The 72,089-nt window shown below is 40.2% G+C and overlaps 1 protein-coding gene across 1 annotated transcript; it reads left to right on the top strand.

Annotated features, from left to right (window-relative positions):
- Positions 1-43,234: 43,234 nt before the first annotated feature.
- Positions 43,235-71,522, top strand: PLCXD3 (phosphatidylinositol specific phospholipase C X domain containing 3). The gene is made up of 2 exons (XM_066338665.1): positions 43,235-43,972; positions 70,785-71,522. The coding sequence occupies exons 1-2, from the start codon at positions 43,377-43,379 to the stop codon at positions 70,939-70,941; spliced, it is 753 nt and encodes a 250-aa protein (XP_066194762.1). The 5' UTR covers positions 43,235-43,376; the 3' UTR covers positions 70,942-71,522.
- Positions 71,523-72,089: the final 567 nt, after the last annotated feature.

Below are 72,089 nucleotides of genomic sequence, written 5' to 3'. Positions count from 1 at the left end.
TGCAACTGGAATGTTTTAGCCTTTTTCTGTGAATGATAGCACTACTGCACTGACATAACAGCTCTGTTTCAAATATTTTAACTTCCACTGTAATAGCTTGCAAATGTTTGAGTGATATTTTGTTTCTTGGATAGACATTCCTCATTCTCAGCCCTGTGGGGAAATTCTTTTATCTTAAAAAAGCCTGGAAGTTCTTCCTTGATGGTAATGTAGACACACAGCAATTTCAGTGTTTAAATGTTGTTAGGAAACTCCCTAATTCTGATTTTGAATAGTCAGTGATTTGGATTTGGCTTAAGAGTGAAGGGTGATGGTCTTTGAGAAGGAGGATCTGTTTCACCCTTGTCTGTCAGCTCACAGTCAGCAGAATACCTCTGCTTCACTTGCCTGGGTCCAAATCTGTACAAAATTAGGTTTGCTTGGAACTGTAAACTGATGATGCAGGTAAATTTATGAATAAAACTGTAATGCAAGTTGCTTTTGACATCCATATTTACCTAGAATTCTTTCTTTTTCTGCTGTGCCTTGCACTCCATTTTCAGTGTTTTTCTACCAGAAATAAGTACCTTATGTTTTCTTTTCTGATCAGAAAATGAGCAAATATCCTTGTAAGTTTCCTTTAGGATAGCTCTTTTTAAAATTTGTTGATGGTCTTTATACATCAATCACTTTTATCCGCAAAACAGTTTCTCACTGGCCTTGCACATGGTAATGTGTAATTTCCAACCCTTTCAGAAATCTTTCTGTGTGATATGGTTTCCTGTGGCATTCACTGTTAATTTCTCCTGCTGTGACATGTTTCTAGCACACACAAAATAGAGCTGTTTGGTTACTCACACTGCCATAAAAATCAAACAGTTCAAACCCTTCAGTTACTTCCCCATCTGCTACCAGAGGTAATTCGAAACTGCCTTTGCTTGGTTTTCACAACAGGGGCAGTTTATTAATCCAGCAATCTCTATCCATTGTGTCTTCTGCAGCTCACTTCCAGCAGAAATGCCTTCTCCAACCTGCCACCGTGGCAGGTGTGGCAGAGGGAACAATTTTGTTGCCATCTGGAATTATTTCTGTCCTTCCAACTCAATGAACTGCTAGGGTTTTTTTATCTCTTGCCTGAAAATTTCTTGACTGTTCTGTGTATCCAAACTGCCCTTACCTTCTGACAGTCTTTAAATTGGTGTTTGGTGTGTGTTTTATGTTTGGTAACTTCCTATGGTTCTCACTATAGTGAAGCTTGAGCTCTTGTCTTCCATGCAAAATGGATCTTGCCACGAAGATGCTCAACCATGAGACACAGTCGACTGTGTAAGTAGTTTAAAACTCGGGTGCTAGGTAAATAAAGTTATGCAGACTGTAACTTTAAACCCCGTATGAGTGCAATTTCTTCTACTGTTCTGTATAGGAATGATAATTAAAATGCTCACTACTTTTTTAGAAATTAATTATATATAATTTATAAATACCATTCAGATTTTGTAGACAGATTTGTGTTTAACCATTATACTCTTCAAAGAGCAGCTAGTTCCAGGGAGAATATCTTTCATCCCCATCTTGTCCTTTCTTCAAAGTGGGTTCAAATTATAGATGCTTAATTTGTGAACAGATCTCCTTGTGCAATCCTTACAGTAGAGCCCTTGGGACACTGCAAACAATATAATTGGGAAGAAATGTGGTTCAAAATCTGAAGGTTTGGATTTTAATCTAAATTTTTGCAAAGTTGAACGGTTTTTCATCTGACTTACTGTGGCAAACCTTGGCTTAATCTTTTCCATTATTTTGAACAGCTATAGTGCCAGCTAATAATTATGTATAAAGGCTGAAATGCATTATTTCCTTATAGAAAGTTCAGGTTTCTATTTTTCTGTCTGTTTTAATATCATCTCAGTTTTCACCATAATCTAATTTAAATCAAATTGCTGAAACAGTTTTCAGATGCTTTGCTGTGTTTTAAAACGGTGTCCCTTGTCATTTTAAATAAAGTTAATCTTTGGTTCATCCAATCTCTTACCTGGTTTGCTCACATACCTCATGCTGAAGTACTTAGTGTTTCAACTGTAAAAAGAAAATGTTGCAGAACACTGAAAAAAGATAGAGGATGGAAAGAAAAAATGGATTTCCTTTGTTGTGGTTCCAAGGTTTGCTCCCTTCTGTGTATGTCAGAATGTTTCAGATGATAGGAGATACATGATGTGCTCCTGCCATCAAGGCAAAAACCTATCCATGAAATCTACTGCATTATGAATTTTGCTTGTAATTTATAGAAGCCAGGATTAAAGGGCACTGGACTAATGCAGCCTTTAATACATTCTGTAGCCATTTTTTTAACAAAACAAACTCCAGTGAGATGAATAGTATACTTCAGGCTTTACCTTGCTGTCATACTGTCATCCATAGTGGTTTTGTGTTTGAATTGATTTTTTTTTATCCAATAAACATTTGGCTTTTATTTATATATTAGCAGCCATGCAGTTTGGTTTTATAATTATGAAAGTTTGCTAAATTGGAATTTAAGTGAATGTAAGAGAAATGTAGAAAAGATGAGTTACATGTATGCAATCAAATTGATGCTTTAGAGCCTGAAAGGTTATTAGTTTGTTAGTTTTGCTAAATCCTGCTTTTAGAACTTGGGCCTTCAAAATCATGCTTCAAAAATATATGCTTCAGGCTAGTCTGGGTGTTCACACCAAAACCAAATGGCATTTTGTACCTCCCCGGAGCCAGCATGTGACTGGAATTGTCTTCTGGTGTTTCACTCAGATCACTGCCATTAAAAGGTGGAAGAGAAATGGAAAAGTTTGACACATTTTCATTAACGGTGAACCTGCTGATTGATCTTAAGACAGCTGTTAGAAATCTTAAGAGACCTACTAGAAATCTCTGCCATGTTTTCTGATCTGTAGACAGGATCTAGTAATCTCAAGGAGACCACTGATACTGAGGCTGGCCTTGCTTTTAGGAGGACAGCTGGGTTAGGAATCTGCTTAATGGATTATGGAAGATTTCACTGTCCCCTAGGCTGTGCTTTGGAAGAAAAGGTGTTTGTTTTACACTGCAAAGCTCACAAAAGCTTTTGGTGGAGTGCTGCTTTCCATCCATTTTGCATGCTACCCAAAAGTTGCTGTGCCAGTGGGGAAGTTTGAGCAGATGCTCATTCTAGGTGCTAGCACAGGAATCCCTAGAGATTTGCTACTTTGAGATTAGTCTTTTCTCTCTGCTGAACTGCTCAAATTTTGCAAGACTGTTCTAATTGTGTAGATCATGTTCACTGTATCAGAAGGCATGCAAGCTGGGGTAGTGGTGTCTGTTGTATTTCACGTGTGAGGATGTGTGTTCCCTCATGTGATCCAAAAATGTGAGACATGTGGATGGATTCCCTCAGACTTGAAGTGCCTGCATCTCCAAAGGTGCTCATCTGTGTGTGGTGGACAGATCAGGAGACCACTTTGTGGTCCTGCAGCACTTTGAAGCTGCTGCAGGAGGGACCTGTCTGTTGCTTTTTCCATTGCTGGAAAGCAATGAAGATTGTGTTGGCACTCCGCATGGCAGCATAATAGGAGTAATTCATTCACTGGGGTGAACAGGCTGGATGAAGCTGGTTTTGAACAGAAATTCCTCAGTTAACCTAAGCTGCAAAAAGGGGGAGGAGGATATTGACTGGAAGTTACAAAGATCTATAGCTTGGACACTGAGTTGCAGATGATGTCTTTGTATTCATCTGCATCCTCATTGCACTAAAAGAAGCACTTTTAGGGGGTTGCATCAGTATAGAAAATCTGTGTGTTTAAATTGAGGGCACTTAGACCATGCCAATCCAAACCTGGCATTGTCTGCTTTGGGCCATGTTTCTGTGTTAGTTTATTTAACTTTCCCCCCACCTTGTATAGTTCTCTCACCATTTCTTTGGCTGAAGTGAAACTTTGCCAGTGGTAAAGAAATACTCAGTTTTGATGAACTGTAATCTGCAAAGCATTGCTTAGTTGGAGTCTGTCTTCCTCTGCTTCTGGTACAAAATTGACAGCTGTTGTTCTTTCAAGTGGGAGAGATAACCTCAAAACAGGTGCTGTCCAGGATGGGAATGGGGAAAACATGTCTAGGCAGGCTTCAAGGCTTATCTAGTACAGGCTCTTGCTGTGAGAGGGAGCTGGACTCATGCCTTCAGTCAAGTGTTATTTAGTGCATGTGCTGAGTGAGTGTTTTCAGAAACATCTTATAAGATGACAATAAATAAGGAGAAAACAAGCCAGCTTCAGTAATTTTTGGATGTAGCTGTATTATAGGGGAAACAAGCCAAGGGACACTGTGAAGGACATGAACAGCACATGTACAGATGAATACTGTTGTTTCTGGAGTGCATGAGGCAAGATTTCCTTTAGAAATCGCAGCATGGAATATGGAGAAAACTGGGATTTCTTAGACCAGTTTTAATGAACTAGCTAGCAATGCTTCAGAGTCTCCTTGATGGAAACAGTGTTTGAACCAATAAAACCAACACTGACTTCTTTAAGAGATTAGAGTGATCTGGTGGTGATGGTACCACACAGAAATGGTTGGGTTTTGTGCCACTATATATTTGGCCCTGTTACATCCTCCTGCCCTGCAGGGTTCAGAACAAGTCACTGTAAGGTTGGGTGATCTGGTCCATGTTGGGATTGCAATTCCTAGCTGCTTATTAATGTGCTTCATACATCACAGAATTCTTACTGTTTCTTTTGAGGCTGCATCCTTCACAAAACCAAAAGTAATCTCTTGAAAATCTATTGAAAAGCGACTTAAGTTTTGCAGGAGAGCCCTGTTTGTATCTGGATAAATAAACAGAATGAGGATTAAATTGAAACGGTTAAACTAAGTGAAGGTGGAGGTCTAGGGCCAGGGGGAGAAGTGCTGTGCTGAAGGGAGATCAAAGATGCAGTTAGTTTAGTGCCTTGGCTCTGGTGTCATCTCTGATCTGTACCATGGAAAAGGCTCAAGGGCAAGGTAAGAATAAAGGGATATTCCCCCCTACACATATCCCTTTACTCTTCTGGCCTGTGTAGTTTTTCAGAAGTGGATTTTACCTTTATATTCTGCATGGTTCTCCTGGATGTGCTGAGAGATAAGGTTTCTTAATCTTGAAGCCATCTATCCTAGGCTGTGAATTACCTTGACTTTTCCCACAGAGAAGGAAGATGACGGTGTTTTGTTGGAATTTTTCTTTGTTTTATTAATTGGTTTAATATTTCAAAAGGTAGTCAGAATTGCTGATAAACAAATTAAATTCCTTGAATGCAGCTTCTCCAAGTCAAGTGAGAGATAATACCTTTTCATTTTGAAATTGCTCTTGTCTACAAGAGCATGTTCTTGCAACACAGAAGCCAAGAACCAAAATGCAATCTCTTTTACATCTCACTTTTATCAGTTGTTACTTCAGCTCTGTCTTAAGTGTGGGATATAGGCCAGAAATAGACGATATGTAAAACCAACAGATTATGGAGAAGTATTCTAATTGGAAATGACATTTGGAAGTAAGTGGGGATAGGATAACATGCCTGTTTTTCTGCCTGCTAGATTAAAACAGTGCTTACAAGTTACTATGTTAAACAAAGTAATGTATTTTAAAAATTCACAACAACTTGCAGGCAAACCACGAAAGAACCAGGAGGAGAGAAGGGAACTACCATATTTAAAGTGAACTATTTTTCATAAGTTCTACTCAATTCGTGGTTTGGGTGCTTTTTTCGCCTTTGGATTAGTTTTCAGCAGTTTATTGGAAAACAGGATTCACTCACTGAGAGGAGAAATTTTAACATGAATCTAACCGAATCTGCTTTTCCACTGCCTTATACCATGTGTAAATGCAGATCTGTATGAAATGTCACTAAATCAGAGCAGTAACTGTATGTTTACATTGTGCACTATGCAGGGTGGAACTGAGCCTGCCTCAGTTAGCTCTTGATGAATAAATTGCTCTAAAAAGCTGAGGAAAGCAATGCTGACTAGATGATGAGCTTAAATATGGCCCTCTAAAATACCCAATGTAGTGCATTTGTAAGAAAGAAAAGTACTGGCTTATGGTCTTTAAGTGAACCATTATTAAATAGCTACATTAAAGAAAAAATAATCTATCTTCAGAGTAAAAAAAATCACAAGATCTATGGTTCAGTTTTATCTAAAAATTCCATTGTTTTTGCATATGACCTAAATATAAATCAGGGAACAAAAAGAGAAAAGCAGGTTTGGGGATTTTACCTATTGCATTGCAATCATCTGACACATACACTAATGTGATGACTAATGGTGCTAGATCAGACCCTTATGTACAGAAGAGGAGGAAATAGCATATAGTCTAATTGATTATTTTGAAGCTGAAATAGCACTAAGTAATATTTTGGGTTTTATCTGTATTCTAATGGTGTTTGAGGTAGCAGGCCTTTCACAGACTTGCTCTTTACTGTAGAAAATGCATTGTATTGACATTTATTTGTAATAATATGCTTTCATATTGAGATCAAAGTATTTCAAAAACAAGCTAGCTTATTTTCAAAGTCCTAGCATATCTTTAAAGATACTGATGTAATTGAAATCTGGAGAACTCTTGGAACAAGGGTAAGTAAAGGTTGAAATTTCTAGGGTTTGTCCCCCAGTGCAGATGTAGTGATTTTTTCCTGGAAGTACTATGAAATTGAGATAAACATTGAAACAGAAAATATTATTCAAGAAAGGGCTTTAAAATTTGCGTTATTTGAGGCTGTGTACAGCTGCTTCCATAACAAGAGTATTGCTCTGTTTTCTGAAGCCCTGGAACACCAAGGCTCAACACACCTCTTTTGAACAGCTTCTTCCAAAAGACCAGTCCTCTTCCTTTGGTCTCTGATCTAGGCTGCATTTTCATGTTGCATTGCTGTGTGATGGCTTGAAAATAGATAGTTTAAATTATGCTGGGGAGAACAGAAGAGTAACAGTCAAAAACACTGCATGGATTTCTGTATTTCATTGAAGGTAAGGATTTATGGAGTTTTTGATATCTGGACTGGGCACTGAGAAGAGTAGTGGAGCTGGAGATCCTTGAGACATCACGCTGCAAGTGACCAGACATGGTGACTTTGGCATTAGTCCTGCCAAGTAGATACAGCTCTCTACCAGCATGTAAAAACACTGGTGGCTGGTGGTGGGGCTGGTCTAGGACAGGGCTTCTGATTTCTGGTTTTGCTGATGTTTAAGCCAAAGAATAAAGCTTTTCTGAAGGAAATGGTCAGAGCATGGGAATTGTGTGCATGTTTAACCATTTCCATAGCCTCCATAATTAAACACAAATTATAAAGGATTAATTTTCTCTATTATGACAGGATGTTTTCCATGTTTTGTTGACAGGAAAACTAAATTACTTGATTAAAATAGGGGATGCTGAGGCAGGAATAGAAAATGAACCTGTGTTTTACAGATCTTAATTTAGTGACTTGACCTTTAAACCATGCATTTTCATAATCCTAGAGGAGAAAGAGAGTATACAAAGCTTCTCATGACAGCAGACACATCAGGTTTTTATGTCTTGTACATGAGATTTATGTGCTTTGCACCACGTCATACCAGCAAGGAAAGGAAATGTTTTTCACAGGAAAGCAACAAGTGCATCAAATGTGATGGCGTGTGGAGCACTGCATTGCATCACCCACTTATGAAGTTGTCTCTGAAAAGAGGGACCCGTCAGAGGTGAGACCAGACTGTAAGTGGTTTGGCAGATCTCCATGGATGAGAGCGTGAGCTGCAGGAGATAAGGTTTCTGGCCTCACTTAAAAATCAAATAAAGGGTTGCAGCAGCTCCAGCTAAATGGGAGGTTTGCAAGCTTTGCAGAGCAAGGGAGGCCAGTTAGCGGCACATTCTGGGTTACATTAGGGGTTGCATGTGCTATCTTGGAATTATATGCAAGCACTGCTTCGACAGTGCTTGCATATAATTCTGCACTGGCTGTCTTCTAGCAGCATCTGGCAGCACTTCTTCCCCTTTTGGTCTGGGAACCACAAAAAGCTCGTTTTATCTGCATCCTTCACCTGTGCAAAGAACCAAAGTGTGGGATTCCTTCCTGCTGTGAAGGTTACTGAGCAAGTAACCTTTAATGTAGTCTTTAATGTATTGTCGTGGGGAGAGAGGCAAGGTGAACACTTGGAAGCCTCATAAGCATTGCCTGAAAGTAAGAAGGAACCAGTAGTTCCATTCATGCTCCCAAAATTATACAAGAGAGAGTGAATAAAGTGAAAAAAAAAAAAAAATCTGAAGGCTGCAGGGGTGCAGATGAGCCCTTTAAGTTACTAGCCTAAATCTCTGCCTAGAGATTGTGGAGGGTGAGCAGTTCCAGATTTAACTCCATTACTTTGCAAAATCTTGCTTCAGAAAGCATCTAGAGCGTATCCCAGGAGTCTTTTGTTGGCTTATTTTGCTTTGAAGACTTCAGCAAAAGTTAAGGAAAATGTGTGCTCAGAAAGAGGGGACACAGGTATTAATTACACTGCTGTTGGGGGAAAATAAGTGAAATTTACGGTAACAAGGCCCACATTTTGCTGCTAAATAACAGTATATACCCAGGCATTTCACCAGCTGCTAAGTTTTTTGTAAGATCTGAAAAGACAATTTTACTTCTGCTGTTCCTCTGTGTGTTCTGAAAATATGCATTGCTGCGATAGCCCTATCTAGTAAATGTTGTGCTCAAGACCCCTGCTTGGAGAGAACTCTCTATATACCATTGCAGCCTAGGCCTTACTTAAAAATATGTGAGTGGGAGAGAATTTGCTGTGGAGTTTTAGTAAAGTGAGTGATAAACCATGCAGGTAAAAGGTTTCTGCAAGCTCACAGCAGAATGAGACTGTGTTCTGACAATTTGGTGATGCATTTAAGCAATGTTGCAGTATTGAAATATTTCTTGAGTGCCAAGCTAGGATGTTTAAAGTGAAAACTGTTGACAAAAATTTTTATAGCTTTAAATTTTTTATAGCTTTAATTTCCATCAAAATATCAAATTACTGAAGCTCTAACAGGATGTTTGCCAGTAGGCCTATGCCTGCTGTTACACACTTCCTGCTGCTCTTCTTGGCAGTGAATTCATGATGACTTCAGAAAAATAGGCTTAAAGGAATTTTTTTGGGGATGAAGAGTGAGGCTGATTAATGACTTTGTCAAGGCAACAGGTTAAAACTTCTTTACAGTTGTCCTGTTGTGTATGATACTTGCTAAATAATCCAAAATAAATCTTGGTAGCAGTGTTTGCATACAGTCAATGCGAATGTCTTGCTAGTGAAAGCAGCCCTGAACTGGTAAAACTGGGTGCTGAACAGGGTACTCTTCATTGCTGCAGTATTTGTGTCCTGTTTCCTTTAATACTTTTTCATAACACCCTAGCTGAGAACAAGCTCATTTCTTGTTGAAATATACAAGTAATACCAAGGTAAAGGAGCACATGAAAGGTGGCCTGTATTGCATCACAGAGAAATCGACTTGATTTGGATAAAATAAACTGAAAGTCAGATTTCCTTTTAGAAGTGGGATTTAAAACGTTCAGGAAGAGACTTGGAGGGTGGCAGAGGCTGGGATTATGACAGGTTAGGTAGCTGGTAAGAAATCACCACTGCTGTGCTCTGAACCATGATTGTTAAAGAGGAGGAGGTGGGTCTGGTGTGGCTGCAAATGAGATGCAATATTCTCTTAATAAGCTGAGTTGGAAAGAACTCACAAGCCCTGCACAGGACCATCCCTAAGAATCCCATGTTACACTCCATGTGGATAACCTCAGATGGATTCCAGGAGTGCTAGTCATCGTCTGTTGCAGCTGATGTACCTGTCTGCTGCAGGTTGTCACCATGTGGGTGAGGTTTACTCATAAGGGAACTCTCCACAAAACACTTCCAGAAACTTCTTAAGAGATGAAAAATGTTCATCCATGCCTTGTTGATTTCTCTTGAATTGCGATTACCTTCTGGCAGAAAGCATTTAGAAGAAATAGTTTAGAGAGTAGCAAATAAGATGTTTTTTCATCAGGGACAAATTTGGAAGGGTATTGTAAATTTAGACAGTTTGCTGCTAATCTGTTCTACAGGTGACTTACCACAAGTGTTGCTGTATAAAACTTGATGCTGCCTTAACTTGATGTGAATGCCTTGGTAAATGGTTTTCCCATGCCATATGAAAAGCCTGGGCAGGCAGTGGAAGACTGAATTTTTTCACATGACTTGACTTGCTCCCTGAGCTCTTCTCTGCAGGGGGCATCTTAAGTTCTTTCAAAATGCAGTGCTCTTTTACAGTGATGTTTTGTGATGAATATCTCTGTCTGGTAAAGAGCCAGCATCTGTGACCTTGGAGCCTGTGTCTAGGTTGCTGTGTGTGTGGCAGAGTCTGAACCAATTGAATTACAGCCTGATGATTGTGCAGAAGTCACTACTTACCAAGCAGGAAATTCTGGATCTTCTCTTACCAATGAGGTATTTTACATGAACCAGCCTGCTGATAGGACTGTTTACAGTATAAGAAACCTCTCCTTAACTGGAGGATGACAACCTCCAGCTGGGCCTTACTTAGTAATTGGTGTAACTCAGGTGAGAAGTAAATTTATGTTTTAGTTATTTGCTGGAGTCAAAGCACATTCTATCCTAGAAGAAAATGTAAAGCAGGAAGGACACAAGAAAATATATTAACAATTAAAAGTAATACTACTTTTCAATATACAATGGTACTTTGAGGTTAGCTGTCCCTGACCCATGGGACACACCTGACCACATACTGTATCAGGGCAGTTCCCTAGCCATTGTCTGTAGCTCACTTCACATCAGATTTCGGCTAGACTGGTTCAACTATTATTTTTGGGTACTGCCTACACTGTTGTTGTTCTCTGGCAGCATTTCATCCTTAACCTCTGCAAGATCCAGACAGAAAATTTGATCTCTCCATGTGTGTTCTGGGGTGCTAGTCACGTCTTGTCTTGTAGAAATACTTCCGTAAGATGAAGACAAATGAAAGGTCTGGTGATGTGGAAAAAAATACTACTGTCTTCCTCTCTGAAGCTTTTCTTGTAATATGTACTGAAAAATAATTCCTTTTACTTTCTATTTGCACAGTTTCTGAATATGTGTGTTATAATGCTGGGGTACCTATTGGGGAGTCCACATGATACCAGATTATCATCTTCTTTTTTAGGTAGTGATGCTGACTTTCTGAGCTGTCCCTGTGTCTGCAAAGGAAAGAAAGAACCAAGCCAAAACCCCACAATTACCACAGTATTTGTTACTCTGTTCATTTTGCTTGAACAGTCCTTCCACCCTTAATGCAATCCTCTTTTTACCCTCATAAAGGCATTATACCTTTCAAAGTGTGTTTGAGGTTCAGGTATGTGACAGTATCATTCTGTATAAAAGTATGGTTTTGTCTATGCTGTGCTCCATAATTACTTCTCTGGTTGCCTACAAAGAGGGTATTGCTGTTTAGTATAGTCAAAGTTGAATTTCAAAGCCTCAAGAGGGGTGAATGATGAGGAATTGCTTATCCCAGCTAAAGGGAAGAGGAGGAAGCTAGCAATACCAGGAGAAGATGCTGAGATCTTTGCCCTGTCTGTACATTTCAGTCTTTGTATCCTTGGGTGTCAGTTGAAGATGATCTCCTGTAAGTTATTCCATGAGCTGTCCTTTTAAAGCTTTTAATGACACATTTTATTCTGCTACTGGAAATTATGAAATTCTGAAGAGACCATTTGCTACCATGAAGAAAGTTGGTGTTAGAGACCCTGTGAGAGTCATATTTTTGATGGAGCTGTCTTTTCCTACAGGGTATGAAAATGTTTCTGAGTCTGATTAAAGAATATGAGCAATGATTTTTCAGAATGGCTTTCTGGTAGGATTATAACTATAACAGCATACTCTGGGGGTAGTCAAGAAGTGAAATATAAATGTCATTTTTCTCCATATATATTCAGCTTGAAATTAAACTGCATGCTTTTACCAAGGAGAACAACTGATAGATTGAGAAATCTGTTACAAGGGAGATCAGAGTTCTTTCCAGAAAAAGAACTCCATCTTAGTATGAGGTTTCAGAGTTGCTGTAAAGTCTATTAAATTGAATTATTCCATGGCTTGAACTGATTTCTTCCATGCAAGGCAACAGTCCAGCATCAATAACCTTTACCTGTTGTGGCCTTAGAGGTAAAGAAACCTTGATCTGAAATGCCTTTACTGTTGTTGTCCATACTGTTATTTTCCAGTAAATGCTGTATTACGGGGGAAAGAACTTGGAAAGTAACAAGTAGCATTTCTTTATCCCCAGCTGATGAAAGACAGCAAAAAAGGAATACTCCATTTGGGATGGAATGTAGGCATTCTCTCATTAAAAAATGAAGTTTTACTTCAGTCATTGAAGGTGTATTATTTCAGTAACTGCAAGCTATATCAAACCCAAAGTATGTATTTCAAACTGAGATGTTATGTTTAAAGTGACATGTACATAGCAGCACTCCCCATTGTCTTGCTCTCCAGAAGTGACCATATGCAGAGTTACAGGGAAGAGCAGGAACAGACCTGCTAGCTGTTTCGCATGCTCTTGCAGTTATGCCAGCCACTTGAATGCGCATAAACTTTGCTTTTGTTTCACTGAAACACTTCTAAGTCTTTTCGTGCTGCTGAATGGAGAGACGCATGCTTTTTCAGAACCATGAAAAATGTCAATCCAGTTCAGAAAGCCTCTCAGGTCAACCTCTAAGCATTTTTATTCTGTGAGTTTTTCCATGCCTTGAGGGTTTTCTAACTTATGTCTGGGTCATTTTATGAATAGTGTATTTCTTGTAAAGGATTCATTTGTGGGGAGCTGAATGCCCCTGTACAGAATACTGTACTGAAACTACACATACTAAGATTTCTTGTTAAAAGCTTACCTTTCTGTGATCTCTGAAATAACATTTATTTTTTGTAAATTTCATTTTTACCTGCTTACGTTACATATTTCAGCTTTTGGATTATGGACTTAGATCAGAAACAGGAGTTGTGGGATGGAAACTCCTGGAAAAGAGCCAAGATGAGCTGGAAATATTCAAGGATTAAAGTATATTCAAGCCTCCAGAATTTTAAAGCCACTTCTCTTGTGGTGCTAGCTGTTGCAGTCTGTATTTGTTCAACAGCCTATTCTAATATGATTTTGGTGTGAATTTATATTGTCTGTTAATCCTCTTGGGTTTCTCTGTTCTGTAAACCAACCATGTAAAGTTACTTTCTTCCTCTAAAATACTACCTTTTAGACACTCTTGAACAATAGAACGTGTAAATGTAGATTGATAGTTGAACACACATAAAAAGTTGTTATTTCTGAATTACTTAAATAATATAGGAAATATTTTATGAAATGGACACGTCTTGTTAATTTAGGTATAACAAAGATAAGTCTTTTTCTGTTACCTGCATGACCAGGAAAGTCTCACCAATTTGCAGAGATCTTTGTCAGAAACCAAACCATTATCACAACTATTTATTAAATAAATAAATATTTAAAAAATTCTTCAAGAGACAGAGGCTACTTCTGACAAGGTTATGAAAGCACATTTCACCAGAATGACAATTTTGCTGTCTGCTTCAGGAAGAGTATCACCTGGATGATTAAATGATTACTTCACCTGTACATGCCCTGAAGCACTGAATCATTTTTTTGGCTTCTAGGAGCAGAAGTTTGGTTTTTAGGAGTCAGAAGTAGGCAGCGATATCTGAAAATGTTCACTTAGACATTATATAGAGATTATGTGGGCTGGTACAATATTGCTCTCCAGACTGAACAGCAACAGTAGTTGTGGCACAGTTAATCAAGGACATTTAAACATGGCTTCAATGATTTCTTACAATTTTTTAGAATTTCTATAAATTTTTTTCTTACTTTATTTCTTCCCTTCATAGTTATTAAACTTAATTATTTACTTTACGTAACAGATAGTGTAATCACATTGACTTGTAGAATTTTTGTTTTCCTTACTCTTAATGACTTTCCAAATTAGTTGTGATATTTTTCATCTTCAATATCTTAAAAATCAAACTCTTACTTTGTAGCCTTGGAATTTGGTATTTTATCTTTTAATCTTTTTTTGGAAGAAAATGTAATGTTTGATAAGGGTTTTTCTTTGGATTTTTACATTCCCTGCACAGAGTAAGATGTCAAACATGAACTGTTTAGAATGAATTTATAAACATAATCTACAGTGGGGTAGATTTGGTTAGACAGAACAAGGTATAGCACTGAGGAGACACATTATTTTCAATGTGTTTCAATATTTTATAGTCAGTTTTTCTATGTAAAGTATGATCCTTTCGTCATCAGAATTGCTTAGGTTGGGCTTTGTTCTCAGGATGTTTTATAGAAGCTTAAGCTCTAAATGCTTACCCATGTGCTCAGACCAGGAAAAGTCAGAATGCGAATAAGGTGCAGTGTGGCTGTGACCCTGGTTTAGTGGCTTAAAAACATTTGGGAGGTAGTAAATTAAAATTACAGAAAGGTCCTTCTTGAATGCACTGACCAAATGAACTTCCCTGAACACTTGCATAACCTTACACAAAGCAGTTATGCGTGGGAAAACAATTTCTGGGAGTTTACTCACCAATACTCATAGGACAATAAATTGATGAATCTAACTGATAAATAGGCTGCAAAGTTCAGCCTATTACTGAACTATTAGTCTCAGCCAAATTCACTGTTTCAAAGCAAACTGTGGACTAAGATACATAATCTGAATAGTGGATCCTATGCTTGGAGTGTGAACAGCTGAGTTTTAACATAATGAATAAAAACATACAAGCCATATAAAGACAGGGAACTGTTTTGGTAGGTGGTCAGCAGAAGAGTAAAGTTAATGAAAATATTTTTAATTCCTTGATTATGACTTGCACTGATCTCAGAAGAAACAAATATCTATGTATATTTTAAGGCTTTCACATGCTTACTATTGAGTGAAAATTAACAGAATGCAAATATTTTTCTGTAATACTTGACTTATTTAACAAGTGCTCTTTGGGATTTTGGCTGGCTTGCTCAGGTAACATGTATATATGATTTTACTTTAATGGGAACTGGTAAAAGTTCAAATTTGAATTTCTAAATGCATGTGGATATCATGAAACCATGCTCTCAATAAGTCAGAATTAGGTTACTGCTGAGGTCCATGTACGTGTTGCCCTAAGCTGACCCATTTGAATCTTAAGTAAATACATGTAGGGTCACCTGTGGCCAAGAAATTTTTTATGTTTTCAAGACGTTTTGATAGTTACCCCATTCTATGACCATGTTCAGGGTGCTTCCCTCTTCCCTAATGCAGGGCAGGCTACTGTCTGTCTCAGTCAGGATGTGTTGCTGATTTCACCATGTGTTCTTTAATTCCTGGAAAGAACAGTGAGTGGGATTAGGATGTAACATATGATGGCAAGGATCCATCCCTGCCTTTTGTACATGTTGCAGGGGTACTCTTTATATTCAAAGGGATCTTGCAAACTTTGTAATTCATATATATATATGTGTGTGTGTATATATATATGTATATAAATACATATACATGTAGGAAGAATTTTTTTTTTAATTTTTGTGTATGTATCTCTCTCTCTGTATCTATCTCTACCTCTATATCATCTATATTATCTATATCTATCTACATTTACATACATGTGTGTATATGTAATTTATTCATTCATGGCTTTTTACAGCTGTTGAGTTAGGCTTTAACCTATAGTGATCTGCTCAATTAATTATCCTCTGTGTACAGCTCTTCAGGGTAAAGAGGTTAAAACACAGAACGTTTTTTCTTCTCAGAGTTCAACACTACTTAATTGATACATTGGAGTAGGTAAATAGTGTCCTTACCGTTATGTCAGGCACCAGCTGTGCCACAGATGTGAGAGGTGATTATTAAAACCACTAGAAAGATTATACTTCTCTTCATCGAATATTGGAACCAGCTGAATGCAGAGCTTTTAAGCTAACTTATCTCCTTAGTGAAAGGAGAGTGAAAGGACTAACTTAGTCCTTAGTGAAGGGACTAGTATCAGTCATATCTGGGCTTCAAGACAACTCACTCACTTTTACTACAAAAAATGCTTCAGTCACTAGGGCTTCTTTCTTGAACTGCAGAAGTTAGCTCTGTGAAGCACACTGTTAAAAATGGGCTCACTGGATCAACTTGCCCCTCTGCCCTCTGTGCAAACTTGAGTATTCTCACTTGGGTGTTCTACTTCAGAGCTTGGAGATCAAAGATCTGCACTGGACTTGGGCATGGGCCTTGCATATGCTGAAAGGAGTATTAAATGTTATTTTAAATCTTGCTGAATTTTTGCAGCTGCTTAGAATTGTAGAGTCAGAGCATAGTTTGATTTGGAAGGGACCTTGAAAGCTGATCTCATCCAAACCCACTGCAATAAGCAGGGGCGTCTTCGTAAGCAAACGCTTGCCAGAGATGAGCATGATCTTACTTCGAGTCAGGTTCTCATTAGCATCCCTCTCTGTAGGAGAGCTAAGGAGGGTTACTCTTCCTGTGTGGGTTACAGGAGGGCAAACCACATTAACATGAACAGGGATTTCAAATTTCTCTCCATTTTGACTGCTACCAGTACTTTTCTTTCTCTTCCTTTGCACTTTTTTTTTTTTTCCTTTCTGTTCGTCTCTTCTCCTTGTAGATTGTAAGATGTCCAGGGCAGACACTGCCTGTGGCTTAGCAAACTTGTTGTGGTTTGAAAACAAACCAAGTGAGAGGCTCTAAGTCAGAAATAATATTTAATGAGAAGAAAAGGAAAGTAAAATAAAATAAAATAAAATAAATACAAAAAGAAAAATCACTGACAGAGTCAGAATATAACCTGATCAGGGTGATGGAAGCAGTCTAGACGAGGTGGTCTTCCTGAAGCAGTGATCTCATAGAAAGGTCTGGTAGCTCTGTTCCTCTGGGAATCTAGTAGGTGAGGGCTGCTTCTACTGTCCCAAATCCCAGTTTATATCCAGGTGAGAATGCTTGACTCCTCCCCGTGGGCGGAGCATCTCACAATGGGATGATGAGTCATGGAAGAGGGCCTTGATGGCCCATTAAAGAGAGATAACTCCCGGAGGGACTTATCTCTGAGTCATGCAAAAGGCATTGATGGGCCATTAACTGAAGGTGGTGATAGAATACATCCTAAACTACAACCCAGGACAAAACCTAAGTTCTACACAAGGGTAATTTTAGTAAAATTTTTATTTCTTTGTAAAACACCAATAGACAGCAAAACAAATCAAAAACCACAAAAACTCCACAAACACACAAACAAATAAATAGAAAAGCCTCACTCCAAAGCCAGACAGGATAACGAGCCACACTTGGTGTTGGACTAGCTGCTGGGCTTTTTGGGATTGAATGAGAGAGAGTGGAAATCTCAGGAACTGAAAAACTTCCTGGCCCAAATCCTGACTGTTTCAAAATCTTCCTTTTTGAAGACAAGACAAAACTTTTCCTCCCCAGGAGACTTTCTCATGATGTAAAGTAATCACTTGATTAGTAGATATAATAATTTGGATGTATATTAATCATTGCATTATTCCAATATTTATGTGTGTATGAGTGTGTTTGCATAAGTGCACATATATTTTTCTGTGGGTTTTTTCCTTCAGGTGACAACTCCCTGTTGAAAGTTCATAAGGGATGAAATTAAACTTTATTTTGCAAGCTACACAAAATATGGGACAAATCAAGTGATAGATGAGCAAGTCAGAAAAGGAGGACTTGTTTAGAAAGTTTTTATGTCTTTGTAGGAAACCCTGAAAAGCTCAACAGTCATTTTTCAGAGTAAATATTGCCACTGTTTTCTGCAATCCTCTATTCCTCTGTTTTCTGTCTGTTTGGCACACATGGGTGCCCTACATCAGGTAGTGCAGATGCAGTTGAGCAAGAACGCATGTGGAACCTCTCAGAGAACATGTAAGTTGTGTCTGCTCAGGTATGTTATAGTGATTCCTTTACTGTTTGGCAGAAAAAAGCAGCATGTTTCTCAAGGCAAATTATTTACTAGATATTTCACATCTTGACCTCTTCACCACTTGTAAATGCCAGAGAAGTTAATTTAAATCACCAGATCACATAGCTTCTGAACAACTCTCATTTGAAAGGTAGATTATAGTTATTTCCTTTCTCTCAGGTTCCCCCCCCCCCCCCCCCCCAACACCTGTCTGATTTGGCTGGAGAAATCTGGTATTGGAAAAAAAGCTAGATGTGGGAATTGTGTTTTGCTGTGGGAGGGCTTCAGAAGTTCTTTATGTGAAAAGTACAACCCACTTTCCTGCTGCAGGTGGGTACCAGGCACTTAGAGCATCCCCACACTTTGAGTTTACCTTTTTGCAAGATTACACTTCAGCTCAGCAATGCTGTCAGAGACATGTTCCTATGAGTGACTTGGAGCTGATGCTTTGTCTCTAGTGACGAAACAATAGGATTTAGGGCCACAGATCAAATGCCATTTCTCTGCCTCCAAGCCTCCTTAGTAGCTAAAACATCCCCTGGGAAAGTACCATCTCTGTGGTCAGCATGGCAGGGTGAGCTCCTTCAGGACTTCTGACCAACATCAGACCGAACCTTCTACGGAATGCACAGATTTTATCTGTGGACTAACTTACGTCATCTGAAGCAACTTTTAGCAGTGAAACCAGATGTATCTTTTGATGCTTTAGGCAAATTCTGTGCCCTTCTAATTTGTTCAGTTAAATGCTTGTCATCCTCTTTAACTTTGCTGTGATAGTTTTGTAAGGACATGTGCTAAGGACATTCTCTACTGAATGGAATCTAATAGGGCATTGAAATATTGATGAGTAAAAGGTTAATTTTTAATTCCCTATCAGTCTAAACTGCTAGAAACTCAGTGTGCTTCTGTCCAAGAGACTTGCTGACATTATATGGTTTAATGCATCTGCAAGTTAAGTAAGCATGGAGCTACAGGATCTTATTTTGCTGAAGGCCAAGGTGCTTTGTGTAATAGAAGAAAATCATAGACTCATTTCAGTTTAAAAGACCTCTATAGTTATCGAACTTTTAAGTAAGCGAACTTTTAAGCTAAAACTACCAGATTCACCATTAAGCCATGTCCCTTAATGCCACATCTGCCCATCCTTTAAATACCTCCAGGGATGGTGGGTCCACTACTTCCCTGGGTAGCTGGCTCCAATGCTTGCAATCCATTCAGTGAAGAAATTCTTCCTAATACCCAATCTAAACCATCCCTGGCACAATTTGAGGCCGTTTCTCCCTTCCTTCCTTCCTTCCTTCCTTCCTTCCTTCCTTCCTTCCTTCCTTCCTTCCTTCCTTCCTTCCTTCCTTCCTTCCTTCCTTCCTTCCTTCCTTCCTTCCTTCCTTCCTTCCTTCCTTCCTTCCTTCCTCCCTTCCTCCCTTCCTCCCTTCCTCCCTTCCTACCTCCCTCCCTCCCTACCTTCCTCCCTTCCTCCCTCCCTCCCTCCCTCCCTTCCTCCCTTCCCTCCCTCCCTCCCTCCCTCCCTCCCTCCCTCCCTCCCTCCCTCCCTCCCTCCTCCCTCCCTCCCTCCCTCCCTCCCTCCCTCCCTCCCTCCCTCCTCCCTCCCTCCCTCCCTCCCTCCCTCCCTCCCTCCCTCCCTCCCTCCCTCCCTCCCTCCCTCCCTCCCTCCTTCCCTCCTTCCTTCCTTCCTTCCTTCCTTCCTTCCTTCCTCCTTCCTTCCTTCCTTCCTTCCTTCCTTCCTTCCTTCCTTCCTTCCTTCCCTCCTTCCCTCCTTCCCTCCTTCCCTCCTTCCCTCCTTCCCTCCTTCCCTCCTTCCCTCCTTCCTTTCTTGAAGAGACTGACCCCCACCTGGCTACACCCTCCTTTCAGGGAGTTGTAGAGAGCAATGAAGTCCCCCCTGTATCTCCTCCAAGCTATTATCACTCCACTGCTTCAGCGACTCCTAACAAGACCTGTGCTCTACACTCTTCACTTTGTTGCCCTTCTTTGGACCTACTCAAAATCTTTATTTCCATGTGCTACCATTTGTAGTTGTACCAATGTCCCAAATTCTGCTGTTGCATACCCTTTGATGGTCACCATGTAGTGCTGCACCCATTGAGCTAAACCAGCCACAAGGTCTTCAAAAGCTCATGCCAGAGATCATATATTAATACATTATTATTGAGCATATCTGAAGAATAATACAATGTAAGCATAGATACAAAACTTGTGTAGTTGCACATTCCTTCTTTGTGCTGGATCAATGGCTTCCAGTCTTGAGCACTCACATTTCTGGTCGTGTCTGGGGGGACCTGAGCCTGCTAGAGTGATGGTTGTCTCCCTTCTGTCCTCATTTGTGTTTTGGTTGTTTGATGTTTTTGCCTGATTAAAATGCATTAAATTTTATTATGTTTGTATTTTAAAATACATAAAGTTGGTCACAAATTCTGATTTTTATTAGTGAGATAGAACTTCAGAACATATAGTGGAAAAGAAATGCTAATACCTGCTTTTCATGGTCAAGTGTTATCCCATTGAAATGGATTAAACACAGCTAACATATTGGAGCCTCTTCATGCTCCAAGATAAAGTAACACTACAAGACAAAAGGACAAAATCTTCAGAAGGTAAGGAAATGTTTCCTACTGCTCCAGGAAAATATAATATTCAGTGACCTCCCACGTGCCTGACAGAGCCAAAATCCATCAGAGTCTGTGCTCAGGTTGCATTTCTGTTTGAGAGCTTGGATTGCATTTGCATGAACCACAGACTCAGTAGGTTTGGCCACAAGGAGAAGCTGCTAATGGTAGGTCACCAAAATATCTGCTTCACTGGCAGCTGAAGATCAGTTCCATTTATACATTTGCCATCAAAGCATTTATGTGAGGCTATCTCTGGCATTATAAGTTTAGCTTATAAACCTTCACTGGCAGAAGAGGCAAACTTGGACTCTTTTGCTCTTGTATCCTTAATGGGTTTTTTTGTGTTTTTTTTTTTTTTTTCCTGCAGAACCGGGGAGATGATTGCTGGTATATGCACAGTAATAAAGCTTGTCAGACACAGACAGTCAGAATTCTTCTGAATTCACATTTAATTTATTCACAGCACAGCACGCAGCAGAGCTGATGGCAAGTTAATGTGCTGCACTTTAATGAGATAACTGTTTGCCTCCCAGGTTTTGAGGTTTATGGTAGTTTTATTTGTCAACCTGGCCAAAGCCATAAGGAATCACAGCTCTGTACTAAAATATTTTATTTGCTTAGCTGATGGTTTTGCCAGAGGAGAAATGAGTGCAGTAATTAAATAGCACTGCTTTTATTTTAGAACGGGAATGGGTTGGGATTTTTTTGAGTTTACAATATGTCCTTGTCAGAGTTCTGGTTCACAAATACTACCTAGAAAAAATATTCTATTCAAAATTTTCCAGTTTTGCTGGAAGTAAATTTCTACCTGTCTTTGAATTGATCCCCTCTTCCCATTTCTTTTAGAGGTATATATTTCTGGGAGGAGGTGCAGGGTGGAAAGTGTATCTGTAGTATCAAATGCAAATGCAGAAACTTCAGTGTGACAGAGAGCTGCAAAGTCTCTGGATATATGTTGCTATTAAACAACAGATGATATGGCTCTGCCCAGGTTTTGAAATGTAGTTCGTTCCAATTGTGTTCTTGTGTTACAACTTAGTCTTTTAGCAGTGAGAGATCCTCCTTGTTAACTAATTATTGCATCTATAATGAAGATGAATCCTAGTCAAGAAAAGTGAGGTTATGATGTATCATTAATGAAACTGCTTCTGCGGCAGGGAGGGAACAGGCAGGGGTGGTGAGGCACCTGGGTGCATCACCCTGCAGGTGGCTGTGGGATGCCAGTCCCTGGCAGAGTGGATGGAGGAGAGCATAGTGTGTGGACATAGTGTCCTGTAGCAGCTCCACGGGCTGAACTGTGTTCATCAGTGTCCGTGTCCTCTGACAGGCTTGCATTAATTTATCTAAAGCCAGTTCAAATGTTATTTTTAGTCTTGCTTGTACTCATGCGTCTCTTTGGTGGACTCGGAGACCAACAATGTATGCTGTTGGATTTGGGGATGTTAAAAGTCTTTTCCAAAGCAAATGGTTCTGTGATTCTATATAGAAACATTGTTTCTGTACAGAAAAGCGTGCTTGGAAAAGCGTCTTTGAGACAGAGCTAGCATCTTTTGGATGTATTAACCTTTAATGTCTAAAACCTGTCGAAGTGAAGGTCAGATTGACCTTTCAATTCACCGTTGTACCTTTGCATTATGTTTTCTGCAAAACTAAAGCCACCTTTTGCAGGAGGCATGCAGCCAGATTAAGAAACTGTACAATTATCTGTCCATTTTATGCACCCTTTGTGATATAAACCATTGTCTGTTTTGCTACAAATGCATAAATAAATAATTATTTGGAAATAACTGATAGATTTGTGGGAAAATGCTGTTACAGGCTTCAGTTGAAATGTACCTGATGTTGGTTTTAATTTCCTCTTGTTTCTTTGCTGGTTGAGAGACAGAACAGAAGGTTGAGAGAATTGAGAGGGATGGGGAGGGAGTGTATAAGCCACTGAGCATAATCAGTTTTGGGAAGAAAGCAAATCAAATTTTGTCCAGCTCTTTGCTGAGACACTTCAGAAAAATACATGCAAGGTCTATATTTGGAAATATCAAATTGTGTTTGGCGTTCAAGTCAGGTAATATAATCCATAGAAATCACAAGATCGAGCCGACCTTCTGTGTGTTTCTTCAAGCAAATTAAGAAAATGTTAATTTCCAGTGCTGTGCAGGTGGGAAGATGTACACAGATGAAATATCAGCACATTTGCCAATGTATAATGCTTTTTATTTATAGATCTATTTCTTTTCTGTTGGACCATGAGCTGCCTGTTAGGCTGTGTCTGCCCTCGGATGTTGATAGCATATCACATCACAAAAAGTTGGGCATGTGAACAGGAAGGGCTGGTGGAAGTGACTGGGGTAGATGGGGCACTGCCTCCCAAAAAGTGCCACCTCTGTACCCTGACTGTTCACATATATTGTGTTGTTTCTTTCCTATCTGAAAATTGAGGCTTTGATATCAGATCAGTCTTAGTTCAGAGGTTATGTCCATGGCAGAGGGAAAATGTAAACTTCTAGCACAGATTGCTGGGTGTTGTTACCTGTATTGTTAAGAGCTTATTGACCAGGCATTAAAGGGATTATCTTAATGAACAATTTACAGTTAACAAAAAATATAAGGTTTAAGAGGTTTGGGTTTCTATTACTCTACTTTTATTAATGAACTATTTTAAGACTTAACGTTAAGTTTGTGTCCAAGGGTGTTGATTCTGACACTGTTATTTCATGATGCATTCATAGGGTTTCTAGGTTAATTTGTTGCTGGCAATGGGTGTTTCATCTTAATGAGATATTTTCCCCCTTGTTTTGTCTGTTGCCAGATTATTTTGGCAGCGTAATAGGGTTTGCTGTGTAGTGCTTGGTTTTGTTGTATGAATGTTCAAGTATTCGGGAGCACTTTTCTTGTTTCTGTTATTTCCTGTGGAGTTGAGTTGGCTGAGTGAAACAGATGATTTCTCAGTGTTGGAAGTTCTCTATTTAGTTGTATATAGTAGTTAAAAATGAGTAATACTTAGAGGTTTAGGGGTATAGGTCTTCTGGGCATGGTGTGCAAATTCAAGAACTAAGTAATAATGTGACTCCATTTTTCTTCATTTTGGGCAATCTCCATTCAGACACCAAATTCAGTATCTTCCCATATTGCAGTAGTTTCCTTATGACTGTGATGGTCCCAGGCATGTAGGAAAGGTAATAACTTTTGACAACCAGCAGCTATAATTGGAAAAAATTAGATTAACTTTTAGATATAGAAAGCTTTCTCCAGGTCTGAAATGGAGGCACAAGACCTCAAGCTATATACAAAAATACAACCTGACACTAATACTATTGCTGTCTAAGAATATACGCAGTCTGAATAGCTCTGTCTGTGGAACCTGAAAGTTTTACTGTCTGGATATCGAGTGTATTCCAGCCTGGTTGTGCTGACTGTGTTCCAAAAAATGCTTTCCCTCAGTACACCAAGAACTGACCATCTAGGCACTCTTTTTGTGTCATGGTGGGAGAAATACCAAGTCAGTTTACGTAATTTTAGTTTATCAAACAGAAAGTGGTGGTATGCCTTTTCTCCCAGCAGGATTTCTGTCTCTCTTGTAACTTATAGAGAACACTTGGGGGTTGTAGTGGATGTCTCTAGGCTGTGTGAAGCCACGTACATTTGTCCCAACACCACTCATGTACAGCAAACAGCAGAAGAAGGGCATTTTTCCCTACAGGTAGCAGCAACTCTGCTAGGCTCTAGGCTATCCCTCCTTTCGTCTTTGTGCACATCTTCCTGCTCACAACGCCTAACACAGGGTGCTCACTCCTGGTTGCAGAGGCCAGCTGGCCTCTGCCCATCTGGTGAGTCCTGGTGGCTGTGGAGAGTTGGTTCTTGCCTGCATCCCTTTAGTAATTACCTCTGCTCCTGAACCTGAGTCAGCATGTCCCACAAAACACTATCATCATTTATCTTTTATGCTTCTGTGTATTACTGTAGTGGAAAACACTGTTTCAGACTTGGAGTCTTATTCCAGTCTGTCATGGTTTAGTCCCAGGCAGCCACTAAGAACCACACCACTGCTCGCTCTGGTGCCCCACCAGCAGAATCAGGATCAGAGAGGGGATTGGAAGAATAAAAGCTGGAAAACTCAGAGATAAAGACAGTTTATCAGAGAAAGAAAAACCCGCATATATCAACAAAGCAACACAAAGAATTCATCCACCACTTCCCACAGACAGTCAGGTGTTCAGCCAACTCCAGGAATGCAGGGCTCTATCACATGGAATGGTTACTTGGGAAGACAAATGCCATCATTCCAAATATTCCACCTCCCCCCAGCTCTTCTTCCTTCCCACTACCCTATATCCTGAGCATGATGTCACATGGTCTGGGACATCTCTTCGGTCAGTTAGGGTCACCTGTCCTGGCTGTGTCTCCCTCAGCCTCCCATGCTGGGTCCCTGCTATTGTGGCACTACAAAAAGCAGAAAAGACTTTAGCTCTGCATAAGCCCTGACCAGCAATAACAACAACATCCCTGCATTATGTCTCTGTAGAAGTTTCTCCAATTCCTAACTAAAGCAAAGCAGACATGCTCCTTTTTGAGGACTTCTTCCAGCTGCCCTGTGCAGGTGCAACTGCTATAATTGGACCTCAGTGAGACAGAAAAGAGGTAAGACTGTGTATTCATTACCTGTCTGCCACAGAGGGGTCTTCAGGGCTACAGTTTTAGACTTTAAACTTTTACTTTCAGTGTATTTGGACTTTAAATTCTTTTAAAGTACAACTTAGAGCCTCTCAGGACCAAAATTTGCCCTTTAGTAACAAAGGGATAATATTTCCCTCCCCTTATAGAGTCATTCATTAATAGCAGAGATATGTACGCTGGGATACATCTCACCTGATTTTAGCTGACTAAAGTGAGCTGTTCATTTCTCATTTGAAGAGGAAGAAAAAGAATCACCTTCACTAATGAAGTATCCTAACTTATATTAGTCATGGATATGTGAACAAGGTAAATAGACACCAGAGGTCTTTCTCTTTCACCTCAGAAGGAATTTAGATAACCAGTACCAGTTTAGACAAGAGGCTTCATTTTTAAATGGTTGTAACTTGATGGGATAGTTGGTGTGATAAGCATGGGCCAGCTAAGTGAGTGTGCTTCTGTGTAATGAAATTAAATACCCAGTGAATTGCTGCTCCTGCACACAGAACTTCTCCATGTGGAAGCAGTTTTTGTGCTATAATTTTGTAATAATTTCCCAGTTTCCAGTTTTTAATGGTGAGGATTCAAATCCATCCTGAAAGTCTCTAGGTCTAAATATCACCATACAATTGCAGGGGCAAAGTCATAAAAGCATGTCTTTCCTTTGGCTTGGTTTCAAACAGGGTGACATAATTTTTATCAAACTGCCTCTATTAATGCTTTAATTCAGCAAAGAGAGATTGCTAAGTAAGGTTCTTGTTCTAGCCAAAATGTCAATCAGAACTGTATGCTCCACAGAGTACTGTACAAATTAACATTTAAACACCACTAGTGTAGTAATTATTTTGAGCATCTTTTTTTATGACACTCAGAAGAAAAGGGATGACTTTTTGGTGAGTTTCCAGACTCTAATTTTCTCCCTATGTAAGTGCTCTACCGACATGCCTTTCCCCTCTGGCTGTGCAGTGTTTCTCTGCTGCTGATACCCAGCTGGGAGCTTCCTGTCTTAGTTATTGAGCTGCCATAATAGGCGCAGGAATGATCCAAACAGGCTTTGTGTGTGTGGTTTGAATGTTCAGGGGATTTGATGAATAGACAAACATATGATCTAAATGCTAGGGAGATGATTTGATGGCAAACAAAAGGTCACATACCAGCAAAACCGTTAAATGGTGCCATGAGGGTGGGATCTGCTGTTCTGCTCACTGTTCGTTTTCCTCCTACACTGAGGGCCAGATTCTGCCTCCATTGCAGCTGCTCTTGGTGCACAGGATGGGGGAGTCTTTTGGGTGATGTGCCTGTGTGCAGCCACTAAAAGGAGCATGGAGCAGGGGTGGATTTCAGCACAGATTGCCTCCTATCCCTCATTACGGGCTGTTGATATGTGGCATCATACACAAAGGCATATCTAGCACTTACATTCACACTTGGCTTGTCATCCTTGAGTACGTCATTAACTGTCCAGAGTTTGTCCCTCTCTTCTCCTGCTTGGCTGGTGAAAATCAGTCAGTGCCATGAAATCTGGCTCTTTGTATGCAAATAATTGAACTACCTTGTTTCTGGAGTTCTTCAAAGGGTGCTGACTTGTGAAAGAAAGAAACAATTAGTATTTAATGTAGATTTGTCACAGATGAGTATACAAGATGAAATAAGCAAAAAGTGGAATGTATCTTCTGCTTTTCTGGATAGCTAAGTGCATGGAGCAAGAACTTCCCATGCTTCAAGTGCACTTCAGCAGGTGAGAAGGCATTGTATTGTCAGTCTCTTCTCAGACAACATAGTTTGCAATTTGAAAGGCTTTCTTCTCAAGGTTTTGTGCTGATTATTCCTTTGGCTTGCACTTACCTGCACCATGTTTGGTTTTTGTTAGTAGTGCTTTAGGAAGATTACATTTCATCTAGCAGATCCAGCAGATGAATCAAACTTTGCACTTGAAAACTGAGTTCAAATAAAACTGCCTGGAACAATTCTTGGAAATCAACTGTGGATGTTGAAGAACTGTATGAGACCTGAACTTCAGCAACACCAACAACTATATCACTGTTATAAAGGGTTGAAATCTTTAATTTGAATTTTAAAGTTGTGTTTCCTCAGTAACAGTATTACTGCATGTTGGTAGTTAAACACCACCAAGCTTAAAACTGTCTCATTTGGAGAAGCCCAGATGTCATTGACTCACAGCAGTAGACAGAATCCCACAAGTCAGGGTCTCAAAGGTGCTTGGGAACAGAAAGAAAGAATGATACATTCAAAAGGGTTTTTACAAAAAAATGATGATTAGTTTCTGTGTCCTCTTGAGAAAAATACTCTGTAATCCCTATTGCAAAGGAGTGATTTTTTTTCCTTTATCTTGATTGTTTCCAGAGATTTTAATGCTTTTACCTAGTAGTTTGTACATGATTTTGAGAAAACCAGAGTATTTAAGTGGAAGACAGGATGTCATAATTCATGATGAGAAAAGATACTTTTTTTGCTTTAGTGAATTCTATAATAATAAGGTGACCACATGTTGATAAAGATGCACAACTGCTTCATAACTAATGTGTCACAATTTTTCTAGACAATGATTATAATTTGTGAATTAGAGTTAATTAAATTTTGTCAGTAACCTAATGTAAAAAATGGCTGATTGCCAGTTGTAGGAAAGATTCTGGAACTTCCTAGAAATTTTAATTTTGATGAATATATTTAAATTTAAAAACATGAACTCTGGTAAGAGGTACTTTTTTTTTGTTGTTTCTACACCAGCAGTATTGCTAATAACAGAAGATTTACAGTCTAGGTGTTTTCATAGGTGAGAAACAATTTGCTATGCAATTGTTTTTATACATCCTTTTCAAAACACTAAACATTTTAACTGTATGCAAGAGTGAATGGTTTATTCTCATGAGCACAACACTAAACTGAACTTCTGCAAAAAGGCCTCCTCTGTTGTATATGGGATGTGTCTGATAGCTCATGACCTTGCAGGGCAGGAGGGGTGGAGAATGTCCTTGGAACACCATCTGGAGCACCGTATGCCTGTAAGGGCAGAGTACAGGCTCTGCAGCTGCTGTGGTGGCTGGTTTTGGCTGGATGATCTGGCAGCAGTGCTGAGGGGGCCTGGCTGCCCGTGGTGGGCAGGTTTGCAGGGTGAAGGGTGGCAGTGCAGCTATACCGTTGTGGGCAATGCGGATATTGTTATGGTCTGTGATTGGCATTGTGAAGACACAATGTTGTAAAGATACTGACTCTCTATTTGCACCAAACACTGCCTCAGCTAAAAATCCAGCAATATCTAGTTCCTGTGTCACACTTCGTACTAGGACACATTTAATGGGGAAGAGTGTGTTATTAGCTCAGTATTGCAGAAATGACTATTGAGCAATGAAGAGATTTCCACCAAAGCTATGTCCTGAATTGTCTTTCATACCTCCCTGTGGATCACAGCTGTGGGTTGGAGGGATGAAGGGTCCTGGGAACTTTGGTTTCACCTGCCCCACAGCTTCAGTGATGTTCCAGTAGGTGGGCAGTTTTGTATCCAACTGAGGTTAAAGTTGTGGAAAAGCTTTTTAAACAGAGTTACATGTGAAGATCTGGGTCTCTCGCCGGTTGGTCCTCTTTAAGGTAACTGAAAGTGGCTTGCTGTATTGTTATTTTACTCAGTAAAGCCGATCCTAAAATGAGTAAACAGGACTTTATTTTTCAAAATGTCTCTGTTACTCAAAATTTTTCAAATTGATGAATTAATGTATATGTCTATAACTGGAGGAAAGGTAGAAAAAAAAAAATAGCCTCTGCTCATGGTGCAAGTCTCCTTGAAAAACAGCACTAGCAGCACTGTGGAACAGCTGCCAATGTATTTAGCTGTGAGGTGCAACTGTCAAACAGAGACACTGTCTGCCAGTGTAATTTTACTGAAGTATTAATTAATGATTTAAAGAAAAGGGTCTCCTTCAATGCAGACCACTCATATCCTCACGCAACTGGTTAGGAAGTTAGCAAGTCCTTACAAGTAACTTGAAAATATTCAGGATGACATAGAGCTAAAAGGTGGAGAGAAAGAGGATGTTAAGGCAGTTTGATCTGTAATATTCTTGACTAAGTAATAAAGGCAAACTCTATCCAGAAGAAAAGGGTGACACGTAGGTTGTTTGAGAATTCAAAGGAAGCATGAAAGAATATGTGCTGGCATCATCACTGCACTGTTAAAATCAGCTTTACTAATACCCTCAGCTTTACCATTATCACTAGCTGTGGAATTACTACAGGTAACAATATTTTGACTTCTAAGCTGTGTGTCACAGTGAAGCCAAAACACTGTCAGTCTAGGTGGACTGCACTCATTGCCATTATGTCCAGAGAACATGGCTTCTCTTTTGAGCATATGCAAGACTGAAAATATTCCATTTTCAGATTATTTGAAATGTACTTATAATGCATTTACTAATTTTAAGTTTTACTGAATTTAAGTTAGCTTTTGAACTACTGAAAACAGCTGAAATTAGAGAATGTCAATAGTATGCAATTACAGGTTAGGAAAATACTATGAAATTATGGTATTTTACTTAGTGTTAGTATGAAGCAGCTAAACTAATGATTGCTTTTGAAGACATAAGCATATCCAGTGTAAATTAGATGTATCCTGAGTCTGGAAAAAGGACAGATAATCTGTCTGTTTTCTCAGTTAATCAATAGTAACACCTGTGCTTTTTCACTGACTTATTAATGCTAAAGTCTAACACTAACAGCCAGATCTGCAGCAGTCTAAACTGGCCTAATGGGTCATTAAAGCTATACTGATAAATGTCATCTGGGGATATGGTGTGGACTGTAGGCTGGAAACTTAGGAAATGTAATAGCATCAATACTGTTTGATAACCGGTTTCATAAATTTCTTGTAGCCCTCTGTATTGTGTAGTGGCTTATTTGACTGCTGTGTTGAATCAAGCAGGGAGAATGTTAGCAGCAAATAATGCAAGAACAACTGACTGAAATTGGATTCCTAGACATTACAAGGTGTTTGACAGGAGTCTAGGTTGATTGATCATGCAGGCCTTTAAATTGCCTCTTTAGTGATGGTAGAAGAGATGTGTAGAAGACAGGTATTGACAGCTCGAGTTCTCTCTGTTCTGTGTGTCTTTACTTGTCTTCTGTTTGCAAAATGAAATTAAAAAGTGTCTTTATGTTAGTGGGTTGGTGAAGCTATAGACCAGGTCATGAGGCAGATAGATATATTTTGCAATCCTAGCTAAGACTCTTCCAACTGTGGTGCTTGCAATTCTTTTCTGTGTCACAGTGTGGTGGTTTGTTCTGATTGTTTGGTTTTTATTTCATCTACAGGCTAAAATAGCATCCAGGTATATCCCATTTTCTGTCTGTTGATTGAGATTGATACCTCTGGTGTTTTGCTGTGTTTTTTGTTCTTTTTGATACATATTCATGGCTAAAAACATGGCTCACCTTTGCCTATATTTCCATGTAGCAGCAATGACAAAATAAATAGTTTTATTTAAAGTTGTTCTCTGGGTCGTTTTCCCACTGGCTGCATCTCTCTGCTGTTTCCCTTCATAAAGCCTCTTGGCTCATTGTCTTCCAGTTTTGGTGCCACTTCATAGCAGGAGGCTGTTTTTCTGGCATCAATCCTGTGCTCTACAGCTGTTGTAGTTTCTTTTCTTTATTCAGTGTATAGCAAGTGACATTTTTATATTCCTAGAAAGTATGGCCTACAGTAACTAAACATGACTGGAGAACTTCTGTGGGAATCTGAGCAGCAAAGCATGGTGTAAGACAGGGCTGAAAGGCATGAGGGCATCACTGTCTGAGGAGGATGTGCTCTGACACCTGCTGTGGACTCTGGGTGACAGCAGGCTCAGAATGTGTCACTCACTGCCCAGTGGCTGATGAGGCCTTGCAGCTGACATCCTGGGAACACCAGGACTTGAATGCTCATGCACAAAAATCTTTGAATGAGACTGTTTTCCTTGTTATGCAGTTGGATGTAAAAGACAAATACTGATATGTGGAAGAGACTGTGAGGCCTCCTAGAAAGGTTTTTTTTTTCTCTGTAGTTACTTTCTGAGGCAGTCATGTTGTAAAGCAGTGTTGTACATAACAAAGCTGAAACTATGCTGTTATTTGCAGACCTCTGGGCTTGAGCGGGCCAGTGGCACCATGGTGTGGTAACTTGGCAGAGGGGTTATATTTGTGGCCAGCTGAATGGGCCTGTGTGCTTTCTTGTGGTGCACTTGCCCATTCCTTTGCCCATTCTCTTGAGTTACAGAAAAGTAAGCTGACTGCGTGGGAGCCCCAGGGAATGGAGGGGTGCTCCACTTGAGCATGTGTAGCTGGTGAATTCCTAAAGTTCAGGCTTCACCTGCTTAGGGATGTTTTACTGGAGTTCGGCAGGAAAAAATGCTTTGGAAGAAAAGACATAGTGTTTTCCATTTGTGTCTCAGGGTCCTAAGGAAATTGCTTCAGTATTGTCCTCTTGGGCGTATGGAGTTAAACATTACAATGTCTTCGCTTATAGTTGAGGAGACCTTGGATGAGAGACTCCTTTTAGAGTACCTGGTCTCAGAGGACAACTCTTGCATTCAGCAGATTGGCTTGGGATGTTAATTTGTTTGTAGCTCTTTGTCACATCTGCCAAGCAGTGCACAAAAGTATAACAACATCAAATGTGAACGTTTGAGGCAACCAAATGATAATAAAAGGTGCCTAGCAAGGGCAGTGGTCAAAATATAAAACACCTGACAAACTTCCCTCTTACTCCTCTTACTTTGTAGTACCTTACATTCTTCTGTTATCTCTCAGACATGGTGCGGTCAGTCAGCTAAGTCCATATTCACAGCTTTTTAAAGTGATATTTTAAGAGTGTTTCTTTGTGAAAGCCTTTGCAAACTGATTCAGAAAATGGTATAATATTTCTTTCATCCCAGGATATAATATTTTGCAGATTTTGCCCCCAGGCATCAGGTGAACTGCTCAGATTTGCCTCCATTTTCCAAACTCAGTGACTGAGAAAAAGAAAAGAAAAGCTAGCCTGGATTTCTTGTGTGGTAATAGAAATAGAAAATGTTATCCATACTGTCTTTAGACCATCCCATTCTAGAGTTCTGGTAAACTGACTGCCAGTGCACACAGGAAGAGTCCTTTTTCTCTGCATTGTAGGTGTTCTTGCAGCACAGTTTGGTATTTGTAAAATTTAAAAATACTGCCTTTTAAATTTCATATGGCAATCCATCTCAGATGGCAGTGTAGGAATCTTAAAATTAACAGGAAAGCTGATTTAATGGCTCATTCTTCCCAGTGGCTTTGCAATGCAGTTTAATTTTATCCAGACACACCTCTTTGTTGTCCTTTTCTTGGCCTTAAAATTATGGGTAAAGATGCAGAAATTACATATGCTGTAGTTTCTGTCAGCTACAAGATTACTAGAACTGTTTAGAAGGGATGCTCAGATACAGTAGAAAATACTGCACCTTTTTAATTTTTTTGATTTTTTTAAATTACTGGTTTTTAAATAGAAGGGAAAGCTCAATGAAATAAGGACTGTACTAGCTAGGATATGTAGAGGGGCTAGTAGATGTATCAATAGAGTCATGAGTTAGGAAAAGGCTGTATTGTGTATGTTTGAGAAAAAAAATCAAAGAAGAGGGTACAGGCATAAGGTGAGGGAAAGTCAAAATCAAGAATCCAAAACCTTTGTTCCCAAAAAGATGCCACAGGTGGCAAGGGAGATATCAGTGTCATCAGAGGCAATTATTTTAAGGGAAATTTCTCATGTTTAAGAGTATTAAAGAATGTTTCTGATGAAAGTAAATCAAATAAAATCTCAAGAAGCAGAAGTTGTCTGATTTGATGATGTTAGAGTGTAAACATTGACTTACCTGCGCTCTTTGTCTGCATAGAGAGGAAGAAATGTGAGCACTCTCTCTTTTAGGAGCCTTCTCAGGTTTCTGTCAATGATAGCATTAAGATTATGAACCAGATTTATGGTCAGAAGGTGCTCATTGTTGGCAGATGCCATTTTTCAGGCTCAGCAAAGCTGCCTGGGATCATCACAGCCTCTCACTAGTCCCAGAGCTATTGGCTCACAATTCTAGGGCTTCTCCTTGCTCCAAAAGATATGACTTGGATGCTGATGACATACTCAGAGAGACTGAGCTAGTGCTGGAACAAAATACGCCCCAAACTATTCTTGGCATATTAATTTTATGCGTAGAATCAGATATACCTCTTGCTATTTTTTCCTCTCTTTTTCCTTCCTTCACATTCTTGTCTGCTAGTCCCTAAATTAAGATGAAAAATAGCTATCACAGTACTTCTGAGACTAGTGTTTAACTAAATGCGAGATCAGGTAGAGATCTCTCATGCATCTGAACACACAGCACTGAGCTTGCAGAGTAAAAAAAAAATATGCTATACTAGATTTGTTTGCACAGTTCACAGAAGAGCAAAGACTTGAAAGAATATTAATTTGTGGAGTTTGGGTAATAGGCAGTAGCTACAGCTCTGCCACAATGAATTTTATTTCCAAGTGATTAGATAGTTAATTTGTCTTCAAATTCTAGTTGGGCATAAAATAAAAGGTCCTATGTGTTGCTAATTTATATGATCTAGAATATTCTATACAATCTTCATATGTGCAAACAAATGAAAAAGAAGACCACAGCAGTCTGCATACAACAGCACTTGACCTGCACCATGCAAGCTGTGGTGGTGTGTCCAGTCTGCTGCCAAAGTTATAAATTCTGATGATCTTAAACCGTGTGTTTTAGGTGCCTGGTCAATCCTGATATAAAGATTATTTTTAAAAGCTGTTAGATTTTTTTTTTTTTTACTCTTGCTCTGTCAAAAAATTAGGAGCTGATTTAGTAATTTATGTAAGTTTGGGTTTAAGTTCTTCCATGAATCCTGCTGGGTTTTAGCCTAATAGGTGAAGGGAGCCTTCTTCTATTATAGAATTTATGCTGTGTGTCTGCTAACAAAACACTGTGAGATCATGTTTGCAGTTTCATTTGACTCAACAAATAAAACTAACTCTTCTAGTGGCTTATTGTGAGGAGGTTTTTAAAGTTTTAAGCCTTTGCACCTTTTAAAATTTTCAATGCAGTGCACAAATGTTCAACAGGTGGTTTTTTTTGAATGTGGTATATGCACAAGCAGTATCACTGCCTTCCTCCTTCGCGTTTTCTCCTGTGTACAGATGAGAGGTTTAGACCACATTTGGAAAAAAACAGTGGAGAAGAACACCAGCTGAATCTCTCAGTCCTCAGCATGATCCTTTCCACCTTCACATCTATAATGCAAAAATGTTCCCCACACTTCGGTGTGCCTGCAGGAGTTCTGGTGGCCTGACCCGCTCTGGATGAGCTGTGGGAATGGCTCTGGGCACGGGGAGCAGTGCTGCTGCCCCACGCCTGCCCTGCTGCTCCTGCTGCACTGGGCAAACAGGGGAAGGAGCCTGCTCCACCCTGTGCTGTGTCCTGGCCTTGCTGCCCTTCTGGTTTCCAGCAGTGTTCATCTTACGTTTGCCTGTGTAAAATCTGCCTTGTTTAGAGACAGCATTTGATTAACTTAACTTAAAGGTGAGCTTTTAGAATAAGTAATCTGGGACTCTTGGGAAGCCCCTGCTGTCAGTGTACTGCTGCACCATGCTGCCTTCTGAGTGCTGGCTGCATGAAGCCTCCAAGAAAATCTGTCAGGAGATAGTTTGCCTGGGAAGAAGTGGGAGGCTATCTGCACCTGGCAGTGTCTCAGAAAATGTTACTTCACCTCATCATACACAAAGAATTACAGGACAGTAAAGAAGTTACTAAGTAAGAGGGGAAACTCAGGAGGGCAGCATGTGCTAAACTGTTAAAGAACAGTTTCTTTAGCAAAACTGAGCTTGTAATGGCCGTGATTATGAAAGTGCTCACACTGTTTGGAAAGCTAGAAATATAATTACAGCTTGTTTTTTTCTTATTTCTTTACTTTTCAACGCAGTATTGAGAATTTGAATTGTGGAATTAACTGATACAGTGTTCTAAAAGGAACAGGAGCTGGTCCTTGTGTTGGCAGGAGGGAACTTTGAGAAATTGCATGTGGGTACTTTTCTATACACCAAACATATTAATATGAATTGAATAATGAGTAACCTAATCAGATTTGTAGCCAAGCTTGCCTGTCATACTGTGATAATTACTAGCTACCCAAGGCCTTAGGACCAAGCAGATCCCTTCCCACCTCCCAGCCTGTTTTATTTTTTTAGAAGTGATTTCTTTATGGGGAAGAACTAAGCATTGCTTAGGCAAGGCACTGATCTTGGCTCAGTCCAGTGACCAGAAACACTTCCCAGTATAAACACTGCCATATTCCATAAGCTGTTTCTTAACATCTTCAAAAAGTAACATCTTTGGCCTGAGTGAGGAGCAATTCATCATGGTCATGGAGTACTGGCAATACCAACATTAGCTGTCTTCCTGTGGAAGCAATTATAGCCATGTTCAAAAGTACAAACCAAAATGATTCTCAAGAGCGTTTCACAGATGATAAAGACATGTAAGAGGAACAAGATCAAGCAATTGTTTAAAATCCTCTCTTGTTGCATGAAAATTTTATTTTTTTTTTATAGGGAGGACAAAACAAAGTCTTTCCAGGCCTGAAAGTTGGTCATTGGATATGGAATGTCATTTCCAGACTGATGGCCTACCTGTTCTGCATTCTTCCTGACTAAGAAGCTGCTTCAGTGAGGTGTTTTGAAGAAGTCTTCAGTGATCTGTTGTCAACTCAGCATAATTTTTTTTATTTAACTCAGGAGAAGGGAGGATTGGACCAGATGTTCTCCAGAGGTCTCTTCCAAACTCAGCTCTTCCGTGAATCTCTGAAAACAAATTCTCTGTTCTGTATTACACTGTACAAGAAGCAAAGTCTTTGTGCTGAGTTGTTAATGCTTTGTACTGCAGTTCTAGGCCATGTCCTAGATCAGTCCAGTAGCTGGTGAGTCTGTTGAAGTTGCGCTTGATGTGGATTGATGTGGATTTGATGTGGATTGAGGGATTTGATGTGGATTGATGTGGATTTGATGTGGATTGAGGGGCTCCAGCTGAGATGTTTTGGATGGGAAATGCTGAGTTCCACCCATGGCAGAAGTAGCATTAGAAACCCAGGCAGAGGCTGGCGAAATATAATACAAAGTAGTTCTGCTCACCCTTGCAAGCAAACCATGTTAAAATATTTGCATGGTGATTACTGTGCTCCTGCCCAGTTTCTCTGATTGTCCCTTTTGTCTGCAGGACAGTCTCAATAAAGCAGCACAGTCTGGACGCCCAATGCTGTATTCCCAGGCACAGGACCAGGGTCCAAGTTACCTTTACATGCAATTCCAGTGGCTGGTCCAGGTGGTGGAGAGAAGATGCAGGGGTGGGGGTGGGGGCTATCACTTCTGGGAAGTTATGGGGCAAGAAGAAAGCAAACATTTCCTTTCCCTGTTGTTTCACACATTGTAACCAATGTCTTCAAGGTAGAATGAGATACAAGTACAAGAAGAGTGCAAGTTCTTGGAGTACAGAAACATATATACACACATATATATATGTGTGTATTGTATACACTTATATATATGTCAATTTTTATTGTTATGCAAGTGTTCTCAGGACTTGTTCAGTCTCTGACTTTTTGCTTTAACTGAGGTAGTGTGTGCCTCTCTTCCCCTGCCTTTAGATTGTGGACTCCTGAGTATGAATTTGTGACTAAGCCCTGTGACTTTCAGCTGGGGTCAGGGACACATAGCTGGTGATGAACACTGGAAGAACAACTGGAAAGTTAGGCAGTTACCTGTGGGGACACTTAGGCACTGGGCAATCTATAATCTCTCTGTTCCTCACAGTTTTTGGTTTTGTTCTCCTGCATAGGGTTTCTATCAAATAAAGCTGATACCACCCAAGCAGTTTGCATGCTAGAGGGAACTGGACTGTTAAGTCTGAATTACATTGAACTTGGCAGCACCTTTTGACTTCCTGAGATGTGATGTGGCTTTGATGAAGAGAATGGCACACAGCCATCTCAAAAAGAAGGCAAAACACAATATTGAGGTGCATTAACTCTAGTCTCATGACTAGGCTTTGCTCTTTCTTGAAGTGGCAGTGCAACTAGCTGACAATTCATAGGGCTTCCCCCTTGACTGATTGATTTTTAAGGTCAAAAAAGACAGGGAGAACAGACTAAATGAGATTGCAAGAACATCTGCATTGAACTCCTGTTTACTGGAGGTCATGAACTTTGTCCTATCTGTTCTCTACATCATCCAAGAAACATGTTACCTGCTATCAGTCACTATAGAGCCTTTGCTGATAAGAATGTCTTTATAGAAATTATATGGCACTGAATGGGACATTTCACCAATAGTCACAAAGGGATGACATCTCCTAAACACAGAAAGACAACAGGTAAAGCTTTTAATGACACCTAAAGTACTAGTAAAACATTCCACTTCCAACAGCTATTGGATAACTCTTAACACAGAGACAAGAGATCCATAGAAGAAGAGGAAGAGAGCAAAACATGCTAAAACCTGTGAACTGTTGCTTCTATTTGTTTGTGTTTTTTTCCTGATACTTGCAGATCTGAAGAGTGTGATTGCTGCTGTTGGGAGCATATTGGTCAGTGCTGTTCAGTTCTAGGTGCTGTTTACAAGGCTGTATTTGCCAAGGGATGGCAAGAGCTGGCAAGGAAGCAAGGGAAAACACAGCAAAGTTCAGCTAATTTGTCGGCTTTGTGAATGATATATTCAAGCTTAGCCACCAAAAATAGTAGATTTACCATGCCTCTGAATAAATCTCCAAGAGACTGAAGAAACAATTCTGAACTAAAATGCACTCTCCCTTAGGGACTTCTTTCAGCACCAAGCCAAATTACTTTTTAAATGGGAGGATTATCCCTGCAGGGAAGTCGTAAATATGTCCATAGTGAGCTGTACTGGGTTAAATATTCCCAACTGCGCTATTACAGGAATCCAGTAAAGAAAACAGTAGACAGTTCTTCCTAGTGAAAGTACTAGCAGGTGTTTTCTAGCAATCTAAGTGATACTGCACAATTTATTCTTTAATATCTAGTTTGTGAAAATTTAGTGTCTCAGTGGTTGAAACTGGTGACTTCTGTTCTTTGAGTCATAGCTGGTGTAAACGTTTTAAGTCTCTCTTGATAATTTCTTATGGAATAAGGAATGCTTTGAGTTGGAAAGGATCTTAAAGATCATTTGCACCAACCGCTTTGCCAAGGTCAGGTCTGTGTTTCACTAGATCAGATTACAAATGCTGTCCAGCACTTGGCCTTGAACACTTTCAGGGATGACATATCCACAGTCTCCTTGGGCAACGTGATCCAGTGCCTCACTGCCCTCTAAGTAACACTTCCCTCTGCTTGACATATAATCTAAATTTTTCCTCTTTTAGTTTAAAATGGTTCCTTCTGGTCCTTTGGTTGTCCATATGAAAACTCGCTCTCCCACTTTTAAGTAAGACCCCTTTAGGTACTGGAAAACTGCTATTCAGCAGCCTTCTCTTCTCCAAGCTTAACAATCCCAGCTTTCTCAGCCTGTCCTCAGAAGAGAAGTGCTCCAGCCCTTTCATTATCTTCATGATCAAGGACTCTGCTCTGGACTAAACGCAGCAGGTCCCTGTCTCTCCTGTGCTGGGACCCCAGCTCTGGATGCAGAGCTCCAGGTGGGTCTCACCAGAGCAGAGCAGAGCAGAGGGGCAGAATCCCCTCCCTCCCCTGCTGCCCACGGGGCTCTGGATGCAGCCCAGGACACGTTTGGCTCTCTGGGCTGTCAGTGCCATGGCCGGGGCATGTCCAGCCTCTCACCCACCAGCACCCCCAAGTCCTTCTGGGCAGGGCTGCTCTGGCTCTGTTCATGCCCAGCCTGTGCTGACACCAGGGGTTGTCCCTACCCAGGTGCAGCACCAGCACTTGGCCTTGTTAAACCTCATCGGATTCCAATGAGTTACTTCTCGAGCTTGTCCAGGTCCCTCTGAATGGCATCCTACCCTTCAGGAGGTCTGTCCTGTTCTGTAGTGGACCAGCTTTCTCTGTACTTTCTTTTGCTGCTGATATATCAGCAGAAGCTGTATGTTGCCTTTCCCATCCATCCCTTGCAGGTTTCCCTTCCCAGATGTGCCCTTCCTAACTCCCTCTGTTCCTTCGTTCTCTGTTCCTCCCTAGCAAGTTGTCCTTGCTAAAATCTTCTGTAAGGGTTTTTAAGTTTGTTGCGACTCAGAAGTTACCCCTTCAGCCAAACTTGCCTCCTGTCTTGCCTCCTTGTTTCTTCGAACTCTGTTCATATGCTTTAGAAGTTGCTTTTCAAGTTTAGCCCTTTTTCCTGAGTCTTTTGGCATTTAAGGTAATTGAGTTCTTCCAGGCTACCACTTACCAATTTCCCAAACAAGCCAAGACAGTTGCTCTGAAATCCAGGATCTTTATTCTGCTCTTAGCCTTCATCACTTTCCTGAGAATTTCAAATTCTTATTTCTCCTCATAGTCACTCAGTCTAAGGCTGTCATCAGACTTTATGTCCCTATCCATTTCTTCTTTAATTCTTACAACATCCAGCAGTGCAACTTCACTACTTAAAGGTGTACCTCCAGGGAAAAAATGCCTCTGATGCTCTCCAGGTTTCCTGCACTCTGTGTTCTGCCCTGCCAACAAATGTCTCCAAATTCCCCCATGAAACCATGCAATTATGAAGTTTCTTCCTCTTGTTTAAAGGCTTTGTCCACTTTCTTTTCTCGACTGGGCAGTCTATAGTATGTGCACACCATGTTAACCCCTTGTTTGCTACCCCCATCGTGCTGATCCATGAGCCTTCATCCTTGACTTCTTTGATCAGTGATATGTTGGGTTGTTGAAATAGTAGGAAAACAGTGTGCAGTATTTTAAGAAAAATTTAGACTCTTAGTAAACTGGTGAGAAAATATGTTTGCACATGAGAGGAATATAATCTTTTGCTCCCTGGATGGCTTGGGATGAGTAATTTCCCGTCTTTGCTTCTCCAAGTCTCAGACTATGAAGTCTCATTGGTACAGACCTACCATAATAGAGATAGATGATGTGGAAGCACTGCCACCTTCCAAAGATTGCAGGCATCATTGCATTTGTATTCCTAAATGTAATTTGCTCCTAACTCCTCTCTTCATGGAGGCTGAAGTTTGGTGATACAGAGAACCTGCAAGAACACTTTCCAGTGAAAATGTAGGAGGGGAATGTCCCCATGAACAAAAGAAAGATTTGGAAGGAAACATGGTTGCCAAAATTATGTCTGTACAGGATTCTCTTGTTACCAGAAATAAAATGATTTGGGGCATGATACTGGAAAAGATCATACCCTAATTTGCTGTGCTAAGTGTAAGGATTTTGAATTTCTGTGAGCTACACAAGTAAGCTGTCTGGGACAACAGCACAGGATTAAGGCAAAAGGAAATGTAGATGGGTGCATGATGGAAATAAATATTAAATTGACCTGTTCAAATTACACATGTGGAAAGACAAAATATTTCCTGTATTTTTTGTTCAGGTGGGATCTTTACATATTTTTGAACATCTAATCTCTGTTTCATTTTGTGTCAACCAAATTAAGCCTTATTTCCTTTTGGTATTATGCTGTATGGCTTCCTTGTTTGGGTTACAAAACACGAACATTCACAGAGCACTGTGCAGTTTTCTCATTACCATCCACATAGAATACCTAATTTTAGGCTCGAATATGTGCAAAAAGATTTCAATAAGGAAAAAATATTTTTCTGACCTATCCTACTTGCAGTGTTTAGGTGTTTCTAACGGTGGTGTTTACACCCCCACACACCCACACACCTCTGTTTTTCATTATCAGTAGCTAAAAGTCACCTTTTGACAGGTTGTTCACCTTAGTTTTCTGCTGTGAGAATTGTGCTGCCTTTCTTGACTGAAGTAGTTTTAAGAAGTAGTTTAAGCCAGTATGTGCCTACTGGCAGTGCTGGGGTCAAGTTTAGCTGATAATTTTTCCGCAGCTTCAGGTTGCCCATGTCTGCAGATCAGAAGATAAAAGATAGCTGGTTTAATTAGTCTTAATACCACTTTGAGCTTACTGCTCTGATCAGTTGATCATGTGTACATGGGTACTTAATCTGGCATAAACCCCTACAAAAATAAAATGGACTTCAATGAACAAAGGTGGGGTGCAAAACCCATCCCTTCCAACATCAGTAGCTATGCCTTGTTTTAAACAAGACCAGATTTACTTTGATTTCTAGATTAGTGCAGGTTACACTGAGCAGAACATTTAATGCATCTCATTGATTTTTTTTCCTGTAATACTGTTGATACGCAGGTCACTACTCTAATAATTTGTTCTATCATTAGAATTCTGTATGCAGATCTAGTCCCTAAGGATATCAATGTGTAACCAGATACTGCGTGATCTAATCAGGTTCTGCAAGAAATATATTATCACTTCAACACTTACCAGTAGGAAGCTTCATCAAAATGGAGAAGTTATCTAATATTGAAAGCAAAATGCAGTTCAAAGAGTCAACCACCAGAAGCAGGTGTGCACAAAATTTAAAGACATTTCTCAGATTGAACAAAGCCAAATCCAAGCCAGATCCTAAGATGATTTGCCATAACTCCATTTATTGTTGAAGAAGAAAATGTTATAGCGGCTTCTTCAGTTTATGGGGTTTATGCCAGTTCAGGTAAAGTAGCATCACTCTCAGAAATTACTGACTTTCATTAATGTGAAAGCAGAATTTCATTAATGTGATACTTATTTGCTACACAGCATGTGTGCTTTGGAAAGTAATTTTGAAAAGCACCTGCAAAAGCATTGGTAACAGATAGGACCAGTGCTCTGAACTTATTTTGATGTAGGATTTGGATCTCTGAGCACCTAGTACTGCAGTCCATTTCCATAATACAAGTCCTGCTGACCTTGAAGGAGTTTTGCAAGCAGTGTGTCTGAGGTTGAGCAGCAGATCTGCTTGCTGCTGCAAGTCTGACCAGAAGCACGTATGGCTGGAATAGCAGGAGTTTGGCTCTACCATCAGCTGAACATTGTTTCTGTATAAATTCTGTGTGCCAACACCAGGTGTTCAGCAGTAATCGTTGACAAAGGTGATAAGCATCTCCTAGGGTCAGCTCATCTCTCCATAAAACTGTTTTCATGTCAATGTCTGAATGCTGAACGTTGTTAATTGTTGCTTTTGTTTTGAGATTGTGGAGTTTTACAAATGGACATAGCTTAAGACAGAGAATTTTGTATAGCTAAGTGCCATACATATTTATTTTCAAATTTATGTTGTAGAAAATGGTAACTACTTTTCATAGACACGTTAAGTTTTACGTCCCATTCTTGTGAAGAGCATGCAGCAGAGCTTCTGAACTTCATCAGTGGAACGCAATGCTGTTCTTGACTCTATCTGTTGAACTTATTTAACAAAGGAATCTAAGAATTTTAGAAGGAAATGTAAGAAGGAAAACAGCATTCAGTCACCTTGTGGTTGACCAGATGAGACTTGAAATAAAGATCAGAAAGGTTATGTTTCTTGACATTTTTCCTACTCCTATTTTTTCTACCAATAAAGATGTGTGTGGTTGGTTTGTTGTGCTTTTTTCCTTTGGTTCTACAAACTAGACAGTGCATAATTCAATATGCAGGGCCAAACTCTCCTCCTTGCCTCAAGGGATTTATTGTGTTTATTGTGTGACTAGCTTCGCTACCAGCATTGCTTTGATGTTCAGAGACCCCTGGGTTCATTGAGCCTAAAGGCATAAGTAAGAGCTGGAAGAGAGTGACTGAGCATCCAGACAAGCAGTGAAACAGACTTTCTTTCAACTTCCTACAAGGTGTTGCTGGGGCAAGTCCTGCCAGACAAATGTGCTGTTGTTGAGGGAAAGGGCAGGGGAGGTGGTTGGTGGGTGTTGGTACTGGACAGAAAATTACTTTCATTGAGAAAAACCATTAAAGGCTTTTAATATATGACTAAATTATACTGATAATTTTTCTCTCTTGTGTTTTTAGGGTCTCATGACTCTTTTAGCTTTTACATTGATGAAGCCTCTCCAGTTGGGCCTGAACAGCCAGAGACGGTCCAGAATTTTGTGTCAGTTTTTGGGACTGTGGCTAAAAAGCTAATGAGGAAGTGGTTGGCTACACAGACCATGAACTTCACCAGCCAGCTGGGAGCAGGTATACGATATTTTGATCTCAGAATTTCCACCAAGCCCAGAGACCCAGACAATGAACTCTACTTCGCTCATGGTTTATTCAGTGCCAAAGTAAAGGAAGGTCTGGAGGAGATCAATGCATTTCTCACTGAGCACCCAAAAGAAGTGGTCTTCTTGGACTTCAATCATTTCTATGGGATGCAGAAATGCCATCATGAAAAGCTTGTCCAGATGCTCAAAGACACGTATGGAAACAAAATGTGTCCTGCTATATTTGCCCATGAAGTCAGCCTCCAGTACCTGTGGGAAAAGGAACACCAAGTGCTTGTGTTCTACCACAGTCCAGTGGCTGTCGAGGTAGCCTTTCTGTGGCCAGGCCAGATGATGCCAGCTCCCTGGGCAAACACAACAGATACAGAAAAGTTGATTCAGTTCCTGCAGGCATCAATCACTGAAAGAAGGAAGAAAGGCTCTTTTTTCATATCTCAAGTAGTGCTGACACCAAAGGCTAGTACGGTGGTGAAAGGGGTTGCAAGTGGTCTCAGAGAAACGATCACAGAAAGGTGAGTTTGTGGCTGGTAAGATGTGCTGAATGTGTGTTGGTTGTGCTGTTTTTCCAATTCCTTTTAAAGACACTTTAACAGAGGCATTTCTTCCATGCTTCTGTGGGCTCGTCAGAACTTGGCATAATCCTACAATATTTAAAGAGAAACACATTGAAGGACAAGCTTTTGCATCTTGAAAGAAAATCTGCCATTGAAGCATAATGAGATATTAAAGGGTTGGTTTAACTTCCTCTTTTTTCTAAATGCAGGTTTGCTAATTTGTTTTGTTTTCCAAATGTGGTTTCTTACCATAAGAACTGAATATTGTGTCTAGGATTTCCTTACTGGAAAGCCTTATATGTATTATCTAGATGAATCTCTCTGTATGATAATTTAGGTGTTTATTTGTGTATCAGGCTTCAGATACTGGATAAAAAAAACCCTGTCCTGTCTCATCAGCCAAGCCTGATGCTTCAGAATTTGCCTTTACACACCTCAAAGATGCATGTTTCTATACCATCACACATGGTATCAAAGACAGCAGGACACCATTAGAGAGAATTTGACTCCTTAAAGTCTTCATTCATTTATCATTATCTCTCAGAAAAGAGATGACAGACCGCTGTATAGGTTCTGTACATGGAACACTTTGGCAGGCCATTAGTTGTCACATTACAAAAAATGCCACCTGTGCAAGATGTGATTATTTATACCATTCTGACTTGGATAAATCACAGCCAATTTTGAGCTTAAAGGCATATATATGTGATCATGTTCTTGACAATTTGGTAGGAAAACTGAAATTTAATGCCCAGACAAAAGACCTATTTTCTTTTTCTCCTTAAAAATAAAGAAGGGTTGCAGAGTGTGAAAAAAAAATTACAGTGAGTGGTCTAGTGGCCTGCTAATGTTTTGCTCTCTGCATTTACGTGCCTGTAACAGGAAGGTCTGTTGGTAGCATATCCCCTTCTATGAGAAGAAAGATGCAGTGTCTGCAAAGAAAACATGCCTCATATTTGTGTAAGGTTGAGCTGTTTTTACGACAGCCTTCCAAAGCAGCTGTTAACTTGAAAAAATAGGTGAAAACTTTACCTGACATGGTAAAACATTGACATAGAAGGTTTTATGGGCAGTGGAATATGATTTAGAAGTGCTTGTGTGACTGCACTTGCAGCTGGTGATATTTTCTTCATCTGCGTTTTATAGGCTCCATCCGAGTGGGGAAGTCTCCCTCTCTCCTGAGTCTGAAGAGCACTCCTCTATACTAAAACACTGCTCTGTTGATGGATTTTACCAATAAACACCTTGTTGTTAAGCGATTTTTTTTTCCCCCAAGTAAACATCTTCCCGAGTGTGCTTTAGAACTTGAAGTAGCACAATCAGGAAAATAACACGTTGTTCTTAAAGCTTGTTGTATCAATAAAATAGCCATCAAACCCCATTTTCTTCATCTTTGGCTTATAATCTGCTCTTTGGACGCTGTTTGTAAAACACAGACTTGAAATAGATGCTGAATATCTTTGACTGAGCTTTGAATCTCCAGAGCCATTGAACTCTTAGTATGCCCTTCCCAACAGCAAATCTTGTAACTATCTTCAAAAGTCAATAAATAATTGAGCTGAAAGACCTGGAAATGTTGTTTGGCCAGATTTCAACTTAGATTTTTACATGATCCCCAAGTGTGTAGTCACGTCTGCTATATGAAAAGTTGTTTCCTTTTTTCCATTATTGTTTTAGCCATTATGAGAGAAATAGACCTTCAAAATAATGTCCAAGGCTAATATTTAGTCTTCAAATGTGGCAACTCATTTTGAATTTTATTTTGAATACAAAAATACACTGTAAGAAGAAGCAGGCTTGGAATTTATGATAATGTAGATAGAAACTCAGCCTGTATTTTGAATTAACTGCTCTAAAAGTAAACATCAAATATATGCAGAACTGCTCCTTATTTTACAATGATTCTGTTAAAAATAAATAGGCAAGCAATTAAAAGAAGTACAGTTTACACAGTAGAATTTTTTTTTTGCACTTCAATCTCACTGTCATAATATTTCAGTAGCTTAAAAATATGTAATCCACACAAAAAGTACCAAGATGCACATTCCAGCTGTGCTGTGTTTGTTTATTTTGAACCATCACTCAGTAAAAATATTATTTTTGTCCTTTTCACAATAAGTATCCAGATCAAATCTCATCTTTGTGTCCAGGTAGATAACATATGTGCTTTTGTTGCCAGTTACTGCATAAACTTATATATTATACTGTTTTCTCCTTATTAAAAAATGCTGGTGAAGAGCCTTAGATTAAGAATGCAGTTATCTTGCTTTAGGAAGCAATTCTGTAACCATACTTGGATGGAGTTCTTCCCTTCCATTGAATTTTAAAAGATCTGAATGCAAATGAATTAATAAGGTTGAATTTTTCAAATAATTCTGGTGTGGGAGTTCGTTGTTTGGTTTGGGTTGGGTTGCGGTATTTTTCCTAAATTAAGCATTACATTAAAGAAATGTTCCTTTGGCATTTTCAAATAAAACCTATAGCAATTTCTTTTGTTTTGCTTCTCCACCTGTACAGTGGCCTTTTATATATTGACTTAGCTTTGAAAATAGGGCAAAGCTTAGATCCTCTCAGATGCAATAAAACATACCAGGTTTTGATCTCTGGAGTTGTTTGTTAGTCATGAAATTGTTTATGATTTGAAGAGCAGTGGCTACCTTAGAGGAAGAGCATGTTTCCCTCAGTCACAGCATCCATTGGACTAGGAAATCTGTGAGCAGACTCCATGCAGCAATCCCATCCAGACTCCATTCTGCTGTTTTGCAGCTTATGTAGGGAAAGAGCACAGTGAAATATTCCTCTGTAGCCAAGATGTTTGCTTTAATGGCTTTTCATCATTGTTGCCTGTGGTGGTAGAAGTCCACATGCACACTGCAGTAGAGTAGCCTTCCAGGGCAATATATTTCAGAAGGAGAAGGGATAGTATTCCTTAACCTGTTTCCTAGAGCACAGATATGCAAGCTGTGGGGCCAAAATAACCTCCCTTAAAACAAACAAACAAACAAACAAAAACCCCAAAACATTTTCATGCTCCTAAGACTCAATTCAGTGAAGATATACCAGGAGTTTTCTACTGATAAAATTTTCTCACAGGCTTTGCTGTTATCACAGCTAGTGTTCTATGGTACGGTAATTACAAAGGAGGAGAAAATAAAAGTTAGGAAGCTTTCTGTCCTGCACAAATATAAGAGGGCAAAGCCATTTCTTGTAAGATCTTCCTAGGACCACAGTTCAGCATAACAAAACTTGGTAACACAGATTTCACCTTCACTGCTTGAATGAGGAGAATCTCTTGCATGTGTGCACATTATGTTTCTTGGATTCGATGAAAACCTTTGAGGACTATCAATGTATTTCCAGGCTTAACATTCTGTCACACACACAGTTTAGATGCCAAGAAATTCTGTTTGATTAGCAAACAGTATATGCCAAATGAATTACATTTGCTGTGCTCACTGAATTAACTTCACAGTGAGGCAGCTGCCTTCAGGATATCTGAAAGGTGGTTGTGAGACACCCTTTTGATTAGTGTAGAGCTGTTCCTAATAATCTAGTTTCCTTTCTGATTTGCAGTGAAATTACTAATTTTATCTATGACACTTGAGACAAGATGATACTCTCTTTGTTGTCTCTGTCGTTTATTAATATAGCAGAAGAATAGATCTCCTTCAATGGATGCAAAAATCCTGTGGTACTTGTAAAGCTTTCAAAAAATAAAAAGTAAACACATACCCCGCCAGTTGTCACTTGATTTCCAAATTAATCTCTAAGGATAATGTTCCCTGTGGCTCTCATATGACTTAATCCTTGCCTACCATACTAAAGCTTCCTCCTTAGCAACCAAACCAAATTAAAAAAAAAATACCCTGCACATAAGAATGAACCTTTTGAAGTGGAGGCAAAGCATCCAATCCACACTGTTAACAGAAGGGGTAGTAAGTAGGCCACAGAAACTGTAAGGAGAAAATCCATCTCTGGGTCTGTCATGAACTAAGCAGAGTCAGATCTAGCTAGAGAATAGATGGATATTGTATGAAAAATGATCCCTGAAGTTGCAAGAAGTGGGATTTTTTGAGTCAGTTACTGAGGGTGCCACACCTCCATCAGCTGAATTTTTGAATTTCTGTGTGGCAGGAAGAGTGGAAATTGATCATATTTTAATACACACTGGTTGATGCCATTCTTAATCTATTTTATATGAAAAAGAAAAACAACAGAAATGGCAACTGTATTTTCCTAATGTTCTGCATCCTTCCTGATTGTAAGCTTGATGTCTGTCTCCATTATAGGCATCAGGAGAGCAGCAGGCTCCAGTGAGGTGCTTCTGATTTTAGGACTCTTTAACTGCTGAGAGGTGAGGGCAGACTCAGTCCCTCACTAATGTGTATGGTACAAGCATGCCTAGCCACACCATGTTTGCAGCTATCTTTTTTTTTTTTTTTTTTGTGGGGTTTTTTGGTTTTGTTTTTGGTTTTGTTTTTGGTTTTGTTGTTGTTGTTGTTATTTCATGATCATAGAAGGCACAAAATGGCATTCTGGTATATTAGTAGGCTATTCAAAAGAACTCTGGGCAATCCAGACAAACCCTCAGTATTTCTGTTCTTTTTCAAACTATCCCTAATTACTTTTCCATTCTTTCTACACAAGAGGCGTTCTCTGTTTGCACGCAGAACAGGACAGGGATATTTCACTGGAAGAATCTACCATGTCAACAGGTCTCCACAATGAAATCCCCACAGGGCTGTGTGTGTGTAGTGACATTTCATCATCAGACGCTCTGTCTGCATAAGAATTTTAGTATAGCCTTCCCATAGGAAGGGCTATGTGGTTTTGTCTGATGCCTTTGGTCATGAACTTGGAACAGCATTAAATTGTCACAAAATACAGGAGCAGAGGTTTTTAGTAACTTTGCTAAAGTGTTTATCTACATACCCACTAGTAGCCTGTGGGATTTGTGCAGGAAGAAGATTGGCATGGTGATCACCACAGTGGCCTCCATGATCAGTGGCTTGGCTTTTGGGTGTTTGTTTGGAGTAGTTGTCTTGATGTTCTCTTGTGGTAGCTATGGGCGTCTCACAGTTTTTCCTTCTGTTTGGTGTGCTTGTGAGTTTTATCCTGTTGGGCATCAAAACACCAGCTTACAGTTACTGTCTGTGCTGTATGACTACTTGTAAATATACTTTATGTTTTTCTGTCGTCGTACTCTGGACACAGTGTGACCCTGCACATACAGACAGCAGCAAGTGTTTTTCATCACAAAACCGGAAATGTTCATTCTCTGTAGGCTGTCTCTATCATCTACTTGTCTCCAAGATTTCACATTTCAATCTTTACGGCTGCTATAGTGAAATTGCAAATGTCACATTAAGTCACTTGAGTTTTCTTTGATCTTTCTGCATTAGTCAGATCACTAAGGAAACTCAAAAGCTAATAGATGCTAACAAGTGCCGACCCCAGGGAAAATGCATTTGCTAATGTTGGGCCTGGGTCTGTGTAGCTGCTTTTACCTCATTGTGAAGGAAATGGTTCCTTGATGGGTTTATCATTCTGCTCTTCATTTACAGGGTACAAAATGACCACAGAGATTTATGCAAACAAGCTTTTCCAGATGTACTGACAAAGGGGTGTTCAAGTCGGTAAAAATTTTCTGTAAAGCAAAGATGTTTCACACAACACAAGCAAATGCAAGCTCAGTAGATATGGCAACGTCCACGGCTCTATGTTGAGTTAGCTCTTGCATGCTGCAAACCATTACTTTCAGCACTATATAAGTAGATCCATAAGCACATCCTTGTCAAAGTTTAAGCAGAAACTGGACAGTTCTGCATGAACTAACACGCTCATTATATGTTTGGAAGTCTTAATTTTTAATCTTCCGTAGCTTCTCCACAGTTCTAGAGGGATAGAATGTGAATAGAAATGTCAAAACAAAATCCTGTCAGCTCTTGAAACCATGTTGAACATGCTGTTTCATTTCTGATGGGTTTGAGCAATTCTCAGCAGCCTCTAAAATGTTAGAGGGCTTTCAAATGTAATCTGGAGAGAATGCATCCACACTGTCCCTTGAGAAGTCACCTGCATACCCCCAGCTTCAGCAGTGGGCAGCTCCATTTGGCTGATGGGAAAGATTTAAGATAGAAAGGGATATTAAAGGAGCCTAACGACAGAAGGCTCTCCTTAAATCCATTTTCAGAAGATATGCCAAGCCTGCAATTAATTTAGTTAAATGCTTCTGTGTGCTTACAAACAAGTAGCCTTTGTGGGCTGAATGAGCAGTTGGCCATACAGGCTACAGCCAGCGATATGTTGGATAAAGCATGCAGAGGAAGCAGTAGGCTTTCTGGCACACTGCGGCCACAATTGTACAAAAGAGATCACTGCAATGGGGCTGGAAATAGTGAAAGCAGCCAGGCCAAAGGTCTTGTTGAGGTACCACCCCTTCTGTTTATAATTTGCAGAATTTGCATAAACTATAAAAATGCCTATGCTCTTTTCTTAAAGCAGAGGTGATACAGTTGTTTCCCTAGGAATTTGGTCATGTCTGTGGGTTGCAATGCAGTTTTTTCCTAAAGAGCCACTGTAACTGTGAAAGATGCTGGTTTTATGAATACACATCCTGCAAATATATCTAGCTTTCTTTTATTGATCTTTTCTTTACAACTTTACTTTTAGACAAATGTTTTATAATTATATTTTTCTTCAGGGCTGATTTTTTTTTGGAGGGGGAGGGGAGGGCTAGGTCTAGTATACAAACTTGATGTAGTCAAAGATTATAATAAGAATTTGACTGTAATTATAATTATATAATTGCATGTATTGTCATGGGCTGTACAGTTGCCCTAGAGAGCATAGCCTTTTATATTAAAATGTCTTTCAGTATTTATTTCAGACACTAAGAAAAATAATAAAAGACATATCTATAAGATGCTGAATGATCATACAGTGGGATTTGACCTTTGGCAATATTTTAATACTGTAGCTGTTGATCTGAGGGTTTTTGTAGCTAAGCAACTGTCATCCAGAATGTATTGTATCATAAAAGAGTATTAAGATGTGAAGGAGACTAAGTACTTAGCGTGAAATAGGAGCCATGGTGAGATGCAGGCACTTTACTATTGAACATTCTTGTTTTCGGTGCTATAGCATGAAGGATGAACCTTACCATGATTTGTTCCATGGTGGGGTATGCAGGAAACCTGCACCCTGCACTCTCAGTTCTGTAAACAGGCACTGTTGTACAGTAAATCAAGTATGAAATTAGATCTTGGGTAACAAACACATTGTTTTGCTGCTGGACAGCAAAAGAGTGACTGCCATGGATTTTTATTCCTTTCTTACTTGAATTTAGAATCATAGACTCAATAACCTTAGAAGTGATCTCCAAGGTCATTGAGTCCAATCTTTGATCGAATACCACCATGCCAAGTAAACTGTACTACAAAGTGTCATGTCCAGTACTTTCCTGGACACTTCCAGGGATGGTGGTTCCAACATCTCCTTGGGCAGCCTGTTTCAAATCCCTAGCTACCTCTTTAGTGAAGAAATTCTTCCTGAGGTCCAACCTGAGCCTCGTCTGGTGCATCTTGGGGCCATTTCCTCATGTCCTGTCACTGGTTGCCTGGTAGAGCAGGTCAACCCCACAATGTTACAACCTGTACAGCCTTGTAGAGACCAGGAAGTTGACTGCTGAGCCTCTTTTTCTGCAGGCAAAACAACCCCACACCCTCAGCCACTCCTCTTTTGTCTTACTCTCTAGACCCTTTCTCAGCTCTGATGCGCTTCTCCGAACTCAACCCAACAGCTCCATGTCTTTTTTGGAATGAGGAGCCCAAAGCTGGACACAGCACTCGAGGTGTGGCCTCAGCAGTGCCCAGCACAGGGGGACAATCCCTGCCCTGCTCCTGCTGCCCACACCATTGCTGATCCAGGCCAGGATGCCATTGGCCTTCTTGGCCCCCTGGGCACAGCCTGGCTCATGTTCAGTCACTGTCACCAGCACCCCCAGGTCCTTTCCAGCCCCTCTGTCCCAGCCTGTGGCCCTGCCTGGGGCTGTTGTGACCCAAGGGCAGGACCCAGCCCTGGCCCTTGTTGACCCTCACACCACTGGCCTCAGCCCATTGATCCAGCCTGTCCAGATTCCTCTGCAGAGCCTTCCTGCCCTCCAGCAGAACACTCCATACTCTGATGTCTGAACAGCAGAACATACTCTGATGTCTGAAATTGTCTTCTTTGCTTTTCCAGTGACGCCTGTTCAAATTACAGCTCTCAGGCAAGGCTATAATCCCAAATGATTCCTGCAGATCTGGTAGTGCACTGTGTTGCTTGAATAATGGGGAAGAGGTCATTTTGTCCAGTGTGTTCAATGCTGTTTCCCAACGTTTGACTGGATATTGAAAAGAAATTTGTCTCCTTGTGAGAAGACTTTTTTCTCAGACCTAAGCTTGCTGTGATTTGTCTTGGATTTGCATGTCTTGCCAGACAAAATCAGCTACAGGGATACTTCCCCATTCCCTGCTTTTGGCTGAAGAAAATGCAGAAATAGTGAGGATCTAGCTCCTCACAACTTTTTATACTCTCTCAACTGACCTGTCCAGCTGTGTGGGTCTTGTGACAACCACCCCATGTTAGGAGGAGGATCTACTGCTAAAGGAACAGTGTTGTCACATCCTTTCCTTAGCCACCTTTCTTCACCTCTCTCCTCCCACATGCTCTTTTTACTTAGATTTGCTTTTTTCCTCTAAGGTATTGCAAGTAGTCAGCCCAGCAAGCTTCATTTCTACTTTAGGCACATGTGAGGTGTTGGTTAGGGTTTGGGTAATTAGAGTGAAAATACAAATCTGAAGTCAGAGTGTTATCAGCCTTTAAAGCTGGTAAAGATTTAGGAAAGGATGTACCCAGAGATGCTGTTTCAGGCTGTTGGCAGGTGTCAGGCAGGTGGTCCTGAAGCTAATTGCTGGAAAGTCATAAAGGTATTTGTGTGTTGTTCAAGAGTGGTGCTGTTTCCATGAAGAGTAGGAGCACAGGGCATGGGGAGTGTCTGTGCCCAGTTTGGTCCATCTGTTAAGCATGCATCTGCCAAAGGTAAAGGATAGGACTCAGCTGAGAGAGGTGCGCAAGGTCACTGCTGTGGCACTGCAAACAAGAGCCATGCTCTTGTCCTGTTTTCACACCAAGCACAGCGAGTTCTTCTAAGCCTGTTGCTAATTGCAGCTCAGAACATTTGGCTGATAATGATCTGTCTTGCCTAGTGGCATTTGCTGCTGGCTTCCTCTCTCCATCAGACAGTGAGTGTTTCACTGCTGTTGGTGTCTGGCTGTGCTAGAACAGGAGAGACATAAATCCAGCTGAATAGTTTTCTTTTGGTGGAAAGCACCCTCATTTGAGCTCTGCAGTCTGAGGAACATTTGTGGAGGAATTAATCTATATGATGAACACCTGGATGGTTTGTTTTTTGTTTTTTTGGTGTGTTTTTTTTTTGTTGTTGTTTTGGTTTGTTTGTTTGTTTGTTTGTTTGTTTGTTTTTTTCCTAAGCTATTTCTCATAAGAAATTCAGGTGGACTGTCTGGAAAGTACTTTTCCGCTCTGGAAGGACATTGCTTTTTCCTTTAGTAACTGGAAGTATAAGTATCCAAAAGAGAGCTACAAAGATGCTGAAGCATTTAGAGGAGATACTGTATGAAGAGTGGCTGAGTTCAGTTGGCTTTTTCAGCCTTGAGGAGTCTCAGTGGAGACGTTGCAGACTGGATCTTTGTCACAAGGGGAAATGGAGAGGGAGGCACTGATCTCTTCTTTCTGTTCACAAGGGATAGGACCATGGGAAGGGCATGAAGCTGTATCAGGGGAGGTTTAGCTTGGATATCAGAACAAGGTTCTTCACCTGGAGGGTGGTCAGGCACTGGAACAAATCCCCAGGGAAGCGACCCCAGCAGCAAATGTGATTGAGTCCAAGAAAAGTTTGGACAATGCTTTCAGCCACATGGCGTGACCTTTGTTCTCTTGTGTGGAGTTGGATTTCAGTGATCCTTGTGGATTCCTTCCAAGTAAAGATATTCTATGATTCTGTGAAATAATGCATTGGATGGACTGACACCCAGGATTAGTTACTGTAATTCCTTCTCAGTAACTTTCTGGATTCCTGTCCTCCTGTTAGCATAGGAAACACATAACCATGGAATGATTATATGCGGTGCTTTACTGAAGAGCTCTGGGAGCCAGGGTACAGACCCAAATCCAACTCCAACGGGGGCTCAAAAAATGTACAGTCATATACCCTTTCATTATACATCTCTATATTAATCATTAAGCCCCCCAGTGTTTTATTGTATGTACCCAAGCATGAATTTTGGTAAATATCTTCCCTTGTGATTCTCACGATTCTGGTTTAAGGTAATAATCAAGTTCAGCTGCCAACAATCGTTAAAATTATATCACCTATCATATGATGATTAGGTACAGTTTCACCTAACCTAGTAGAGAATAGCTTTATTTCTAAGATACATAGCTATAAGTACAAATCATCCCAATCCTCCCTCTCCCCTGATTACCCAGGCAAAGTTATACTTGATTTGGTTAAAACAATAGCATGAAAGCAACATCCTGGTCACAGTGAAGCTGAAGTTCTATTCCCCGGCTTTGAGGCCACAGGAATCATTAACCCTATACTATCACTACTAACAGCCCGCACTGACCATACCAGGTGCTCAGCTCTTCTGAGAAGAGAGGGTGTATCTCTGGAGATACAGACTCATGTCTGCTTGATGAAGTGGTGTGTGTTTTTCTCCAGGCCACTCTTTGTGAACTCATGTTGTCTCTTAAATAAAGTCTCTATTGAATGCACATTATGCCAGTTCACTGGGTCACACTGACAGAGGTTGTGCTGTCCAGCAGATATACCCCAGTCTGTGCTGAGACAGAGGTGTGCAAAGTCTGTCCGCCTGGTCTTCGATGCAAGACAGGTGCTTAGCTGAGACTGACCACCATCAGCCTCTGCTGTGAGAGGAAGAGGACTGAGCAGTTCTGTGATGAATGTGCAGTTTGGTCTGTATTCCACAAGAGGCATGTGAGCCACTGCAGGCACTCTCGGGCATCATGTATGGCTGAGGTGGCAGGTGGCAGGTCTGCTTTTTCTTGTGCTGATGAAGTAGTATTACTCAATGCCATGGAGAAGTGAATGACTTCTCTTGGCAGCCTTTTTTCCTGGATATCTCAAGAGAATTGACAGTAAAGCAAGGGAAGAAAACCACTATAAGCGGGAGATCAGATTCATGTTCTTTTTAGGAACTTGTTAGTATGTAAGTGTGTATGTATGTATGTATGTATGTATGGTCATACATGTATGTTGTATTGTAAGACCTGATCAGATTCATCCTATAGTCCTGAGAGAATTGGCTGTTGGAGTTGCAAAGCTGCTGTCCATGGTGTTTGAAAATTCATGGCTGTCAAATGAAGGCTTAGGTGACTGGAAATATGGAAATGTACCCATTTTTGAGAAGGGTAGAAGGGAGGACCCTGGGAACTCTGACCTCTCTGCCTCCCGTCTGTGACAGAGAAGATGATGAAAGAGTTCCTCATGAAAGTTACACTAAGTCACAGAGAGGACAGGAAGGTGATTGAAGACAGTCATCACAGCTTTCATGAGGGCAAGCATTGCCTGGCAAACCTAACAGGCTTCTGTGATGGAGTGACCACATCAGTGGACAGGGGATGTCATCTGTGTGGGCTTGTGTAAAGCTTTGACATGGTCCCCCACAACATCCTTCTCTCTAAATCAGAGAGAGATGGATTTGATGAGTAGACTTTGGTCAATGAGGAATGGCTTGGATAGATATTCAGAGTGTAGTGGTTAATAGCTCAGAGTCCTCCTGATGGACATCAGTGGCAAGGTATGTCTCTCAGATGACTTTTAAGAATCCATTTCAACCCAAACAACTTCAGTAATTCCATGACCTCTTTGCTAAAGTGTTTCTCAACCAAGTACCTCTTTTATCTTCTCTCCATGGGGATTTTACTTTATTGCTGATGCATCCTCTCTTGTCCCCTGGTAAATTCTTACAAGATATATAATATATTTTTCAGTCTACCTTTTCCCTGACGGTTTGCAACCATGGTTCATTGCTGTGGAGTTCTCATTAAATAAAATATGAGATCAATTCAAAAGTTATCAGTATTACTGGAAACATGAGACTTCTCACAATGTCTGCCTATTATTAGTGCTGATCAGAACCTGTAAGAGTGCTCCAAGTCATCAAGTAAAATTTTAAAAAAATTTAAAATTAGCTTTAAAATTAAACCTAATTTGAGATAACATCACTGGTATATTGTTTAATATTTTATTTCCTTTGTTAAGAATTTGGTCTACAGCTGTTAGTTTTTTAGATATGACATCAGGGGCATGTTTCTGTAAATTTTTTCAACCCAGAGATTACAGAGCCATATGTTCGTTTTCCCATCAATGCTGTTTATTATTGAAAACTGCAGGTATTTTAAAGTCTACACCTTTTTTTTTTTCTTTCTTTCTTTTTTTTTTTTCCCCCCCAGGAACATTCCTTTCAGTGTTTTTCCCCAGGGAAAAGTCTATCTTAGCAAAATACTTTATGTCAAAACATTCCTATTTTGACTCCTATTAATTCTGTCTTGTCTTTAGATTTATGTTACACTCTTAACTGCAATATTTAATGCTGTTTCTATACTTCTAAATTCAGCTTTTCATGTTTTTATTCAGAAATAGATCTTCGAATTTATTTTGTGGAAAGGCCAACATTTTGGTTTTGCTTTCTAATATGAAACAAAATCCCTTTTTGAAATGCTGGAGTTTAATGGAACAGCAGTTCTTGGTTTCAGAATCTTGGTTTCACATCTATTTAGTACCACAGTGGATGTCTAGCACTGAAGCATCCAGCCTTCACCTGCCCCTTGGTATAACAGTTGATCAAGTGCCAGTCTTTTTCTCTCATTCTCAATACCTATTTTAACTTTGCTCATGACTATTTGAACCTACAGCTTTATCTGCCATCTCTAAGGTGAATACCGCCAGCCAGGCAAAGCAGCAGTATTATTAACAGTATTAATTAACATGGTGTGCACAATAATAAACATTGTAGAAGGATGGAGTTCTTCAGGGAAACTCTATTGTCTAAGTAATACTGTGGCACATTTCAGGGTCTTTCACTTTATTGCAGGCGAAATAAATTAGAATCTGTCCTTAATTATTCTCTAAGAAAGTTCAACTGCTATATTTTGGCTAGAAGTTAAATGACTGGACTGCCTTCTCTAAAATCTAAAATTATTTGAACTCAAGGCAGACAGCATACAGGCAGATGTAGTTTAGAGGTAGTGATTCAGGACTATGCTATATGGAAGAGTCTGACTCAGCTTTTTGATTGATCTGAATTTTGCTGTCAGTCACATTATGCTGCCATTGATGGTATTATCTTGACTTTTCAAGACTGTTGGCTATAAGGTTGAGTTAAAAGAAGAGTATTATTGTTTGATTACAAAATATGCCAGTAATGAATGTTTAAAAGGTGGCTCAGAGGTCAGCAGAACCATCCAACAGAATGAAAGAAGCAGATATTATTTCCTCCAGTGCCCCCCGCCCAAAGCCTTCTGTTTCTAGGCAGAAGAGCCCCAGCTCTCTCATATTGTATTCCTAGAGGTGCTTTAGCTCTCTGATCATCTTTGTGGCCTCCTCTGAATCCACTCCAACAGGTACGTGTCTTTCCTGTACTGAGGACCTGAGAGCTGGACACAGTGCTCCAGGTGGGGTTTCATGAGGGCAGAGGGGCAGAATTACCTCTCTTGACTGGTTTGTCACACCTGGTATGGACCAATGCAGCTGGTAAATAATGCATAGTGCAGTTGGTAAAGTGTTAAGTAGTGTATTATCAACTGAAATGTAGTTTGGAAATCAAAAATTAGGTTGGACTTGTCAGACTTACCAGACTGTAGAAAGGGTAGCTTTCCTTGAAGACCCTGATCATCTTTAATTTTGCCACTAAGGACCTTGAATTCTGCTGTAAAGGATAAGGGAGCTTGCTGATAACACAAAGAGTGTCATTGTAAATGAGGAAGGGTGAGGGGTAACATATAGCAAGATCTGGATGCCTGCAGAAGTGAGATGAAATTCAGTGGTATAAAATGTAAGGTCACAATGTTAGGAGCATGTTCTCATAAGGCAGGATCTCATCAGCTGTTATTGCTAGGCAAGGTAGCTGCTGTGGTGTCAGCCATGGTTGGCGAAATCTTAGTCCTCAGTGGAAACCATGTAGAAGAAAGAGTGGTATCCTCTTTTTTATGCTATTTTATGCACCTAGACATTTACAGGATGCTCAGAACGATGCTGGTTTTACCATCTGAAGTATGGTAGGATATCTTTTTGGATGTCCAATGCAGTTTTGATCATCCATGTTCTGAGTAGATAAAACAAGCACAGCTGCAGAGAGGGGCAACTTAGCTATGATACACAGGGAGTGAATTGCTGAAGACACCGAGAAAGTTTGTCTTGTTTATCCTGGCACAGTGAATCCTTAGAGGTTCTGTGATTACCTACTCTCTGTAAATATCACGGGAATAAATACAGTGAGGGAAGACAGTTCAGGCTAAGGGAAGCATTCTTACAAGAGCAACAGGTATACACTGACTAAATAGATTTAAGTTGGAAGTGAGAGAAGGGTTCCCTACAGTGAAATTTTCCAGCTGGAAAAGTAGGTGCGAGAAAACAAACTGGTTTTAAGATAAGCTTAATCAGCTTTTGAAAGAGGAACAGAGATCATTAGTTTGCAAGTTCCTCCCAGACCCCATTATACAGGAGACTGTCATGGCTGCTAACCTGCCTTACCAAAGGCAGCTATGCATGGTCTTGTCCATGGCACTTGCTTTGTCACTGGAGATGGGAGGACAGGACCTTACCATGTTCTGCTCCCCCCTCATCTGCTTGTGGGAGCCCTGGGAGAACTCTGGTCTTGAGACATGGGATGGGGACTCCCACCTGGGGGTAGGGAAACAGGTTCATGATCCCACTGGTTATTGAGAAGTCAGAGAAGTCTGTGATAGGGGCACAGTTCCCCCTGATATAGGATCACCTTGGCAGAAAGATGACCTGGTAAGCCTGTCTCCACCACCTGTATCCAGGACAAACATTTCTCACTGTAAAAGAGCAGTGACTATTTTGTAAGATCTCTTGGGTACTTTATTTTGGATAATTATAATTGGCATAGTAAAGGGTTTATCATATGAATGCTCTGGGCTTGTTAATTCTAGGTTGTGAGGAAAGTTAAGTAGAACGAATGAGGAATAGCTCTGGGAATGCTGCTCCTAGTAAATGATTCACAGCAATGCCCAGGATGCTATTTAGGAGGATAGTGCCTCTGGGATCCAGCTGATTAACAAAGATGGTTTAGCTGTAGGAGTCCAGAGTTATAAGCCAGAAGATATATAAATTATAATGAGCAGCTTGATCCTTCTCTGTGGTGAGATGAAGCAGTTTTTGTGGAGGAGTCAGAAGGTGTGTACCTGAGGTCCAGGCACCAGGCTGGGGTTGTGGGGCACCACAGCACTAGAAATGGCCATGACAGCAGTGAAATAAGCATCCTTATTAGATGTGCTGTGAATCCATTTGGTACACACCTTGCAAGGGAAATGATAAAGCCAGCCTTGCAGATGCAGCATTGGTGAAGCAAAAAAAAAGAGACATCCGGAAGCAGAAGAAGTGATGCCTCAGGTGTAGGAAGGTACAGCAGAGAGGAGTTTGTGTGCTAAATGAAATCTTCTGGGAAAACAGAATTGTGAATGTTGTTGATTCTATTTGTGAAATGGGGACAAACTTGAAGACTAGTTGTATATAAGAAAAATATGTAAGAAAACAGTTATGTGTGATATTTTCTGTTAGTGTTTTAAAAATATTGAAGTGTTTTGACAGTTTTAAGAGACCGAAGAGTGAGAAAAGAATATTTAATTGGCTATGGTGAACATGAGCTACACATTTAATATATTTTTAATTAACTGAAAAACTGTGTGTTCCTATGTCATTTTGTTTCCACCATCTAATTATCTGACTTATTTTAATCACAACATCATTCAAATCAGAGCTGTAATTATGCCCAATTTCTGTTACTTGGATATGCTGCCTGAAACCCTTACTATATTCTTTCCTTCTTGCTGTCCAAATAACAGTAGGGATGAAAAACTACTGTTTCTCTTCTTTGGAGGTAATTCTTTCTCTTATAATTTTCCATTTAAACTTTGTTAGGTGGACTGCTTTGATAAATGTTTCATGAACAAAGCACATTTTCACCTTCATTCTAAACAGTAAGAAAGTATTAAACTCCTTGGAACACTCTAAGATGCATCTCTTTACTGCAACTTTCTCTTATTTTAATATGGCTATTTTCCTTGTATTTTTCAACTTTGCCTTCCATATGAATTATTCTGCATATGTCTGTCTGAATAACTTATTGTGGAATATACTGAATAACATACTATGATGAACAATCACCTGCAGATTTATACTTTTTGATTGTCTCTGTATTCAATAGCAAAGACCTCAAATATTTGTGAGATTCACTTTCATTTCAAGGTATCTGCAGGAAAAAACAGTTTTGCAAGCTACACTATTAGTCTGCTAAAAGAAATCCATATTTTATCTATTTACTTAAGTAATTTAGGTTGTTGTAGTAACAATTTCAATGGAAGTTGTGGAAGGTATGAAATTCTGTTGCAAGTCGTATAGTGACTTGTAGAAATTGTGCTGGCAGTCACAAATTTAAATAAACCTTGCCCTCCACCTAGCCACTCTGCTTTCTCTGCTAATGTTATATAACTTTTTACTAACTTTTCCTATTACTCAAAAGTTGGATTTTCATAATCACTCTGCTAATTCATCTGTGTTCCAAGGTTCAGGGCAGGGCTAAATGTTTGTAAAAATCACCTCTTCTCCTTTGATGTGGTAGATTCTCTTTCATTTTTCTCCACATTAAATTTCAGGGTGTTTCCTCTTCTGTTTATTTCCCCTCTAAATCTCTGTCTTCATTCTTGAATCATTCAAATTTTACATTTTCAAGAACGTGAGTTTTGTAGCAAGAAGATGAGCCAGCAGCAGCAAGTGAAACTCCAAAATGAGGAGTAGTTGAACAGTTCTATAGCTCAAGTACTCAAATAAGTTACTCAAAGAGCAAGACAGCTCTTTGAAAGGTCACAGATAACACATGCTGACAGCTTTTGAAGAAAACAACGGCCTTGACTGAGTCTGGTGGAGGAAACCTTGGCTGTGAATGGTCTGGTACTGGCTACAACATACTTCTGTGACAAAGGAGTTCCAGCTCTGCTGTCAGATTCTAACACCTGATTTGGATGCTTTAATATAGGGATTCAAGTGTAATGTGTGTATGAATAAATCATAACTCTTTTTTTAAAGAACTAGAAGATGGCTGCAGGGGGAACCCCAAACCTGTAGCTCTTCTTTTGACTAGTGACAGATATTTTCTTCTGTAAAGCAGAGGTTTTCTGTTTCACAGACAGTGGAGTAAGTTCCAATTCCAGTTTCCAGTTTCCATATTCCATGTGTATTGTCATTTACATGATTTTTTAAATGTTTCTTTAACAGTCAGATTTCTATGTGGAACTGGGAGCAGGACCAACTGTCTCGCACAGATAAAATATGCCTTATCTAGGTACCTGTGTTAATGAGTGTTCAGACTTTGTGTTTGTACTACAAGAGGTGGAAAGGAATGATGACTGAACACCGAGCTGACCTCCCTGATCTTCACTCTGTGATCTCCAAGAGAAAACTGATTAATGTAGACTCATAGAATAGTTTGTGTTGCAAGAGACCTTTTAAAGGTCATCCTATACCAGCTCCCTACCATGGATAGGGACACCTTCCACTAGATTCGGTTGCTCAAAGACCCATCCAAGCTGGACTTGGACTTGGGATGGGGCATTCATGACTTCTCTGTTTTGGTGCCTTACCACCCTCATGGTAAAAATTGCTTCCTAATGTCTAATCTAAACCATGCTCTTTTTCAGTTTGAAGCCATTTCTCATGTCCTGTCACTCCACACCCTAGTGAAGAATCCCACTTCTGCTTTCCTGTAGGCCTCGTTTAGGTACTGGAATGTGCTGTATGGTCTCTCTAAAGCCTTCTCTTCATGTTGAACAATCCAAATTTTCTCAGATTGCATTCATAGGAGAGGTACTTCAGCCTTCTGCTTCAGTGCATCATCTTCATCGCCTCCTCTGGACTTACTCCAAGGTCCATTTCCTTCTTGTTTTGGGGGTTCCAGACCTGGATGCAGCAGTCCAGGTGGGGTTTCACCCCAGTGGAGCTGAGGGGCAGAATCTACTCCTCCAGCCTCCTGGCCACAGTGCTCTGGATGCAGCCCAGGTTGGCTTTCTGGGCTGAAAGTGCACATTGCTGAGTCATGTTGAGTTTCTCATCCACCAAGAGCCCCAAGTGCATCTCTGCAGGACTTCTCTCAATCCCATCAGCCCCCAGCCTCAGGGTTGCCCTGACCCATGTGCAGAACCTTGCATTTGACCTTGAACTTCATGAGGTTTGCACAGACCTCTCAAGCCTGTCAAGGTCCCTCTGGATGCCATCCTTTCCCTCCAGTGTGTTCACTGCCCTGCATAACTCAGCGTCATCAGAAAACTTGCTGAGGGAACCCTCAATCCCACTGTCTGTGTGACCAACAAAAATGTTAAACAGCACCAGTTCCAATACCAGCCCTTGGGGAACACCACTTGACACAGCTTTCCACCTGGGCATTAAGCCACTGACCAGAGCTCTTGAAGTATGACTGTCCAGCCAATTCCTTATCCACTAAGCAATCCATCCATAAAATCTATGTCTCCTCAATTTAGAGACAAAGATATCATGACCAAGTCAAATGCTTTGTACAAGTCCAGGTAAGAGAAGCAGTTGATGAGATGAGTTTGTCTAATTTGATCTTCTGAATCACTGAGAAAAACCAGCCTTTGAAGAGAGACATCCTCTAGCAAGTAGTACTTTTCCTTTAAATCCTTTGGCTATTGTGTATTTCCCATATAAGGATAACTACATGTTTTACAAGCTGTTTTCAGTCATAATATAAAAGCTAAACACCATGATTTGTATTGCAGCAGTTCAAACTTTTAGCTCAGTCTTTGCCACTTCAGTTCCCTACTGCATTAACCAAGAGAGTAGCCAAAATACTAGAGTTGTCTCCTTAATGAGATCTTTTATACTACCGAGTCTTTTATACTACAGAGTACTCAGTTTTTTTCCTGCTGCCTGCATTCCTAATGTTATAAGTTAATGCTCTAGATGCAATGGCTAAAAACAGGGAATAAGGGAAAAATGAGATGTTGAACATTAATTACCTCCAGAAACCATCATTTGCTGCCATTTAATATCCCATTGCATTTTTGTACAAGATGTATGTTTAACAAATTCAGATGAAATGTTTTTTGAAGAGAGGGCAGGAATATTCCTTTTGAGCTCATTTCTGCCTCCCTTTATAAATGAAACGCAGAAAGCCAACATCAGTTCAGTCTGAGAAGGAAGGCATCTGGCCCCTGGTGACTCTGCAGAGTATGCTGCTAAGATAATTACATTAAAAGATGCATCTGACCCCATCAGGCTTGTCTATGTCATTTAAATAGATGCATTTCCAAATTGTATAAAGCAATTGAAGATGACCTAATTAACAAGTTTTTCAGAAGAATAAATTCAAGGTTGTTAGATACTAACATAAGTAGTTCTTGCAACATGTTAGCTCACATGCAGTAATGTTCACTCAGGATCCAGGGAAAGAAATTTCCACTCAGTGTTGCCCAAATTTTCTGGTTTGAGTCAGTCTGACCTTTGTGGTGCCAATTTTATGACAATACTACTGCTGCCTAAAGAGGATCCAAGGGGTGTGGAAGTGCATCTGAGGAGTTCCTTTCCAGCCTTTTTGTGCTGAGCTCATGTAAATCTCTGTGCTTCAATTCACTTGTTCCTCGTTTGTCACATTTCAACAGTTAGTGAGGATGTGATGTCGCCCTGATTTTCAGCCTTCTAATGTTTTCATTCTTAAACTGGAGTTTTCTCACTCAGTGCAACATAAACAAAGACTGATATTTTGTAAATACACATTCCTTCCAGGGGGAAGGACAAATTGATGGACTTCCAAGTTGACCACTCGGGTCAGACAGGCATTCCTCTCATCCCCCAATCCTTGACCAAATCCCAAAACCTATATAAATTGAGATTCCCAAAATAAAGTCCTTCTTTTTCTCATTCTCCAACTGACAGGTGAGTGTTCTTCTTTTGGTGTCCTCTTGCAACACTGTTACAAACCAAAACCTTGTCAATGAATCAGGGGACAGAGGGAGAGCAAAACCACTTGTTTTATTCCTGTTAATTCAGACCATTTCCATGTACTGTATTAATTGCGTCTTTACAGGTGTATTAGCACAACTGAGAGAACTGTAAATTTGGATCGGTGAGTGGAAACAAATGTCCAACATATAGAAGAGGAGGACTTTTTAAAGTAGTTTTGCCAGAGAGAAAATTATGGTAGAAGGATGTAGAGTAAAATGGTACCTAAGGCTCAATCTTTGCAGGGAAACTTATTTACAGATGCAGAATAAATCTTTAGCAGGAGCAGAGTGGGGGCATGGTGAACTCTCTTGAGCAGTGTGCCACAATGCCATTATTTCTGAGTACTCCATTTGAAGCTTATGAGGATGTATAAGGATATCTGTATCGGGGTGCTCTGAATACACAGAAAGGTTGTAACATCTCCCTCAGTGAGGGCTTGTAAATAGATTATACTGAACCAGGACTGGTTTGTATCACTGATAGTGTAGTTGATCCTGTTCAAGGTGGGCTGGATGAACTTGGATGACTTTTCAGAGTTCTTTCCAGTCACGATTTTCATGCTTCAGTGACACATGGGAAATCCATTGCTCCCACTGGAGCGATGAATTCTCAGCAACCTTGAAAATCCAAGGTGAGCATATGCTGAATTATGTGTTGTAGCAGACAGTGGTGAAATTAAATGGAGAGGGGGGAAATAAAGGAATATAGGGACTCTGGGTCAGGCTCATGTAAGCACAGCCTCCCGCAGCAGGGTGCTGGTTTTGTTCAGCAGTAACTGCTGTTTGCAAAAGGCTGCAGGGAGGAGGGGGTGTGCTTCACTGGACAGGGAAGAAATGCCACATGTTCCTTTGCCCTGAGCATGGAGACCTGCTGCAGTTCTCACTGGTGTTACTGGGAATGGTCACTTAATGCTCAGCAGCATCACACCCTGTGAATGGCACCAATTTCTCACTGTGGATTAGGTTGTACTAACTCTCTACACTCCAGAAGAAAACCTGTTCTCTGCCTTTAGTGATCAAACTCTGGTTAAATTGCAAATAGCCATTCTGTTTTGTGTTTGTGAAGTTGCTTTTCCTTCTCCTCTCCTGTGAAAGCTCTGCAGAGAGGAATGGCTGTTCCACGACGGGAGGTCCTGTCTTACAGCACTGCTGTCATTAGTCTTCTGTCATATTGTCAGGCTTTCATGACTCAGGCACTAAAAAAACCAAATAACCAATCCTCTTTCTGAACTAAAATAGCCCAAGAACAGTTTTTTAAAAGCAAATCTTAATACAACTAATTAGGTCATATTTTCTTTCTGAAAGCTTTTAATGGGACTCGCGATTTTACTGCTTGAACTGAAGAAACTTGAATGCTTAATTATTATTTTTTAAACAAAATTCAATGTCATTGAAGTCACTTGAGAGCTTTGATAGATTAAAAAAAAAAAGTGAGAAGAAAGATGCCTTGAATATTCAGTAACTTTAAAAACGGCTATGCTTGTTTTGTAGTTGAGGTCAGTATTTCTCAGCAGATCTCCTTTAATGCATCAGAAAACGGTTCCTGAAAGAAGAGAAAAACTTAAAAATAAACGTGCACATTTCTGCAAGCAAGGAGAACAGAATAAATAGAGGTAATACAATAAGTGTCAAAGCTGAGTCTAGATTTTCCTGTGTTGTAAATGAAAATTGCTGTAGCAATGGCATATGAGAAAGTACATGGCTCCTCAAAACAAAAAAAAGGTTGAAAGTGGTGGTGGTGTTGTAATGGTGGTGTAAGGCATGCTTGCAGTCATGGTGTAAACCATCCTGATACCCACGTCATGCCCAAATTAGGAGTACCTCTGACTTATGTAGTGAGGTGCCACCTGAGATAAAAGCTTAGGGCTCAGAAGAAATACAGCCATATCAGGTATCTCTGTTTGACTTTGCATTGTCCAGCACAAATAGGTGCTACGACCCTTACCACCTAGATCTCCTCTACTCTCCCCCCTTCTCATGCAGTCTTTGGCAGGTGGAAATGCTACTCCAGAAGGCTGCTGGCATCACCAGTAATGGACCTGTCTGCTCATGTGGAGGTGCCGTAGTGGTGGCTGGGGCTGGACCACAGCCCTTCCCATGAGGTCCTTCCCCATCAATCAGTCACATGGCTCTACTCGCACCATCCTGGCACTGAGGGGCAGCTGTCTGGCACCTCTGAGTTTCAAGTTAGTGAAAAGAAATGAGACACTCTACATATTCCTTCAGGCTAGAAAATTTATCACCAAGATTACTGACCTCAAACTGCAGTCAAACTGAGATTGCATGACATTCACCTCCTTTCCTGCCAGTATTCAAGCCTCTCAGCCTTGTGTCTTTGCCCTCCCTACAATAATGGTGCTATTAACCCCTCTGCTTCCACCAGGGATGTGGGAAAATGAATTGACTTCAGATGCTAGTTTGAGGGGCACTGCTGCACTGGCCTGGCAGGGTCAGATCTGGCCAACTCCAACCCAGGTCAGAGGAGCTGCAGCAGGATGAAAACAGTGCCCCAGGAAGTGAGGTAAGAGAAGAGGACTCCTCTCTTTCTCTCGGAACAGGTCTTGGGGAGGAACACACCTACTCTTCTCCCTGGCTCTATGCAAAGAAAGCAGCACCTTCTCTGCGTGCAGCTCTGGGTTACATGGTGGCTTCAGGGCCCACAGGGGTTAGAAATGATTCCTTGTGAGAACTGGGATTGTGGCCATAAGGGCTGGACTGTACCAGCTGTGGGAGGCACCCTAAAGCACAGATATCCTCCACAAGAGAGCCAGGACCTGCCTGACACAGAGGCGAGTAATGCTCTGAGGGTTTGCAGGCTGATAGGCTTCTGTGTATATCTCATGCATAAAATAATTTCTTACCAACCCAGCAAGATGGATTGGATTTGTGGGGCATGGTTTTGGTAGGGGGAGTGCTACAGAGGTGGCTTCTATGAAAAGTTTCTAGAAGCTTCCCCCATAGCTGACAGGGAACCACATAAGAATATCTATGAACACCATGGTACATACTGGGCTTTTTGTGAGTTCAGTCATGTAGGTGGTTTGTTCACCTGACTAAAACCCTTGGTGAGAACAACCACTAGTTTGTGGCACAATTTGGAAATTACAAGGCAGGGTTAACAAGGTTTGTACTGCTATCACAAAGGAACCCCAAGGAATATTAAAGCAGGCTTATTCTAATGATTATTGTGAGTATTTGAGATACATGCTGAAACTGAGCAACGTGTGGTTTCTTAGTCATCGGTGTAATCCACTCTCAAGATGGCACATAGGGAAGAGATGATCTGTATGGTTTTTGTATTCACTTCTTTTATAAACAGAGCTACACAGCCTACATCAAATCTTTAAGGTCAGTGGCATCTTTTCTTCAGCTATCGTTTTTTTAATAGGATTGTGTTATTTGGCTTTGCTATGCAAATAAGCTTTTTGTTTGATACTGTGATTCATTTCTGACTTATCTTTAAATGCTCTCTACTCTCATGAACAAAAGATTTCTGTGACTTTATCCAGCAATTTATGTATGAGCAGAGGGCCATGCAAATGTGTCCTGTGTGAAATACCTGTAAAACAAAAATAACCCATTCAACTAACCAAGCCAACTGCAGATGAAATGGCAAGGCAGGCTGACTTTAGAATAAACACTAATCAAAAGGAGGCATGACTGTTTGGTGGAGTCTGAATTACTAAGAGCACATTAGCAAAAGGAAAATAATATTTTGGTCAATATGGGTAAGTGTATGGACAGCAAACTGGATGGTGTGAAGAAAGAATTACATCAGAATAAGCTTCAGAACAAGTAAAAGACACCAAAAGAAGTTAATTATGCCTCAAGGTGGATGAAAATGGAAGGAAGGAAGGAAGGAAGAAAGGAAGAAAGAAAGAAGGAAAGGAAGGAAGGAAGGAAGGAAGGAAGGAAGGAAGGAAGGAAGGAAGGGAAAGGAAGGAAAGGAAGGAAAGGAAGGAAAGGAAGGAAAGGAAGGAAGGAAGGAGAAATGTGTGCCTGCCTACAATGAGTCCTTTCATCTTTAAACCTGTAACTCTTTGGGCTTAAACAGGATGGTATTAAATACAAAAGCAACATACTGCCATCTTGTAAGTTCGACCTTGTATCTTTGTGCTGAGTTCAGCAGTACCTATCACATGTGAAGATGCAATGGAGTTTACAGTTGCTCAGAGCTGCCTTTTGTCACTTTGGTGGTCTATGCTGTTCTTGTTAGATCTGTCCTGGTTCTGGCCGCTTGCAGAGCTTTTCAAGCAGTCCAAGCTGTGCCAGGTATTTACACCTGACCTACACCCTGTAACAGTTCTACAGAGAGCAGCTTTTCAGTATTACATAAACTTACATCTAAAGGTTCTGGCTTGGTCTATAAACAGCAGAATGCCTGAATTTGGTTTTATGAGCTGGCATGCATACATACAAATGCTTCAGTTGTACTGAATCAATGACTGAAATAAAATATATTGTTGATATGTGGATCTCATAGTAGATTCAAATATATTTTGGTGAAATAAAACCTTGGTATTCTCCTATGAAATCATAGAGAGGAATAATTTTAGCTGCTTGGGTTTTATTCTGTATAATTTTTAAAACTGACTGGTTCTAGTAGCCACTGACAAGTACAATCTCTGTGTGCTGATAGTTTTCTTTTCTTTAGATTTGTTTTCTTAAAGCTTTTGAGGGAAGATACAGGTTCAACATGTTCACCTTCATTTAAATTACCTTCAGACCAAAATTTTCCATGTACCTTGTGTCTGTGTACAAGAGTGCACAACATGCTGGTTTAGGGGAAACCAGAGATTTATAGACCTTAGAGCAAAGGGAGAACATAATGTTCATCTAAACTGACTGCAGCCCTGCCCAGACCTTAGATTCTTTTATTTAACTCAGCAGCTTGCAGTTGACCAAGAGTATAATTTTGGAACAGTACTCAGGCTTGATTTACAGACTCAAAGTGCTGCTGAGTTTGTCACAGTCATTGGGATTTTGCACCAATGGTCAATTACCCTTCCTCTGAAAAATGGTCTTTCTCTGAAAAATGTGTACCTTATTTTTTTAAATAAAAATAAGGTTACTGTTAATTTCTTTCTTCTAAAAACTGGAATTTGCTGCTTGACAGCCTCAGCAGGCCTAAAGAGGCTTTCATTTTTCTCACAGATGTTTCTTGTAATTGTTAGTTTGTATTTTCATAGAAAAATGTAAAAAAAATTTCTTTTTACTCAGAAATACAGGCAGATATCATTTAGACCCCAGTATTTCTGTGCTAAGGATCTGATACAACTAAAATCTGCCATCTTAGAAAAGAGTTGATATGATTATGGTGCTTTCTATTTCAGTTACCAACCACTGGTTTATGATTAAGTCTAATTAATTTATGGCTTGGGTATCAGTCTAGTGAAGAAAGGGTTTTTGGTATATGCTGTACTTACACTGTAGGAATCATGGTAGTTTCTGTGTTCCTCAAAATACTATTTTCAGCATTCCCTTGAGTATAAAAAATGCTTTGCAAATGGTTTGCGTTCTCTGTTACTTATTTTTCCATAAGGATTTCCCTTGGAGTCATATGGCCAGATTGTTAAGACAGGGTTAAGAATTTCTGTGGCCACAAAGCTGGGGAATAGAACCTCAGCTTCAGTGCAGCCAGGAGGTTACTTCCATTGTTCCAACCAAATCAAGTATAACTGCCTGGGTAATCCGGGGGGAGGGGGGGGGGGGGTGGGGGGGTGGGCGGGCGCGTGGAGAGGAGAGATTGGGACGATTTGTACTTAGAAATAAAGCTATCCTTTACTAGGTCGGGTGAAACTGTACCTAATCATCATAAGATAGATGATATAATTGTAACGATTGTTGGTAGCTGAATGTGATTATTATCTTAAACTAGAATCGTGAGAATCACAAGGGAAGATATTTACCAAAATTCATGCTTGGGTGTATACAATAGAACAATGGGGGTTTAATGTTTAACACAGAGTTATGTAACAAAGAATATAATACTGCATGTCTTCTGCACCTTTGTTGGAGTTGGATTTGGGTTTGTACCCCGGCTCCCAGAGCTCTCATTAATAAAGCACCGATGTGATCATTCGTGATTATGTGTTTTCCTCGCTAACAAGATGATATAAAAAAGTATCCCGTCCATGGTCCAGTTGTGCCTTGTGCCTAGGCAAAATCAGTAAATACTCTGAGCTTGCACGATCTTCCTTCCATTCTTTTCTACTGAGAAGTTGAACTGCAATCAACATACTATTTCCTCAGAGAATAAAAATTAAAAAGAGTTTTAAAAAAGCTTGAGCAGTAACCTGTGTTTTGTCTCACTTGGTTTCTTTCCCTTAGGAACCAAGTAAGATCAATGGGAGACGCTGTCGGTAAATTCTGCCTTGATGCATTTATCTCACTGATTTATGAGTAACTATTGTTCCTCTTTTCTCCTTAGGGCTCTTCCTGCAATGATGGAGTGGGTCCGAACTCAGAAAGCGGGAGAAAGTGGTGTGAATATTATTACTGCAGATTTTGTAGAACTTGGTGACTTTATCAGCACAGTCATAAAGCTCAACTATTCTCTGGATGAAGGTGAAGATGACACTACCTGATAGCACTATTATATGTGTGGTGTTGTGTTATTCAGAATTTGAAAAAAAAGAGAAAGATTACATTCTAAAAGGATTATATTGTAAAACACTCATCTTCGTGTAACACACTAAGGTGTTTAGGGCTTTAGTGGGTGGGCATAAGGGAAATGTTTTCATCATTTATGATCATTTTTCATATTTGTGTTTAACGTGAAGAGCAAAACTAAACATGTTTACAGTGTTTGATAAAAGAAGGCCATTTACAGGTTCTCCATGAGGTACCAAATGTGATTCATGTGTCTTCTGTGGTTATGAACAGTGCCAAGAAATTTGTTGTTTTCAGAGCAAGGGGATGTATATATTGTCCTCTTCCTGCTCACAGCAGGATTCCCAATGGTGTGAGCATTGCACCAGAAGACTGAGGACCGTATATCTGGCACGAAAATTTGAAGCTGCTGCATTTCATCTGTTAGGTGGTCTAACTGATCATATTCATCAATGAGCTGCGGGTTTAAATGCCTTTGTGATGTAAATCAAAAGTCATGCTTCTAATACATGCATAATCAGTGGACAGTAAACATGATGTGTTATGTACCATAATTAGTAGACAGCAAACATGATGTATTGTGTAGCTTGCACAAAGCACAGACAAAATCCTGCTTGCTTTTCATTCTCAAAATGGGGTTTTACAATGTCTTTGCCTCAGGACAAGCCAGCAGATGTGTGATACTGGCCTAACTCTGTAATCACAGAATGGCCTGGGTTGGATCCTTAAAGACCATCTAGTTGCAATACCCTGGCCACCAGCAGGACACTTTTCACTAGACCAGGTTGCTCAGAGCTCCATCCAGCCTGGCTTTATACACTTTCAGGCATGAGGTATCACAACTTCTCTTGGCAACATGTTCTAGTGTGTCATCGCCCTCACAGCAAAGAATTTTTTCTTAATAGCTAATCTAAATCTGCTCTCAGTCTGAAGCCATTCCCCCTTGTCTGTCACTGCATGCCCTTGTAAAAAGTCTCACTCCACCTTTCTTGTATTCTCCCACTGGGTAAGGGATGGCCCAAATTAGGTCACCCCAAAGCCTTCTCTTTTCCAGACTTTACAATCCCAATTCTCTCAGCTTTTCCTCATAGGAGAGGTGCTCCATCCCTCTAATCAACTTCAT

Source organism: Sylvia atricapilla, chromosome Z (genome assembly GCF_009819655.1).
Source record: "Sylvia atricapilla isolate bSylAtr1 chromosome Z, bSylAtr1.pri, whole genome shotgun sequence".
NCBI lineage: Eukaryota > Metazoa > Chordata > Aves > Passeriformes > Sylviidae > Sylvia > Sylvia atricapilla.
Note: the sequence above shows the minus strand (reverse complement) of the source record. Positions and strands in the feature narration are given on the sequence as shown.

Excerpts from the sequence above, each read along its gene's own strand:
- PLCXD3 (XM_066338665.1), top strand. The coding sequence starts at position 43,377 with ATGAGGAAGTGGTTGGCTACACAGACCATGAACTTCACCAGCCAGCTG. Across the intron at positions 43,973-70,784 it reads AGAGAAACGATCACAGAAAG|GGCTCTTCCTGCAATGATGG; the intron begins GTGAGTTTGTGG and ends TTTTCTCCTTAG.